The 61,057-nt window shown below is 32.9% G+C and overlaps 1 protein-coding gene across 4 annotated transcripts; it reads left to right on the top strand.

Moving 5' to 3' along the window:
- Positions 1-6,953: 6,953 nt before the first annotated feature.
- LOC140434155 (ABC transporter G family member 23-like) lies at positions 6,954-59,592 on the top strand. 4 transcript variants are annotated; one of them, XM_072522218.1, is made up of 14 exons: positions 6,954-7,093; positions 25,483-25,595; positions 29,833-29,992; positions 30,103-30,239; positions 40,439-40,564; positions 46,606-46,699; positions 48,559-48,723; positions 48,791-48,900; positions 49,282-49,510; positions 49,658-49,832; positions 52,252-52,441; positions 53,861-54,126; positions 58,262-58,348; positions 59,310-59,592. In XM_072522218.1, the coding sequence occupies exons 2-14, from the start codon at positions 25,486-25,488 to the stop codon at positions 59,519-59,521; spliced, it is 2,061 nt and encodes a 686-aa protein (XP_072378319.1). In that variant the 5' UTR covers positions 6,954-7,093; positions 25,483-25,485; the 3' UTR covers positions 59,522-59,592. The 4 variants fall into 4 exon arrangements, with proteins under 4 accessions (XP_072378319.1, XP_072378317.1, XP_072378318.1 ...); XM_072522216.1 differs by lacking the exon at positions 6,954-7,093 and adding an exon at positions 9,645-9,776; XM_072522217.1 differs by lacking the exon at positions 6,954-7,093 and adding an exon at positions 9,792-9,977.
- Positions 59,593-61,057: the final 1,465 nt, after the last annotated feature.

Raw genomic sequence — 61,057 nt, 5'->3', positions numbered from 1 at the left:
TATTTTTTAATTATTTTTTCTTTGTTTTTGTAGGTTCTCCTTATTTTCGGAATTTCAGGAGCATGTAGGTGTGACGAGCTCGTTAAAATAGTCACTATATATGTTGAAGATAAAGGTTCAATTTGAATAGTAAATATACCAAATACTAAAACAAATAGGGAGAGAACGTTTGGAATCAATGCTTCACCGGGAAATGGCCCTAATTATATTGACATTTATAGGAAATATATATCGTTACTTCCTAAAATGGGTCAGTCACGTTTATTTGTCTGCTATGGAGCAAAAAATGTATCAAACAACTGGTTGGAAAAAATTCTATCGCTAAAATTCCTACAAAAATTGCAGAATTCTGAATGCAAATTCTGAAACAGATATTTTTGCATGTTTACGGCATGTTTAAAGCAACACGGAGAAAGTCTACGAATATCGCTGAAGAGTATGTAGAGCAATCTTTTGCAAAAAAGCGAAAAATTTCGGACCAAATTATAGGAGTCACAGAAGTTAAAGTAGTAGATTGTAATCAGCCAAATACGAGTACTTTCGGGGAAAACAAGTGTATAATCAAAGTGTTCAAAAGAAAGTGTTCAAGTCAAGTGAAAATATCACGAAAACTACATTGGCTTCAGATCGCACTTCTAGTGCTATTCAAATAATCACTGCTCAAAATTGCACATTTAACATTAATATAAATAATTGCTCAACCACAAATTAAACATATATTTAGGATGCAGTTATGAAAATACAGTTACAGTTATCCCTCTTCAACCGCGAGGGTTGCGTTCCGAGGAGAAAGGCGCGGTTGGTGAAACCGTGGCTGGCGAGTGATCCACGATCCAAAGAAAAATATGAAATATAATCCCAATAAGGATACGTATATTAGTACATATGTACGATGAAATAATAAAATAAGCAGTTAGACAGTCATATTTAATAAATGTATATGTGCATATTACGATTACAGAATGCTTCAAACATTTTTTAAAATATGATAAGATGGTTGGCTGCTTCATTTTCTTCCTAATTTTCTTTTGCGCTTATATGTACGGTACCAATAAACCTTCTAAGACATTCTTAAAATCAAACTGCTTTCCATAAAAGAATCTACGTGAAAAACTATATCTTGAAGTTTTTGAGCAGACGATAATATCGTGTTGAGTGAGAGACGTGATTGCCATCCCGACTTTTACTTCTTGGGATTTTGATGTTATGTAAAGAAACTCTTTTTTTTTAAATCTTTTGAACCATCCTTTACTCGATTGGAAACTAGAAGATTCGTTGTTAGCCTTTAGATTGTCGTAAAGACGAAGAGCCTTTTCTTATTTTATTCGTGTTCTAATTGGCATCGTCTTTTGTTGTTCTTCGATCCAAGGGACCAGCGCTTTTTACATTTTTTCCAAGGTTTGAGATCGCGAAAAACAAGTTACTTTGTTGCTTGAGCTAGTGCCATAAAAACACTGGAACGAATGGTTTTCTCATTCTTTAATCCCAAACAGCACAGTACGTTTTTAGTACGTACAATTTTGGTACTGTACGTACATGATGTAAAATGTACGTTTTAAGTACGTACACTGGGGTACATACCAGTACGTACAGAAGAGTACGTACTATTACGTCTTAAGTGAGCTTCATGAGAAAGAAGAGATTAAGAGCTAAAGCATATTTATTATGTTAACCTAACCTAATTTATTTGGTTAGAAATTTTCCACCTCGAGTACAGTTTTGATGTGATAATTCATTGCAAGACTGCAAGATTCATTTAGATTATTTTACTTATTTTTGGTGTTGGTGCTTATAGTGTGGTTTCCTGTTATCTTATTCAGTCAACAAACTGGCAACTAATTATAGCTGGCTTGGAAGACGAAATAAACAGGCATTTTGCAAAGTCAGCATTGCTGCAGTTATAGTGGGTAAGATGTTTTGATTTTTAAGACTGTAATTAAATGCATTATGTAACGAAGATATGTACAACTATAATTTATTGGGCTTAAAATAAACCATTTAAGGGTACTCAGTATTCTGAATACCCTTAAATGGGTACCCTGAAATTTATAACATTTGTTTAAATTAATACCTTATAATTTGATACTTCATTATGGTTGTTCTATTTTTGGTAAGATTTGATCGTTAACTAAAAATTTAATAAAAGTGCGACAACATTGTCGCATATGTCGTTTTCATTGGCTATTTATGTAGTTTGAAAATCACTTATTGCATTTTAAAAAAAATATATACAGGGTGTAATATTTAATACGAATCCCTAAATTAATTTTTCCAAAGCCAGTCCTGAAATTTTTTAGTTTAGCTAATACCAGTCGAATGCTTGATAGTAGTGTACTGTATCATGCAAAAATTAAAAAAATCAAATGAGCCGTATAAACACTACAGTAAAATGAAATAAATGGTCAATTACACAAATCACCCTGTTAATTAATAAAGAAGAGGAGTTGACATTTTTTAGTGGCCACATGATATGCTCCCTGAGGGACTCTACATATGGTAGAAGTATGTAAAGTTCTTCATGACTCACCCTGTATAATTACTGCACTCCGCTACGCGTCAGTAAACTTCATTCTCGGGAGGAAAAGTAGCACTTTGCTCCCTTGTTATACAAATAATAGCTATTAATTCATTAGCATTCACTAGCATTAAAAACTTCAATAATATGGTCAAACGTAAAATATCAAGAGCTACCAAAATCTGCAAAAATATAAACGATTTCCCATTTAAATTAACCAAAGTTAACGGTTTTTAGATAATAAATTAAAAGTTTCATAAATCTCGACATTTCCGTTTTAAAAATTATCAATTGGTTTCATATTGTATCCCAACCCTGTATAGTTTTCATAAAACTCAATAAATTGCGTTTGTTGAATGTAGTGGGATTTGTTTATTTTTTAAATCAGTTAAATATATACATCTTATTTCCGAAGAAACATAAATTTTAAATCAAATAAAATATGCAAAATTTAACATGAAGTTATATGTTCTTCAGAATTTGTTTAACGTAATGATCTTTAAACACCTTGATGTTTATTAAATACAAATCGTTTTATCTGTTTATTTTTCAGTGTTAGACACAGCCTCCTTGCTGAAGAATGGAGTGTGGATGTGGATGAATGGAGAAAGAATGAATGAAGGTAGTGCTTCGGAAGTGATGCCGGCCTTACAGCGGCCATTCCACTTTCGGATCGCTGGATGAGAGAGGAGATTTGGTTTAGCAGGTATACGTTCGGCGTAGACCTGGCGACGAAAGGGGATTTTAAAGTACCTCGGGAACTATCACCGGGAGTACGAAGAACGAATCCTGTACTAAGGTCAGTCAGGCGGTGTCCTGGACTAAGATGTCTTTTGAAGATTCCAGAACCCCCTCTATAAAGACGAAAAAAAAAAGATCAATGAGATATCTAATAGTGGAAAATATGCAGAAAATTATGTTTAAAGCATTCTTTTTGTTCTCTCTGTGTCGCCAGAGGAACATTGAACAACAGACAGAGTTACATCATCATAAAAAGAAAAAGAGGAAAAAACTTTACATTGCTTTAGAACTTAACGATTTTGTTTATAAATACTTAATTTTTTTAATAAAGTTATATACCCGAGTATAAATGTTAAACTTTGATAGAAAATATGTTATTGATTATTTATTTATCACATTGCGCACAAATCTTTCTACTTTTCTATTAACACTGCGCTAATAATTAATGAGCAGTGCCATTAAATATTAAGGCACTGTATTCATTAAAAAGTAACTATTCTAAAACATTTGATATTATAAAAAATAAAGTAGGTATTAATGAGCATTGAATACCTTGTAATTTGCAATCTAAGGATGTAATTATCAAATATTATCTATTTTTTTTATTAGACAAATTGATGTAGTCAATAATAATTCAAAAACCAACGTTTTTAAAGCGCTTCGTAAAGGGGTTTGAGTAAATATTTATTTGATCGGACCAATTGCTTTGCTTGTATTGTCACCTCGGGGGAACAAATACGGGTCTAACCACCTTCTGATATCCCCGGGTGCTCTGTAGAGGGCTTCGAATATACTGTCGAGAGCTCCTCTACTTAAGTCCATTTACTGGATATGGACTAAATATTTAGATCTTCGGTGTCTTCCCTTGAAAAAGGCAAGATATTTCTTACACAACAAATTCCTCGTCGAAAATGGTACATTAGGTTGTGGTCTTCCGATGGCTTGTCTTGAGAAAGACAAGATATTTTCTTACATGAAAAAGGGTTGTGGAAATAAAAACACCAAGTTAAAGTTGAAAATAACTCTCAGCCACAGAGTATGGAAAATAGAACAGGAGCAGAGCCCCGAGAACACTAAGCTCTCGGAGAGCCCGTGAGGGACTGACCTGAAAATCGCCAATATTTATATGCGCTGTTCGAGCGATAAATAGGGATTTCCAGGTCAAGAGCCAATGGGAAAATTCGAGGCGAAGCGATGCGCATCGAAATGCGTACTAGTCAACAGACTATGGCATTCGATGACATCCCCCCTCCTCTGGAGACTCTGCGGCTGGGAAAATATTTATTGACTAAAAATACAAAAATACATGTGAAAATACACAAGAAAATAGATGCATAAAAATACAAGTAAATTAAAGAAATTGTCTATAAAACTCACACAACACTTATCTGGAACCTGGGGGCCGGATGTTACTGCATCTCCCTCTTTGGCAGGCTCCATCCACGGTCGGTGTACCATTTCTCTCAGCGGTTCGTCTTCTTCTCTGCAATCAGGTTCCCATCCACTTTATTCTGGGGTTTCGTAGGCGAGTTTGCCCGGGCCTCCGTGGTATCGCCACATTTCGGGGAGGGCAGGCAGGGACTGTGGCTACTTCAGGATCTCCGTAGCTTCCGGGGCTTCAAGCGTTGAAGAAGGCTGACTCGTTGAGACATCTGGCACACGAAAGGCATCAGGACTGCTACAGAGCTGGATGGCGGAGTGTTAGAGTATAGCATTCTAACCTCCGTGGCTCTCCCCATTGTTCTCTTGACTTCAACCCATGTTGAAGTCAATGGGGTGTTGCGTTCTGTAAAGCGAGCTGGGTCGCAGGTTCGGAATAATCCACGTTGTCGGGCGCCATGTCACCTCGGGGGAACAAATACGGGTTTTAACCACCTTCTGATATCCCCGGGTGCTCTGTGAAGGGTTTCGAATATACTGTCGAGAGCTCCTCTACTTAAGTCCATTTACTGGATATGGACTAAATATTTATATCTTCGGTGTCTTCCCTTGAAAAAGGCAAGATATTTCTTACACAACAAATTCCTCGTCGAAAATGGTACATTAGGTTGTGGTCTTCCGATGGCTTGTCTTGAGAAAGACAAGATATTTTCTTACATGACAAAGGGTTGTCGAAATAAAAACACCAAGTTAAAGTTGAAAATAACTCTCAGCCACAGAGTATGGAAAATAGAACAGGAGCAGAGCCCGTGAGGGACTGACCTGAAAATCGCCAATATTTATATGCGCTGTTCGAGCGATAAATAGGGATTTCCAGGTCAAGAGCCAATGGGAAAATTCGAGGCGGGGCGATGCGCATCGAAATGCGTACTAGTCAACAGACTATGGCATTCGATGACAGTATTGTAATCGCTTAATACCTTAGCTCTCAGTTTAGTTTGCGATAACAATATACTTCGACCATTTAATTACCGTGTTTAATAAAAAGCATGTAAATATTTCGTTTTGCCTAAAAACGAAAATAAGACTAATTAACAGCATCATACTTCCAATAATAGCATATGCATCTCTCGCATGGAGTAATCTCACATAAGTAAATCAAAGAAAAAGGGGATACAAGCAGCACATAATAACAGCCTCAGGGGAGCGGTCAATATACCCCGATACGTTTCTGAACATTTCTTGTTCAGAGAACTGAAACAAATAATGGTGACAGACACCATGGAAGAAAAAGGAATGGGTGGAAGCACAAAAGACCAAAACAGCAAATCCTGGCCAACATATAAGGTCTAGAAAATCTTAGCTCTATCAACAGAAGACATTCCAGCACATAGCACTGGCAATTTTAATAATATTAATTTTCAGACATAAAAAAAAAAAAATTACAAAAAGCTTAAAACCGGCATCCGCCACCAAAAAAATGAGGTAAACTGACAAAAAAGGCGAAAGCCACCAAAAAATTAACAACAAACCCTAAACTCGGATATGAGAGGCCCACATCCTCGAGCGCCAAGACGCGGAACACGAAGCAGAGACTTGGGGCTCGAGCAAGCAATTTAAGATTCTTCGATGAAAGTCATCAGAGATAGCAGAAAAATAGTGTCTTCCGCTTACCTGCTTTGATCGATATATGATATCGTTTTGGAATTTTTGCAGCCAGGACTTCCACACGACAAAGGGAAAAGGGATGGTCTGGAGCATTGGGGCGCGGTGTAGGGACTACTGAGTACAAGAGTTAATCCTCCTCGCCCCAATGAATTGTAACACCCGAGTGTTATTCTAAGGGGTGTACAAGTGTCATAGACTGGGTTGCTTGATTGCTTGATTTCAGTAATTTTGTAGCATTTTTATTTTATTTGGTTGAAATCTTTTTACGTTTCTAAGATTAATATTCTAAACAACTTTGAGTATATCTTGAAATTAATAAACAAATTTTAAAAGTGTTTATTTTACTCACCACAAACAGCGTATATCGTAGTTTCTCATTGAGACTGACGTAAGAAGCCAAGTAATTAGTGCGTCGATCAGATTATTGGAGCGCATATAAGTGGAACGCATTTAGAGTGAAGGAGAATTTTTGCGACTAAGATTACGTTGTTGTGTGGGAGTTAAGAGGGAGTTCCGACCAAGCTTTCAAATGGGACGGAAGGACTGGTATTCTTTAACCTTTTAGGGGTTTTGAACCCTTAGAACCAACAATTTGCAGTTTAGTGCATTAAAAGTTAAGTAAATATGTTTTCTTCGTTTGCTTGTAGAAGTTTGAGGCTGGGTATATTCGTTTTTTTTATTTTTAATTCCGGCCATGATTTAGTGATTATTGGGAGAAACAGTCCTTATTGTATTTAAAGAACCAGTAAGTCTACAGAGGAATCATGCAAGTAAAACCAAGAATTCGCAGTAAGTCTTTTTATCTATTTTTTTTTTGTATGCTGTAAATTCAGATTAAATAAGTATGCTGAATATTTCAAAGTTGGTGATCTATATAGGGGTAAAGTGCCTGTTATCATTTATATTTTCCTATATACATTTTGTGTACCCAGTGTCATGCAGTGTTAGTGCTTTTTAAAGGGATACACCCCGAAATCTTTTATATTTTTTGATCATTGCGTCTTTTTTGTATACAACACTAAATTTTATATGTAGATTAAGAACTAAAAAAAAACTACGTATTTGTATTTAATTTCTTTAACAATCTTTTTGCTTCTTTGATCACAAATAAATATTTGCTAACATGTTTGCTAAGAAAACATACCAGGTAAGTGTGATTAATACTATTTACTTGTCAATAAATGTATTTTGATTATTGTTTATTGTATTTGTTTATATGCGTATTTTATTTTCTATCCTTTTTAGCAAATTATTTGATTTGTCTTTGTTTTATTCATCACATATTTGTGATTTAGTTCTAGTAGCTATGACCTCCCTAATTTTTCTACTTTTCCGTTATTCTTTTGTTTCTGTGCTGGTAATAATAATCCAAAGAACAACGCAAATATCTCCTACGATTTTGAGCCACGCAGTCTCGGTCATTGTCGTTAATACCTATATTTCGTAAAATATCTATTAGTAATTCATGATTGACATTGTCAAATGCTTTTCTAAAATCCACAAAGCACAAATAAACATCCTTATTAAAAATAGTACAAAAATCTCAGATGTAATAAAATAACTGGTAAGAATAAAATGGAATTGATCCGGCATGTAGAAAGACATGCCGTAAAAACATGTAATAAGAAAATTATTAGGTACGTAGAGTAAGAGAGTGGACAGGCTCCGGAAAACTGACTACGAGATGTATAGGTTACAGCAAGGAAATAATGAATAGGAAAGGCTGATGATAGCAGCTATGTAAATAACTATTTATTTAAATCTTTAATATGTTGCCTCTGTAAATTCATTTCAAATAGGTAAAAGAAATAAGAATAAGACTGACTCCCAATCTATCTAATGAGTCATACGTTTAAACTATTTTTAAAAATCATACACCGGAGAATACGCAACAAACTTGAGCAGGACATACGCGATACACAATTTGGATTTAGAAATGCACTGAGAACGAGGGAAGCCCTGTTCGCTGTGAATGTACTTGTGCAAAGGTGCATGGATGTTAATCAGCCAGTATATATGTGTTTCTTGGATTACAACAAAGCCTTCGATAATGTCAGACATAACCGTCTTATCGAATTACTTGAAAAGAAAATCTTAGATATGAGAGACATCAGGATCATTAGCGCTATCTATTATAATCAGATCGCTGTGGTAAAAGAGAACAACGTCTTTTCAAATGAAATACAGATTGAGAGGGGCGCCAGGCAGGGCTGTGTCCTGTCTTCTACTTTGTTCAATTTGTATACAGAGGAAATAATCCAGGAAGCACTAGAAGAACTAACTATGGGAATAAAAGTAAATGGCCGACCAATCAATAATATACGGTTTGCCGACGACACTATTTTATTAGCGGAATGTCTTGAGGATTTACAACAAATGGTTAATAGAGTGGTAGAAGTCAGTGCAGAAAACGGACTGTCCCTAAACACAAAAAAGACACAATTTATGGTAATTACAAAAGCCCAACAGCGCCAAGAAAACATAACAATACATGGAGAATAAATTAAAAAAGTTGTTTCGGACAGATTAGAAGCCTTCGAGTTATGGGCCTACAGAAGGATATTAAGAATAAGTTGGGTGGATTGAGTCACGAATGTCGAGATGTTGAGAAGAATGGGAAAAGATAAAGAGGTTTTAAATACAATTAAAGTCAGCGCATGTCATGAGGGGCGAGCGTTATCTGCAATTAATAATATAAGAAAAAATACAGGGTAGAAGGAGTCGCGGAACAAGACGCATCTCCTGGTTAAACAATTTGAGAGCTTGGTTTAACTACACTTCTGCTGACCTCTTTAGAGCAGCGGTATCGAAAGTGCTAATTTCCATGATGGAACTTTCTATTTATTTTACCACCAACGACCGGTTTCGCATACTATAATTAATATAATTAATTATAGTATGCGAAACTGGTAGTTGGTGGTAGAATAAATATATTGTAAGTAAGTCTTGTGAGTCTTATTCTTATTTCTTTTACCTAATTTGAACTATTTATTTGTGATGCAAATATTATTTCATTTCAATTTTAATTTCATTTGATCAATTTAGTTTTGAGTGAAATTTTATAAAACTGCTTGCCAGGGTAATAAAATATATTCACAAGGTTTTTTATCATTAGAATATCAGAATAGCCAATTTTCCGCACTTTTAAGTTAGATTAACCAAATAAAAAGCTTTCCCTGTTTTAATGTTCAGTAGCATATCCGTATAAATCCTACGGACACAACATCAAAGCGCAATTCCCGGTACGCCAATGTTGCGCGTCCAACATAATTTTACCAGAATTTCTTGGAATAATTATTTAATGTTTAAGCAATTGCACACCTTTCCTCGGACTGTCCCACTTTAATTGCGCTTAGTATTCAGCAAGTATCTGGTATATTGTGCACATTAAAAGAACGTATATCAAAATTCATTTGCATGTACCACATACGGAGTTGTGTAAACTCTGAGGCCCTTGCCTTGAACAAACTTGGTAAGTTTTATAGTAGCGTAAGACGTGTGTCACGCATCAAGCTTTAGTAATCGGTATTTTGTCTCTGTAATCATTTATTATATTTCAAAAATAATCAGATTTTTTAAATTTTTTTAACAACGTGTTGGGATAACAATATTAGTGTAAAAGTGATTACTTTTTTCTTGATTTGGATACTTCTTTGGATATATATGAAAGGAGGTAATTTTTTTATATAGTACAATAATAATAATAATATCTAAGCTACTGGTTTAACTATTCTTCTTCATTCTCTCTTGCTATTGGATTCTATTTTCTAATATATTGAGCTGAGTCTTCTCTTGTGTTCCGTAACTTTGTTGCTCCATCTCAAATTTGATCCTACTCTGTGTCTCTTGACTACCAATGAACTACAGTACATTCAATCAACTTACACCTCTAAACGATTAATGGAATTCGCAGAGAATCTTTCGTTGTAGTAAAAGGCACGTAAACTGCACGGGAGTTCTGCATAATTTTTTAATTACTTACTTTGTTTAGAATATTTTTGCCTGTATTATTAGAGTTAATTTGCATAAAATGGGGAGCAAAAATTCAAATGGAATTTTAAATATAATGGTTAACCTGCTGTATAATTATTTTGTAAATAACATTATAATAGTGTACTTACTGATTATTTAAATTTATAAATCATCATCATCGTCGTCACTAAATTCACTACCGCTATCAGTATGTTAATCTATAATCACTGGATTAATTTCACTAATTTTATTCTCCCGGATCCACCACACTTCTATTAATTTTTCACATTTATTTACAGTTTTGGCCTATATTTCTGGAGTTGCAGTTTTAAGAGCTTCTTGCCACATTTCCCTAACTGCATCGTCACTGTATCCACTGCACCCAACGTGATTATCATAATACCTTTTATATATACCCCAAATGTGTTCAATGGAATTAAACTGGCAGTAATAGGGCAGTAATCGTAGTACTTGGTTTTTCATTACGTTTCGAAATTTCCAGTAACTCTGATGTGAAGGCATATTCCAGAAAATTGATATTATTTTTAACTAACCAATTTTTAATGCTCGGTACGTTCCACGTTTTGGTTGTTTCTCCAAAATCTCAGACTGGTATGGTGCATTATCTAAACCTATAACTGATGGTTTACTCAGAATAGGTAACAGTTTCCCTTCAAGCCATTTAACAAACATATATACATTCATGTTTTCATGGTAATCAGCAGATTTTGATTGTACAGAAATAATCAAATCTGTGTTTTCTATAAAGCCTTCTTTTCCTCCTGCATGAAGAATGATGTGTCTTTTGTCTTCGCTATCTGTGTGTTTTATTGATTTTATACTGTCGTTTTGCGTAATTCTTTTAATTCCACCCTTTGCGAATATCCATGTTTCATCTAAGTATACGAATGTCGCATTTTCAGATTTAAGTCTAGTATATTCTCTCACAAATTTAATTCTTTTGTGAACCACACTACTCCTTTCGCATCAAAGTAACCTATTATTATATTTTTTGAATTTAAATCCTAAATCTCCCAACACTTTCCAAAGGATAGTTCTTAATTTCCGAAACTTGTCTTTCTCTTATTTTGGCCAGTAAAGTATCTAAATTGATATGTTGAGTATTTTCACGTGTGCGGTATAAAATATTGCGAATTTCAAATTTTTCTCCATCAGATAAGTCAATGCTCCTAGAATGTTTACGACTTGTTTTCTTGTCTTGTGATACTCAGTCACAGTAAGATCTTCTTGAAAATCTCTGACAGTCCTCATTACAGTTTTTAGCTTACTTTACTTATCATAAGTGCATTACAAACGCGTTGATTTATACATAATAATGACTTTAAAGTTCCATCATTGTCTCTTTTCATGGTAAAGTATTTATGCACATTTGCAATTAATTCATCAATATCCAACTTACGTCGAGGCATGATGGTCACTTAGAATTACACGTTTGAATTACAATATACTGAGTTTAGATCAATATGACAGAAACTTTTTAACTGTTGTGCTGGAGAAATAAAATATGATATAACTGCTTACAAAGATCCTTCTTCTTCATGTGCCTTATCCGTTCCGAACGTTGGCAATCAACATGGCTATTTTGACTTTGTTTACGGCAGATCTGAATAGTTCAGCAGATGACAATCCGAACCATTGCCGCAAGTTTTGGAGCCACGAGTGTCTTCTCCTCCCTGGACCTCTTCTGCTGTCTATTTTCCCTTGAACGATCAGTTGTAGTACTCTATATTTATTATGTCTCATAACGTGACCCAAGTATTCCAACTTTCTTTTCTTTATACTTATTCCTACCTCTCTCTCTTTACCTATCCGGCGTAGTACCTCTTCGTTGGTCACGTGCTCAGTCAGGATATACGTAATATACGTCGGTAAGCCCACATTTCGGAGGCCTCTACTTTTTTCATCAATGTTGCGGTCATTGTCCACGCCTCCATTCTATATAACAAAACCGGGAATACATAACATTTCAGAAGTCGAATTTTGAGAGGTAGGGTGAGGCTTTTAGAGGTGAAAATTTGCTTCATGCTAGTGAACGATGCTCTTGCCTTTTCTACTCTTATACGTATTTCCTTCGCTTGATCCCAATTTGAGTTAACTGTTGTTCCCAAGTAGATGTACAAATTCACGTGTTCAATTCTTTCATTGTTTAATATCAGTTGCTGTGATGGTTGTTGGGTTTTGCTTACTAACATCCATTTGGTTTTTGTGATATTTAGTCTGAGTCCGTATTGTGCACTTGTTTTTTGTATCTTGCTCATTAGGCAACTCAGTTCCTCCATGCTACTTGCTAGAATCACCAAAGATCCTAAACACATTAAACAAATTAGCCCAATGATCATTAGGAATGCCGATTGTAATTTAATGATGTTTGATAAAAAGTCTGGAATGGGGTCTAGAAGTAAATAAAAAGAAAACCGAATACCCGTGCATTGGAGTAGAATAAAAAGATCTCATATTAGACGATAACACCACGATAAAGCACTGCAGGGACTACAAATATCTAGGTATCACTATTTCACAAGATGGAACATTAGACAAAGCCATAAAAGAGAGAAATACGTGAGCGAGAAAAGCCATCACAATGTTAAACAGCATTTTATAGGACCAATCCATCAGCAAAAAAAAAAGAGGATATATGAGACTATAGTAAAAGTATCACTTTGTACAGATGTGAGGTGTGGCCTCTGAAAGAAAGAACACTGGCAACGCTGAAAGCGACGGAATTGGATTTTTGGAGAAGAGCCGCAGGAAGATCTAGAAGAGAAAGGGTTACCAACGAAAGCATTAGAGAAATAATGGGAATCAAACGAATAATCACAGATGACCTAACAACAAAACAACTTATCTGGTTCGGACACATACAAAGAATGGATGAACAACGAATACCAAAAGAAATATTAAAATGGCAACCAGAAGGAAAGAGAAAACGAGGTAGACCGAGAAAAAGTTGGAGCAAAGGAATAAATAAAGAACTGAGAGAGAGGGCTATAGAAGGAGACCTATGGAACAACCGAACGTTATAAACCGACAAGTAGTAGTAGTGATAAAAAGTTTAGAAATCGTTGGAAGCCGTATATAAACAAATTAAAATGTTTCCCACAATTATTTTATTTTTAGTACAAGTATTTTCATTTGAAAATAAAAAGTTAAATATATTTACCAAAACCCTAATTTTAACCCGTTATCGGAGACGTCTCAAAAACGGTACACTCTAACAGACATATGGTCAATCTAACCACCACTATTTAAATTGACAAAATGTTCTAGTTTACTCTGCAGTATTTTTTACCAAAAATTAAAAGTCATATTTTAGTACTTTGAATATCTACTTTGAATATAAATTATCCTTAGCACGGTAGTAATTATTTCAGAAAAAAATTATTAAACAAGTAGGTGAAAGAAATTTACGTTAAATAACATTATGCAAGAATACTATTTATTAAAAAAAATGTAACAAAACATGCAAAACTATGAACAACGGGTTAATGATACATATATTTATTTTATACCTAAAATTTAGCAAAGTGTTAAACATTATGGGGAACACTAGTGCAGTTTTTCGTTCGTTATTCATATATCGAGCTCGACAAAAGCTATCAACATGCGGTTTGTGCCATTTTGTTACGAATTTAATCCAGTTCCATTATAATTTACAATAAATAGGTGTTTTCAATAAACATTTTGAAGAAAAACAAATTTTAATTTTTTCTATTCGAAAGTACCCTCTACCCATGACAATTAAAACTAAATGCAATTGTTTTATAGTAGATTTAAATTAAATCATCCACACTCTTTCTAATGGCATTAATTTCGTTAAAATCGGTTGATTCAAACCAAAGTTATAGGTATTTATCCACAAATACTTTCCCACTCTCCCCCACCCTTTATTTGAAAAAATAAAAAAAAGTACTTGAACAACTTTGTGCGGAATTTAGGCCTCTTTCTAGTTTACTTATTTAACACTTGGTATAATTGGGCATATTTCACAAAAAACTGGTTTTCAAATTTTTCTTCACAGGTTACGCCACTTAGCGGTTAACCCAGAAACTTGAAAGTTATTTCCAGCGATTTCTCTTGGCTACTTTTACTAGCGAATTTTTTCTCCTAAAGTTATAACATAAATAGTTTCTGATATATAGCCGAGAGATCGGCTTATTGGACCACCCGGTACATAAACGTGTTTAAGACTGATAATGACTCACGTGAAAGAAAAATGATCCGACATAGCGGAAACTAAGAGAATATTAAAAACATCAGATATAAGAACGTTGAGGTCAAGAACTGGGAAAACACTATGGAGTTATAATACAGAACAAATGATTCCAATTGAACTGAAACGAAAATTATATATAACTACCAAAAAACCGGAATGGAACTGAATGTGAAGCAGTTAAAAAGTGCAACAACGAGTGCATGTAACAAAAATAAGAATGCTTAAATGGATTAGTGGAGTGACTAGAAATGTCTAGGGGTGGCACCAATTGATGCCAAAATGAAAAATTTCTGAGAATTTAAGATATTTATAAGTACTCCAGTCACTGTGGAGGAAAAGAGGTCAATACCTCTAAATTTTTTATAACTGAATCGATTTTGCTAAAAATTTGGAATTAGGCTTATCTTACCTCCCTCTTCAAAAGTTATATATGCGCTAGGCGAGCTTTTTATTTTTAAGGGGTGAAATCACCACTTATTGAAAATAATGAAAAAAATTTATATTAAAGCATTTTATGGATTTAAATCGTGTTAAATTAAGTAATTGAAATATTGTCAATTATAATAATTATTATTGTGTACATTCTCAACCCTTAAATAATCTTAAAAACCACCCCTTTTAATAAAAATAATTGTAAAAAATCGTTTAACAGGTTCAAATGCTTTTGTAGTGCATTTATATAATCTACAATGTAATTCTCTGCTTATTTAAAATAATTTTGGTTAATTGCAACACTTCAACCCTTAAAAACTACCCCCTATGTCAAAATATATAGAAAAATCTTTTTAAACATCTTCAAAAGTTTTTAATGTACATTTATATTCAAAAATTCCTTTCTTATCAATAAAATATTTCTTGATCGGTTGCTTATTTTCAACCCTTAAAAACCACCTCTATGCTCACGAAACAAATTCCCCTTTGGTTAATGTCTAAATAAAAGAATTAAGTATACTCATGATGTTTTTATTGTAAAAAATTATGCAGGAAAATACTTTACATTAGAAAGCATACAAAATATATTTAAAAAAATAAAAATTATTTACAATATATCAAATTATTCATTGTCTGAAACGTCATTCTCGTCGTGTTCTAACTCCACCTCTTCGTCTATTGCAGGACAGTTTTGACAATTGTCGCCAGAGCATGTTTCACACGCAGCATTGCAAAATAGACCTAGTCTGCAAAAAATCATTTTCAATAGTTCTTCTGGTGCAGGTTAACTTTTCATTTTTATTGGTTGTAAAATATCATCACTCTTGAACCATCCCCAATCCGTTATATCAATCTCTTTGTTTTCAATGCATATCTGAGTGTGTAAATAAACTCTTTTGATATTATGCTCATCCAGGGCACTTACAGTTGGTACAAGACATGATAATTTAACTGCACCATTTTTAGTTGTGGCTTTAATAAAGGATTCGTATCGCATTTGTTCAAGTAATGATGAATAATCTTCGACCTTATTCATTTTGTTCATGTGGGTGTCTTTGGCAAGGACATACTGCAAAATTGTACAGTATCTCCCAGCTTCTAAAATGTCTTCGAGATCTGAAGTACTCCTGTCATTGGCACTCATTGACGGCTTGCCCACGCAACTTTAAAGGAATGTCGCTTCTCTGTGTTCGTTAGTTCTCTGAAGCAGATGTTCAGTTTAGAGTTGCTTATAATATATACATAACATATATATATATATATATATATATATATATATATATATATATATATATATATATATAATTATATATATATATAATTATGTATATATATATTATATATATATATATATATATATATATATATATATATATATATATATATATATATGTATTATATTATACATATTTGTGTGAGTGTTAGTGTGTCTGTTACCAGTTTTTCGAATATACTTGAATAAAGCATTTATATATACAGAAAAAAGTTGATGCTCCAAAATATAAATGCTCCAATTTTTTTTAAAATAACTCCGTTAATTTTTAAGCTACAGTGTCCATTAAAAAAATATTTTGAAGGTAATTTCAAAAGCTATAGTAAAGGGCCAAAGTGCTGATTACAGGTGTGTCAGCCGCTGTATCTTAAACTTCAATTGGCTATATCTCTATTATTTTTCGAGCTACAACAAAAATAAAAAAATCAAAATTTTTGTTAAGAAATAAAATACATTTTGGTATAGAACCATTTTTCACGTATCTCTTATAGTTTTAGATTTATTTTGAAAAAATGTAAATTTTTAGATAATTAAAAAAAAAGATGTTTTAATTTAAACATGATTTTTTCAAAAAATACGTATTTTAAACAGGCCAAACTTTTAAAACTTATAAATAACACTAAAAGAAAATGAATTAGAGAAGATATATGTTTAATTTCTTTTCTGATCAAAATAGTGTTACTTATACTGCTCGTTTTTTTTTTAAACGCTAGAGTAATTCAAATTCTTTACTTCGTATTTCGCTTTGTTTTAATCGAAATGGCTTTTAACATAGCTCATTTTAAAGGTTTGTTCTGGCTCTTTAAAAAGTGTTGTATAAGTTTTTATCAAAAAAGATGTCCATTTTTCGATATTTGATGTTAAATGCATCGAGTATAGTATCCCAAAAATAAAAAGTCATCTTCAAACAATTATAAATCGCTTAGTATTGTACTTATAAAACTTAATAAAAAAACAATCTCTTTGTTTTTTCATAAGATTTATTTTTGTTCATTATAGATTTTTCAATAAAACGCTTTGTTTTTGAGTTATTCGTACAAAATCATTGGAAAACATGTTTTATTTTTGCGAAAAGTTTACTTTTTCAATTGCGTATAACCCAAAAAGTATTGATTTAGCGAAAAAAATTTATATGACATTTTTTGTTTAAATTTTAATTCTCTATCAATTCCCGGAGTTATTTTAAGTGTTAAAAGTTCAACCCCCTAGATGGGATGCCAACCACCCCAGGGGTAGAAGCACACATCGGCACCATATAACTTATATTTTTTGAGTAATTTACTACCCACTGTAAAAATTTCAGATAAATCGGTGCAGTTATAAAAAATTTAAAGGGAAAATGCCACAGTAACTGGACTAAAGGTATTCATTGAGTATAATGAATAATTATATATAAATGCTTGCATATTTATTTAGTTTGTTTAATTTTTTGTTGTTTGTTATTGTCTACTAGATCCAAGTCTACTAGCGTCAACAGAATCGATAAATCAGAAATGCTACGAACCAAGTCAACAAAATTACTATTATACATTTTTTGTAGCGTAAAATGTGGTTGTTTAATGTGATTTACTCTTCCGTTTGCCATTATAAAACATTAAATTGTTGCAGTAGCCCAAAATTTAATTAGTAAAATTAGTAAAATTTTATAAACAAATTATCAGCCTTGATTTTGAATTACCTTATTAATAACTCTAATTTCTAAATTACATAAATAGTTTTTCTTTACTCTATTGTTCTTCAGTCAAATATACATGTATTTACTGTAGGTATGCCGTATGAGTTTAAATATTTGTACTTTAAATTTATTGCATTCATATTCTGAAGAAACATACTCTTCAGAACTTCTTAAGTGAGCAATATTAACAACGTGGTTATTACTTAGTGCTTGGTAAGTAAATAGATTTAACAATGACAAACTGTTTGCTATTTCCTTTTATGAACGGTTTTTCTTCTTCGATCTCATTTTATATATACTGTTGTCTCTTTTATTAATAGTTTAGTGTTCTTTTATTTCTTCTTCATATGTTCTGTGTCGTTTTTTCACTACTACTCACTCCATTTCAATTTCTAGTTGTCATCTCGTTGCCTTATTCTGCAAAAAATTTTATTTGTATGCGTTGGACTTTTTGGACGATCTTCACAGTCTTTTCTATTTGGAATATACGTTGTACATTATAAGTAACTATTTTCAAGTTTTCGTTCTTTAGGACTGCTTTTTTATTGCTGATTTACTTGTATCCTTTTCACAGATATTTTGTTTGGTTTCGACCTGAGAGATCATGTGCGTTAAATACTCTCTAATCTTCCTGCTGGGCCTTGTCCGACAATATGGTCTGTTGCTGATCTATTATACTCTATTCTCCGTTCACAAATTGTTGAGAGCACGAAATATGCCTCAAACTCATAAAACGGTCGTAAATCATAGGCGTTCCTAAGGTGTTTATTCATTAAATAATAATATAATGTTTTAATACTGTTATATATAATATTGATAATATTTTAATACTAATATATTTAGCAAAAAAACAATTAAAACTTTCACGACTAATGTTGGTTATTATATTATATTAATAAAAATAAGAATTTAACCATTAACAATTTTGTAAATAAGAATACCTTATCTCTTTGGATATTTCAATACTAATCTTCGCGTTTAATCACTTTACTAGAAAACCTGGAATTCATATCCGAAGGTACTATTCGTTGCAAGATAATTAAGATGGAATTCCCCAGATTTTTAATAATATAATTATATTCGAAACATAACTTGAAAGGGTGAAGTTATTACGAACGAAAACAATTTTTTTGTTTAGTACGTTTTTGATCGCATGTAATTTACGGCTCGTCGGTGTTTCCGCGTCTACGGCAGTAATTAGCGTCTTGAATATTTCTTTTGCGAATTATATGCAGTGCGTGAGTGATTTTTTATTCCATATACCTACGAACTTATACGTACCTTTCGCTCGTGCTCGTTTTGTTGGATTGTTTGTGATGGCTTCATCATCAACATCATCAAGTTTTACACCGGTACTGTTGCGTACAGTCAGTAAGTCTGTCTATTCACCAAGAGAGAAGACTATTGTCCTGAATGTTCACGATGCTCTGGTTTCTCAGAATCCCACAAACACTGTTCGCAACATAGTCGAAAGTTGTGCCAACATGACTGGCGTAGGAGAGTCAACTATATATAGGTTCCTATCAGAAAGAAAAAAACACGGTATAGCTAACCCAAACACAAACAAACACTTAAAGAGAGGGAAAAAGCCTATTGAAATTGATGAATTTGCCAAAAATGGTATTCGAAGGAAAATTTATGGATTTTTTTTCAAAAAAGAAATACCAAACCTAAACAAAATTTTACAAGAAGTTAGAGACGACCCGGATTTGCCTCATATCGGACGAACTAAATTGAGGCAAGTTTTAAAAGAATTAAATTTCCGGTGGGAGAAATCAGACCGAAAATCACTTTTGATTGACCGGGAGGAGATAATATGTTGGAGAAGAAATTATCTAAGATCCATACGAAAATTTCGGGCTGAAGGAAGGTCCATCTTCTACCAGAATGAAACGTGGGTAAACTCAGGTCATACTCTAAAAAAAAATTGGTCAGATAAAAATATAGGCTCCAGGCAAGCCTTTATGGAAGGTTGGTCTACTGGTATCTCCCCACCTTCTGGTAAAGGCAGTAGATTAATAATTTCTCACATTGGCAGTGAAAAAGGATTTGTTAAGCATGGTTTGTTGGAATTTTATTCCAAAAGCACAAAAGACTATCAAGAGGAGATGACAGCTGATGTTTTCGAAGAGTATTTTGAGCAAATGATTGAACACATACCACCAAATTCAATTATAGTATTAGATAATGCACCTTATCATTCACGACTAGTAGAAAGACTTCTAACGAAAGCGTGGAAGAAACAGGATATTCTTGACTGGCTGCGGAATAAGTATCTGCCTTACGAAGATGGAATGGTAAAAGCAGAACTTTTAAAAATTGCCCGGCAACACAAATCTAAGTTCAAGAAATACGTAGTTGACAAAATGGCGGAAAGGCGAAACATCACAGTCTTTAGACTGCCACTCTACCACTGCGAAATAAATCCAATTTAACTCATTTGAGCACAAATGAAAAGTTATGTGGCTAGAAAAAATACGTCATATAAAATACAAGTTGTACGTGAATTGTTATACGAGTCTTTATAACATATTACAAAACAAAACTGGAAAGATGCAGTAAGACATGTAATAAAAGAAGAACAAAAAATGTGGGATCTTGATAACATAATTGATGCGACTGTAGAGATTATTAACCTAATTATTAACCCTCAAGACTACTCGGATTCCGAAGTTGATCCTATTTATTCTGAATTTGAATAGTTTTCTAATCGTAATTATATAAGTCAAGTAATAGTAGTTGTAATCGTAAGGTATTAAAGGGGAAAGGCGCAAAATGTCGCCTGTCAAAATGTTCAATGTGTTTTAAATGTATCCATTTTTTTTTCAAATTCTGAGAAAACTAAAAAGCATTTTTGAAAAATTTAAAAGCAGAATGAAATATTTTTTAGAATAAATAAAAAGTTTCTTTTGCATGCAATATTTTCAATTAAAAATTATACTATATTTTCTCTTTTATTTTCACCCCTGTTACATAACATATTAAAATAAACACTGTAGAAGTTTTCAGGGACTTTCTGCCCTGAGTAATAATGTAATCTTTCATTCTGCGTTTAAATTTTTCAAAAATATTTATTAGTTTTCTCCGGATTCGAAAATAATGGATACATTTAAAACACATTGGAAATTTTGCCAGGCGACATTTGGCGCCTTTTTCCTTAATTAAATAAATGGATCTTTTACAAATGGCAAGAAACTTTTTATTTTTGAATAAAATAAATAAGTTTTATTAAAAAATACAATTTACATAAGTACAATTTAAAAAATATATTTATTTAGTTCAAATAAATGTTTCAATCATATACTCTACGACACTGGTCGTTCATATCTAACCATTCAAAATACCCTCGTAATAGGATTATAAGGTATTGTATTCCTTCAGACATAAGGTGGGTTAGTCGAAAACGTCTTAAACCGTCAGTTTCAGGTTGGTTTTTACTATTATATCGTATTACTTATCCTCTCTGTATTTCAGTTTTCTAATTAGGGTTAAACTTGTAGTGAGCTATCAACAAATTGTGAACCGGGTATAGTGATTTCTCTGTAATTTGTTTTTATTATTATTATAAAATCTCATTGCGAATATTTAATCCAATGGTTTCGTTTTTTTCTTTGTATCCTACGTCCATTACATGTTTCTTCCGCCTTCGGAATATATTCTTTAACTCTGGGATAAAAGAATGCTATTGCCCCATTTACCAATCCATCCCTACTGTGCTTTTCTTGTCCTGGACCATTGTATAATAAATTGAAGTACGTACCTACTATTTCTCTCCATGCATTTCCTGGATATTGCAGATTTCGTGTTTTGACTTGGCATGACTTCGTTGTTTATTATATGCTCTGTACACGTCATTTTTAAAATTACCCTATATATTCATCACTCGAATGGTTCCAGTTTCTATGTAGTCACCGAGTTAAAAATTCATGTTTTCATACTTTGCCAGACAAACTTTCAAGTCCTAATGTACCAAGTACTTTCTCACTTTATTGAAGTTTGTTTGAGCTATTTCTATTGGAACTTTAATTTTTTTGAATTAAACGTTTACGTGATTTATTATTGTGCCAATATAGTTGAGGTTATCTATTTGTTCTACAGTATTGCCGTTAATTATCAGGCTTTCATCATTATTCTAAGTTTTTGATAATCATCATAAATTTATTTTTCTTGATGTTGATTGATACTCCGTATTCTTCTACATACTTAACTACTTTGTTCGTCAGTCTCCGAAGAGGCTGCCCGCCGATATAACCATAAAGGTGGGTACACATATGCGAGCCAAACGGTATACGTACCGTACGCGTACAGATCCTTGAAAAATATTCTGCATCGTACTGATCGCATACTTATCTCGATCCATGGAAAGCGACAAACTAACAACGAACACACTTGTGCGAAATGATTCATTTTATTTATAATTTGGGTACTGATTTATGTTTCTGTTTTTGCTTGTTTAACAAAAATAAAATGTACAATAATCAGTTTACTGTTTTCTCACGTCTCTCTAGGAAGAAACACGTCATTCACACAATGTCGATTTGATGAGACAATAAAAATGTTCGCTGCGTCTAGTAAGCGCCGCCCAAACTGAAAGACGAGCTTCCTTTGAAGTCGTGGAATAAACCGCAACAATTTGGTTCGCGACGAGTCACGATGAAACAGTACGCAAGCGGTTTTTTCTGCCGTACACATTAACGAATATAGCGTTCGCATACCGTATGCATACCGTTTGCCTCGTATATGTGTACCGACCTTAACATACCTAACGCTGTTAACCGCTGTTCCATCGATATTTATTTTAAATGTTTCTCCCTCGGAAGTTGTTTTAAGTTCAGAGTATGCATTGTAACAGTATTGAAGACAATATATAAACCTGTCGCACCAGTCTTTTAATCTTAATTTCTTCTGATGCAAACGTAGTAATGCTTATTTAGTTCGCTGCTTTAATGGTATTGCATTATCTCTTAAATTATGATCCATAGAAAAAATCCATTTGATTCCATACTAAATTTTCTCCTATTTTAAAAAAACGACTTTTTTTATTACTAGCTCTTGTTCTTATAGAAACTTATCTCTTCTTTTATTATATTCTCCTAGTCCCTGATCTTCCACTATTGTTTCAGCTCTCTCCTTTCTGACTTTTACATCGAATTTGGTTATTACTATAATGATCTCTCTGTTCTTAATTAATTTCAAGGCATCTTCAATAAAAGTAGAATCACTCTTTTACATCACTGTTTCTTAAATTCTTTTTGTATCAACAATAATTACTCCTTTACATCCATATTGGTTGTCAATATTTTTAGAATAATATAAGATATCGGTTTATCGATATAAGATATCGATGTCGAAAGGTATCCTGAATTAAGGCGCTGTATCTCGCTTATTTCTAACATTTAATTCCTGATTAATGTACATAATATTTTATCGCGTTGATGCATGCTTTTGACATTTTATACTTATGGGCAAGGTTGCGCTAATTACCAATCTGGGAATCCTTGCTTCCTCATTCTTTTTCGGATCTTGGAAGAAATTATAGGAACTCGTACTTGCAATAATTTCAGTCTTTACAGTTTTTGTCGAAAAGTTGAAAATCTTCCTTAAAATTAAGATTAAAATTTTATATTTAGACCACTATTGACTCCCCCCAGAAGGTTAGAATAATAAAATTAGAGTCAGCTTGCCCCAAATTTAAGTCAAATGCTATCCCGACTGGAATAATTATGCTTTTTATATTATAATGTGTCAATACATAAAAGATATATTTATGTTGAATGACATTTTAGAACTTTGTACCTTGGCTTTACTATAGCAGTCAGTTATAAATATTTTACGTTTTAACAATTATTAATAGATTCAATTAAAAATAATGGACGAGCTTTTCGGTGAATATATATCGCAAATTGAGGTATTTGCATTTTTATGGCAATCCTTATTAGTAAAGGTTATGAAAAACGTATGCAAATCAGGCTAAATAAAGCAGGCGTGAAGAGTTTAAAACCAACAATGTGTTTACTATTAAATAAAGTAATAAAACCGCTAATTGAAAAATTTAGCCCTATATGTAGTAATCTCAAGTTTAACAATTAAATTAGAATACATTGTAAAGTGTAAAAGTGGTAAACTAAACAAGAGATTTTCATTAAGGGGCGATATAAAATTATCATTATTATCATCCCAAGTATAAAGAAGCACTGAGGAGACTCAGTTCAACAGCAGGTGCTACTGGACTATGCGACTCTGTATATAAAATGGACTAAACATGACCCATTGTTCGGTTTGTCGTATGTTGGGTGTTTTGGTTTTGGATGCTTTTGTTGTCCTGCTCTTGGCTTTTGCCTCTTCAGGACGTGGTTTGTTTTTTTTTGTTTTTGGTATTGGCACTGGCGTGTTCGTGGAATCCCTTGTGTTTGTGTTGTGGTAACCTGGTCGTCGAAGGAGCGCCTGGACAATCAGAGGTGAAAGATAATGGTGAAACGGTTCTTCTCAGAATTTTTTAATCTAAAAAATAATTAGTATATATGTGAATTTGAATTTGAGTTTATTAATTGGTAAATTAGTAACTGTATGAACGCGGCGCGACAGGGCAGCTGTGGCTGGTACCTCTGCAAATAGATAGGTATCGTTATGCAATGGGATCGGGAAACCACAGAAAACCGATCCCCCCCTGTCTAGAGCAAGCTAGAAGTGAGCATTTAATGTTAGTGACGACGGCGGTAGTAGAGAGGAGTTGCCTTCTGTATATCAATGTATTCATCAGGGAGTTCGTTGCTGGTGAGTGCCAGTAAAATAGCGGGTAGGAAAGGGAGTTTGGGTTTAGTTCTTCTTCTGAATTCATTGCCGATGGATGAGCAGGTAGCTTTAATGATATTTTGGGCTCTGAGGTTTTGGCTCCGGATGGTGCTGATCGTGTAACTCCTGCTCAGATAATTTACATTTTGGAATTATTGATACTAATTCATAAGAATCAAAGAACTTTTTATGTAACAGTGATATTCACTCACACAACACAAGAAATAAGAGACAGTTTGTGGTACCCTATCGACATTTAGAAATAAGAAGGAAGTCATCTACTGTCAGTGGTTTACTATATACTGTATAATCAACTTCCTCAAAAATTTAAAAACTTTCATTCAACTACAACTTTTAAAAACCAAGTCAAAAGTACCTAGTGACCACGTGTCCTTATACATTAGGTGAATATTACCAGAGTGTATCTGTGAATGCCCAAACTGCAACATAACCAAATTTAATATTATTTTAATTATATTACGATGTCTGTATTGTACGTTTTATATGTATTTTAATGTTTTAAATATTTTTAATGTATTGTTTCCATTTTTTGTAATGATTAATATTTATAATTTTAGTTTTGACTTGCTGTAAACCTTGTTGTAACTTACAGTCAAATAAACTATCTATCTATCTATGTTTGCACTGTTTTGTCGTCCTCTCCTTATAGAAAAATACCCATATTATATTCACAGATGTGTCTCTGAAGTATCTGTTGCTTAAAACTATAAAATTCACAAATAAAATACCTAGTATTTACTTAATGACATCAGTAATACATCTCTTTTTGGTTTTAACAGAGAATGGAAGAGAGCGACGATAACTACGCAGTGCAAATAACCGACGTAGACAAATTTTTTGGATCAAATATCGTTTTAAGTAAGCTGTGTATGAAAGTGCAACGGGGAAGAACGTGAGTATCCTTTCTGAGATTTAATTTTTATAAAATAAAACGATTAGGTTTTAGATCCAGTTCACTATCGTTAAATTAGGTTACGGAAACGAGGATATTAGTTGTTATAATCAAAATTTTGTCAAATCCAAGCGTTAATTTTGTTTATTATAAAACTTTTATCACCGGTGTGGAGTTTATAATAATATACACTCAGATGCAAAAAAACCCAACGTGGAAAATTTTAGTCAAATTCAAAGTATTTCAGTTTTTTTATATTTTTAGCCATATTTAAATGATTTTTTTAGCACACGGTGTAAAAATTTATTAATTTTAATTTAGTATAGTGAATTTTTTAATAAAATTTTGTATTTGACTTATTATACGGGGTTAATCGAAAGGTGGTTTTCTATCCTAATTTTGAAACATCCTGTGGAATAATTCCTTTAGCGGATTTTCGTAAAACCTTGTTTTTCGGTTGCAACTATGTCAGTATTATGTTTTTTGTTTCATGTGAAAATATAGGAGCGAAATGACTTTGCCACCCACAATTTACAACTTTACTTATTATTACCATTATCTTTTTTAAATATTACGATGGGAACTTTGGTGACTGATATCGAAGGGATATCATATCGACATCGCAGAAGCACTGTATTTAAAATGATTAAAAGCAACGACATGATCTTGGTTTTAATGAACAATGATAACAATAAAACATGAAAAAAGACAACTTAAATGTAACTTAACCTAAGTACGCAAATAACAAAGGTATTGCCTCTACTAGCCTCTATAACTCCCTGTAAAAGCCGGCTCATGCTTTCTATGTGGTTGCAAATATCATCTTGTTGATGTTTTCATTCTTCTTCTAGAGCCAAGCGAAGTTCGTTAGTTGAGGCTGGTGCGACTTCGCGACCTCTAATATTTCTACCAAGCATGTCCCAAACGTACTCTATCGTGTTCAGACCTGGCTACCACGCTGACCAGTTCATTTTATTCATAAAAACTTCCTCTAAATATTTTGTGTCACATATTGCAGAGTGGGGTGGCGCATTATCTTGCATTAATAGAAAATCATTAAATTTCCTCAATATACCGGTGTGCAGCCAACTCAATAAATACCATTTCAGTGTGCACCTCTCGGGAGATTCCTTCCCATACCACAGTATATTGCTTATAAGCAATATACTGTGCCCATACCATCACCGAACCCCCTCCATGGCTAACGAGCACTCCCATGAAAGCGCACTCCGTAAATATCTCTCCAATTCGACGCCATACTCATTCTCTCCCGTCTGATGAGTGAAGACAGTATCTCGACTTATCCGTAAAAAGAACATTATTCCATTGTCCTAAATTCCAATGTAAATGTTTTCTGGAAAATTGTAGTCTAGCCACTCTGTGCTGCTGTGGAAGAAATTTGGGCCCGGTTGCTGGTTTGCAAACTAAATTCATGTTATCTTCGACGAACTGTAAATACACTTACCTTATTGCCTCGAACCTCTTGAAGGCGATTTCTTGTTTGCCCCGCTGTTAAATGACGATCCCGCAAAGCATTGACTCGAATAAAACGATCATCTAAAGTGGGTGATCGACGTGCGAGCCATAATACCGCAGTTTTAAGAACGACGGTTTTACTCGCGGCTCGTTGGTGCTGATCGACTAGCGAGCAAAACGGTCATTGTCAACCGTCCACAGCTAACATATTGTGTTCAGACGAGCCAAGTAAAAAATAAAACAAACTGACGAGCCGCGAGCCAGGCTCGTAGGTATATAAAACCGCGGTATTGCAATGATACACTGACGAGCTTTACCGACGAGCCACAAAACCGCAGTTTTACTCGCCTGTCGATCATGGCCTTAAAGCGGTAGTTTTGCGCTTCCTGCCACTTCCCGCTTTACGCTTGTTTGTTCCAGTTCGTACAAAACATTCCACTACCCTTTGGATGGTAGAGCAATGAGTGTGTAGTACTCTAGCCACATATTCATAATTTCGCCTATCTTCAAACGGAAACGGCTTTCGCACAATATTCGACACTTAAAGGATCATAATCAATCATAGGTATACAAAATGCATCGAGCAAAAAGACAAAAGAGGGAATCTAATCGTTATGAAAAGGCGACCAAAAAAGTGGCCTCTGATGGCGCACATATCCGGAAATGCGAATGCGCCAAATTTAAATTTTCCGACACTTATTAACAGTAGCTATAAAATAGTTTTCAGAATGTGTCTTAGACGAGAAAATTTTAATTAAATATTAACGATAACAGTCTAAAATGTGAAACAATTGTTAAAAAACTTCAATATAAATAAGATTTCATGTGACAGTTGGGACAAATAATAACATAACCCAACTAAATTTGATTTCTTAAACAAGGAAAGACTCTCTTTCCTTGTTTAATTTGGCCTCTCAAGATGGCACTTCCTGTCTAACAATATTTTTGCCCCCACTACCTTTACATTCCCTCTTTTGTCTTTTTGCTCGATGACAAAATGTAACAGTCACCAAAGCCACCTCGTCGTATTACAAAGTAACTCCAAACTAATCATAATTAAAAAGTCCTAAATGGTGGGTGGCAAATTAATTTGGCTCTAAAAAATGAACCAAGGCAAATTTTGACATGAAACAAAAACCAAATTGCTAAGGAGACATGGTTGCAACCGCAAAATAAGGTTTTATGAAAATTCGCAAACGGAATTATTCAACAGGATGTTTCAAAGTTATTATAATAAAACCACGGTTTAATTAATCCCGTACAATAAGTCAAATATAAAATCAAAAAACTGACTATACAAAATTAAAATTTATAAATTTATACACAGTGTGCTAAAAAATCATCAAAATAGGGCTAAAAATAAAAAAAATGAAATACTTTGAATATGACCAAAATTTTCTCCGTTGCGTTTTTTTTGCATCTGAGTGTATAATAAACAAAAAATGGAAACAGTTAAATATTAACTTATAAAGCGATATTTTACTAATGCGTGTTATTTAAGAATAGAAGAATAGAAGATTATATATTAAATATAAGCTTAAAAAATGATGAGGGAAAAGTATGACTTTTATACAATATTGAAAAATAACGAATCATCAAAAAATTCGTTATTGAAATTATGGATGGTATATATATATATATATATATATATATATATATATATATATATATATATATATATATATATATATGGTATATATATATATATATATATATATATATATATATATATATATATATATATATATATATATATAATATATATATCTGCTAATAATAGAGATAATGAAGAGCCCATGGCTTATCCAAAATCTTTATATAGTTTATAAAAATCGTTTTCTAATTAAAAAACGATGGTACAGCAGGCGGTACAGTAGACTATAAATTTCGAAGATTCATATATTATGTTTTCTATATTTTTAAAATTTAAATAATAATTTTAACAAATTATATTATATTAAAATAATTCAATACATTATTATGATCGAATTCTCTCTAGCACATTAAGCTAGAAGTGACAGAAAAAAACGTGAGTCTGTGATTATTATACATAGAACTTAGAAAATTATTTATCGTAAAGCTAATTCTACTTACGGGTGTATAATTGGTTGGAGTTTAGAATACGCTAAATAGATATCCAATCGATGATGCGCATAAATATAATTTGACGCAGAAGGTCTCGATCTTGACAGTACTTTCACAACGTCAACTGATAAAAAATTGTCATTCCAGGTTAGTATTATCAGACATTTTACAGTGAAAATTTAATTTTGTATTTATTGTCATAAAAATATTTTAAATATGCCGAGATATATCGAGAAAAAACAAAGACTAATACTAAAATTATTAAATTATTTTTAATAGAAAAAGAGGGATTACGATCATGCAACTGTCAAATTTAACTAAATTGACATGCAATAATTCTCGACATTCTTAAAATCCTATATTATGTCAAAATTAGTGACGCACTGAACGAAGGGTTTGGGACAGACTGTACGTTGTTTACTTCTGACAGACCTGTCAAATTCAGACAAAATTTTAATTTAATAATAAAATATTAACAAGTATTATTTGATATTATTATATGAATTAATAAAATGTTTAAAAACAATAATTGTATTTTTCAAAATAATAATTGTATTTAACGCCATAGAAGCTTGGCTTGAAGTGTTGTTGGTGCATAGTGTTATAGTTCCATTATATGTATATCTAAATAGGGGGGATGAATATTAATTTAAAAATATTATTTGTTTGTTTCCAGATATGGATTATTGGGCGCAAGTGGCTGTGGGAAAACGACATTGCTCAAAGCAGTAGTTGGTACTTCTAAGATAGATAGCGGAGAAATCAATGTATTAGGAAAATTGATCAGCGAAGGAAATAGTGAATTTCCAGTTTCAAAACTTGGTTACATGCCACAGGTAAGAGAATTATTTAATATTTTTATATAAGTACTTTATATTTAGTAATTAACTCGTAACTAGATATATACGTATAGTAGTCCAAGAAGTTTAAGTTTTTTTATTTTTAGGATATTGCTTTGTGCGGAGAGTTCACAGTACAAGATGCTATATTTTATTTTGGACGTCTTTTCGGCATGGAACATAAAGTTATATTGGAAAGATATGATAAACTGTATAATTTATTAGACCTACCACCACATAACAGGTAAATATTAGTATTAGATACGAATGAATAGATTTACTGCCAAAAAAGAACATTTTAACAAAAAATGATCAAAATAATATTAAATTAATAATTATTTGTTATATTTAACTATTGTGTTCGTTGGAAAGTAGTTGATTAATTGATTTTATTTATATATTATAACTATAAAGTCACATTGAAAGGGGGATTGTAGATCTAATGAACTGATTAGAACCATTAAGAAGAGCTGGAACCGTACGTGAACTGTTACAAACCAATAAAACAACGAACAGCTTCCTATTTGAGACGTAAAGAGAAACGATAATATAAAATATTGAGATTGATTTTACTGGCCAGTTTTGCAAGAAAATAAATAAAAAGAAGAAGAGTGAAGTATTAAAATTTTATTATATACTTCATAATTTCTATTTAAATTAGAAATAATTAATCATGCGATTCAATTTGTCTTGGAGAAGGATATCAAGAGGGCCTTAATCTTGTCTGATTTCTAAGAGTGCTATCCAAAAGATAGGTAAAACATCTTACTCAATGGAAACTGAACATACCTCTATTATCACCAAAAGGGGCATTATAGAAGCCAATCAACAGAACATTAGTATTACTCTGGCTTGGATTCCAGGGCATTCGGATATTAAGGGCAATTGTGTTGCAGACAAATTGGCAAATATAGGAAGATCACTAAAAATGCCAGCCAAAGTTAAACTGCATTATTCAAACTACTTATTTTATATTAAAACGTTAATTTGGACTCGATGGGCGCAAGAATGGAATTCAAACAGATCAAAAGGGTCGTTTTATAGTAAAAGAGTCAATAAATGGAACAAATCACCATGGTTCAATCAAATATTATTATCAGTTCATATTATCCTAGAGTGTCCAATAAACGTTTCTCCAAATTTTGACCTCTACAAAGAATTGATTAAAACAAAACTATAAACTCCTATAGAGATTTGCTCTCTCCTATCCAATCTTAATTCTCAAAGACTAAATTTGTTGATTACCTTTCTTAATCTAGCCAAAATCAATCTATAATATATTCCTATCTTATCTACTATAACATTACCTTACAAATTCCTCTCTTTTTTTACACCTGGGTTCTCTATCATCCGTTGGTAGAAAAAAAATGAAGAACTTGGACAGTCCACAGTAAAGTAGTTATTGAATTAAGTAGATAGCTGCAGAAGAGGTTGCTGTGGAACTCTGAGGACCTCATCACTTATTTTATATATAAATAACTAAAAAGCACCTATTAGAAAAGAAAATACTAGACTTAGTAGAAAAAGAGTGGTTGCTACCCCCAAGCGAGAAAAGTTTTATCCTGTCTTGAATTGTCTTTCCTATACTAACTGTCTGGCCCAAGAAGAAGAAGTTTCAAAATAGTGTTCATTCAATATAAAATAATTTCAATTTAATTTTATATGGGGATATTCGATTGTCTAGAGCAAGTTGGGAATATCCCCCCTGAATTAGCTGGGCAAATTATCCCCAGGGATATTACATAATAAAGGAAGAAGAAGAAGAAGAGATAGTATTTTCTTGATTTAAATTCATCTATAAGAAAACAACTGTCAAAGCGTATAGACGCATTTCAAAGTTTCTCCTTTGATATATATAGATAATAAGGCTATTACTAATAATCCTTTGTTTGTAACCCGATCCTACCGCATACATACTTAATAGTAATAAAATACACGACACGGTTCCTCCAGCCGAAAATGGAGACCACTAACACTAACCTCGATCCTGATAAACCTCCTGACCCCCCGCCTGATTTAAGTGGAAAAAAAATTAATAACCAATATAATATATATGATTCCGGTCCTTTCGAAGTATATGTACAGGGAAAAGACAAAAATATAGGGAATTTTCACATCTTAAGTATTGCTAAAACAATATTTAACCTAAACCTACAGCAAATTATTAAATTTAACCGTAAAGGGAAAAACCGGTTAGGTGTTGTTTTTAAAGATTTTAAATCGGCAAATCTATTTGTGAATGATAAGAGATGGGAAAGTTTACAATATGATGTCTTTATCCCAAATCACAATGTCACATGTAAGGGTATAATAAGGAACATATGTAAAGAAATATCTGAAGTAGAAATTAAAAATGCAATCGAAACAAAATTAGTATCCTGTAAAGTAATTGACATAAAAAGACTAAATAGGAGAATTATCGAAGAGGGAAAAGAACAAAACTATGTACCAACAACCACCATATGCGTAACATTTACAGGAAAAGCACTGCCCAGGGAGGTGCTTGTGTATGGATTACCCATGAGGGTTATTCCATATGTCAGCCCAGTCCTAATGTGTGGAAACTGCCTGTTATATGGTCACAGTAATAATCAATGTAGAGGGAACCCAAAGTGCCAGAACTGTGGGAAAAACCAACACGGGGAAGCCTCGAATTGTGAAACATACTGCATACACTGTAAAAATTATGATCATATCTCTAAAGATAAAAAATGTAAAGAATTCCAAAGGCAAAAAGAAATAAAAGCCCTAATGTCTTTCTCTAACATCTCATATTATGAAGCAAACATGCAAATACCGAAAAATGAAAACAGGGAATACTCTTTGAACAAAGAGAATTTTCCTGTCTTGCATACAGAATCCAAGCCTAATAATATAATAGATATCACAGAAAGAAGAATAGAAGCCATAAAGAATGACACAAGTATACCAAAATATAACCAAATCGTCAAATCTCAACCCACCAAAAGAAGGAAACCAAACATGACAGGATATGACAAAAAACAACATAGTGCTCAATTAATTAATCCGGAGGGAAGATTGAACTGGGCAACAAATTCTCAATCAATGCCATCAACATCAAAAGGATACAGTGCAAATAAGGAAACTGAACATGGAATCTCCCATGCAATGTCATTACTACCACCACAACATAAAGAGATGGTACTATCTTTTGTAAACAACTTGCTAAGAAACTTATACCCTAACTCATCTAATGTATCACAATATAAAACAATTAAAAGCAGCTCAACAAATAACATAACCTATGAGTTAATGGAAGATGGGACAGTATCTGATGCTTCAGAATACTAAGCCCAAAATAAAAATAAAAAATAAAGCTTTCACTCCTTTGACTATAATACAATGGAATATGAGATCATATAATGCTAATGTGGATAACTTAAAAATAATTATCAAAGAATACAATCCTGACATATTATTGCTAAATGAAACATGGTTAAATAATAACCATATAATCAGATGCAAGGGCTATCAAGTAATTAGAGATGATAGAGATGATTCATATGGTGGTATAGCCATCCTTATTAGGAATGAAGTAGAATTTTATGAAATATCTGTATGTAATAAATTTAATAACAACTCTCAACTGCAAGCAATCTTCCTACCTAAATTCCAAATTAACCTACTTAATGCCTATTTCCCTAATGCAAATACCATATCTAAACAAAAATGGATAAAACTGATCCAGGAAATCAACAAACCAGTAATAATAATGGGAGACCTGAACGCCAAGCATGAGGCTTGGGGTAGCCCTTGTAATAATTCCAATGGGAGAAACATCTTCCAAACATTAGATGAGCTGGAACTAGTTTTTTTAAATAATGGTTCATATACCAGAATAGCACCACCTCCAAAAAGATCATCAGCTGTGGATCTAACAATAACATCTAAGAATATTGCTACCAGATCATCATGGCAAATAATTCCTGACCTAGGATTTAGTGATCACCTACCCACAATGTGCAAAATTGGTGTCCAAAACATTACCATCCACATGCCACCAAGGAATAACAGAAACTTCAAAAAAGCTAATTGGAACCAATATACCTCAGTATTAGAGTCATCATTTACATCATTTCCAGGGGAGAACTACCGATCATTTGCAGATCTAATAAATGAAGCTGCACAGTTGTCCATCCCATTGTACAAATCAAATGTTAATAAACAGTATCATATCCCATGGTGGGACGAATCTTGCGCTGAAGTCATTAAAGACAGAATTAAGGCAACAAAGCAATTCCAATCAACACCCAACTTACAAAATTATTTAATAGTAAAAAACAAATGTGCTATAGCTAGAAGATTCCTTAAAGAAAAAAGAAAGAATAATTTTAGGAAATTTGCAGAAGGTCTTAATAGAAACTCGCCAATCAAGACAATATGGGATAAAGTTAGGAAAATAGCTGGATATGGTAATAGCCCAATTAACTCCCTTCCTGATCCTAATATGGCACAAGACATACTGAATTCCTTGGCTCCTCCCAGTATACATTTACATCAACAAAGTATACAAACTAGCAATACAAGTTCCCCTTTTACCTTTAATGAATACAAATTCATAATCAATTCTAAAAAGGAATCTGCTACGGGACTTGACTTAATTTCATACTCTATGATTAGAAATCTACCTCATTCAGGATCATTACTATTATTACAAATTTTTAACAAATGCTTAAGTACAGGGACCATTCCGATTGAATGGAAACAGTCATTAATAATTCCAATCCTAAAACCTATGAAAGATAAACTCATTGCAACTAACTATAGGCCTATTGCCCTCACCTCTTGTGTAGGTAAAGTTTTAGAATCAATGATCAAAAATAGGTTGGAATGGCGTATAGAAAAAAAAGGGAATCCTCAGACCATTGCAGCTAGGTTTTAGAAGGGGTAAAGGATGTTTAGAATGTCTATCCTTTTTGACATCTGAAATCCAAAAATCATTTAGTAATAATGAATGTACAATAGGAATATTCTTGGATATCCATTCAGCATATGATAATGTTAATATTGACAAACTGTACTCTACATTAATACATTTGGATATACCACATGATTTAGCTAACCTCATATATGACTTTTTAAAATGCAGAGAACTGTTTGTCAAAGATAACTCTGGGTTAGTACATGGCCCAAATACCACTAGCACTGGACTCACACAAGGATCACCATTAAGTCCAATGCTATTTAACATATATACCTACTCAATACACGAAGTGTTCCCCAAAAATGCTAAAGTCATACAGTATGCTGACGATTTTGTAATTCTAATCAAGGGAGTGAATGTTAAAAATATGATATCAAAATTAAACAAATATTTAGTCAATCTTGAAGCCTGGCTGGACAATCATAATTTGAACATCTCTGTGGGCAAATCTAAAGCTATCTTGTTTACAAGGGGTAATACCAAAATAATGCCTGGAAATATCAGTTATAAGAGTCAGCATATAGAGTGGGTAGATAAAATTAAATACCTAGGAATGGTTTTACAGAAGAACCTTAAATGGAAAGCACACATTAACCAGCTGGAAGTCAAAATAGGTAAAGCACTGAATGTAATGCGTGCCTTGTGTGGAACATGGTGGGGCAGTGACCCAAAAATATTAAAACTGATCCATGAAGCACTTATCCTAAGTCATTTAAACTATGGGGGTCAATTCCTATCTACGTGCCCTAAATATATATTGAAGAAACTAGATCAGATGCACTACCAAAGTATTCGGATTATCACAGGATGCATGAAGTCAACTCCAATCCAAGCCTTGTTATCAGAGTCTGGAGAACTGCCATTAAAATACAGAAGAGAATGGCTTACCACAAAATTTTTGCTAAAAAACCTAAGCATTAAAAACAACCCTGTCATTCAATCAATCATTGAATTAGAAGCACTTTGTAATATGGACAATAAATACTGGAGAAATAAGGAAAAACCCATATTGATAGCAACTATCAGAAAAATCCAACCTTATTTGCAGAACCTATATTCCAGTAAACTTCTTCCTTGCCATGAATATGACTTGGAACTACAACTTCAACCATTAGGAATTCTGAATGAAAATATTACAAAAAATGAATTCAATCTTATGAATTTTGTGAACTTAGTTAAAAAATTCCATTCATACAAAAAATTCTTTACAGATGGCTCAACGGACACAATGGGAAATGCGGGATTTGGTGTTTTTTCCCCAGATATAAACTATTCATTTTCATCTAAACTACCCAATCATACCCAAATATGTACAGCAGAGGTTACTGCGATCAATCATGCAGTCCAAATTATACGGGAACAAAATATCACAGAAGCCATTATCTTTTCTGACTCCAAAAGTGCACTACAAAAAATTAAAAAAACAGGGTTTTCTAAAGATACAGAACATATATCGTATTTAACGAAAAGAGGAATTATCCTAGCAAGGAACAATAATATCAAAATCTTACTAGCATGGATCCCAGGACACACTGGTATCACTGGAAACTACAAGGCCGACCAACTTGCCAATATAGGTCGTTCCCTGAATATTCCCATGAATATCAAGCTAGAGTTTTCAAATTTCACACCCTACTTGAAAAGAGAGATTTGGTCTAATTGGGCAGCTGAATGGTACGAAGGATATGGCACAAGCAATTCATTCTATGCCAAAATTAATAAACGAATCCACACACTACCATGGTTCAATAAATTCGCATATATCAGTAGGAGACATTTAACTACAATCATCCGTATGAGAACGGGCCATTGCTCATCCCCTCTTCATCTATTTAGAATTGGAGTCAAAGATGATCCTTATTGCGAATGTGGCCAAGTGGGAGGCTTAAACCATATTTTATTAGAATGTCACTTAAATCAAAACCCACACTTTGACTTGTATGCCGAATTAGCTAAAACTAAACTTCCCACCCCCATAAATATTTGTACAATTCTCACAAATATTAATGAAAATACAATCAACACCTTATGCAACTTTATTTCTACCTTTAATATTAAATTATAAAGTAGCATTTCTGGTGTGTGCAAAGCTTGGACGCTACCCCCGAGCGAGAAAAGTTTATACCTTTGTTGTGTTATATTACTAATATTTTAGCCTGTGAAGAAAAAAAAAACCAGCACAAGTATACATGTAGAATAACCTTAAACAAACAAAGGAAGAATATAAGTGTAGGTAGACACTGATTGCTGAAGCAAGACAAAAAGTGTCTACCCTCGAAGTAAACTGGGTAAATTGTCTAGAACATAGCCCAAAAAAAGAAGAAGAAGAAGAAGAATTCATCTATAACCTAATTTTAGAATTGTCATTTGTCAACATATATATTTATTAATTGTCATAATATAAGTCCAAATATGCCGTAGTCGAAACAATTTAATTAAATCAGTGATTTTAAATTTTCCATAATGATTATTGACATCGAAAACAAAGCTGACTTACAAACACGTCTTAGAGAAGCTGGCGACAGTCTAGTAATACTCGAATTCGCAGCCAGTTGGTGTGGACCTTGCAAGATGATCGGTCCAAAAGTAGAACAACTAGCAAAACGATTCCAGGACATTCTCTTTTTTAGGATAGACGTTGATGAGTTTGAAGACATAGCTGTTGAGTACGATGTAACGTCGATGCCCACCTTTGTATTTATACAAAATAATAAAACGTTAGAGACTTTGATTGGAGCTAATAGCGAAAAACTGGTACAAGCGGTTAAGACGTATTATTCGCTTTCTGATTAACTTTTTTTCCAGCAAAAATGATTATTAATCAACATTTTAACAAAAAATAAAACTTTATTATAAATAAGTATTTTAGTGTTCATAATCTTTTTCTGGGGCATACAATCGGGAAGCTGAGGACGAAATCAAATTCGAAACTTTACAGAATAGCAAAAACTACATATTGTGTTTAAGTGGTTTTAACTTTTATCAGATTTAAATGCTTATTCAATTCGTTGAAAACATTTTTGAAAAAAAAAAAAAATGGATACAATATAACTCCCAAATACATAATGTATATATTTTTTTTATTGTTACATTGTTACATTAGGCTATATGCTACATTAGGGTCGATATCCACTGGCAAGATTCCCGTGTTATCGGCAAAAGTAGCTAAGAAGGTATCATTACTGGTTGGAACGTCTGCTGTAAATATCAGACTCAGAAATTTGCCAAAACGCTACCCTGAGGTACGCCAGATTTTATGATGTAGTAATTTGAGTAGCTGTCTTCAATTTTGACTTGAAAGTAACGGACAGTAAAATACGATTTTAGTATAAAGGATAGTTGGTGTGGTGTAATTTCAGTTTGTAGAGGAGACCTTTATGCGATACTCTATCAAATGCCTGTTGTATATCTAGAAACACTCCAGCGCAAAACTTTTTCTCTTCGAGAGTTGTTTTAATTATATTTACTATTGTGTGGCATTGTTGGATGGTTAAGTGTTGACGTCTAAATCCGTATTGTGTTGTGGTATAATTTCGTTTATGGGAACAACCTGCTCGATTTTATGTAATAGTAGCTTTTCTAATACTTTTGACATTATTGGGAGTAGGCTTATAGGGTAATACGAATTTGCTTGCGTAACTTAAGCAAATTTCCATTGTATTGGAAATTATCGAAGAGATAGTCTGCTGTTGTATATTATTGTTAATATCACCACTGCTTTTCTTGGTAGCTTCTGAAGTAATTCTCTTGTTATCAAATCATAGCCAGAAGCTTTCTTTGGATTTAGCATTTTTATTTGTTGTCGAACCTCTGTCAAAGTAAATGTTGTCAGAGGAAGAGAAAGTTGACATGGACTTTAATATATTCTTATAAACGAAGATTAGCGAGTTCTTCTAACCTAAAAGAATGGAATTTTATTAAATATTAACATATTAGTCACGCTGTTGTTGATAGTCAGCCTTTTGCTAGGTTGTTGAGCAGATCTTTGAAACTCTTCACCCGTTTTGATTTGGTCGGTGGGTTCTTTACGACTGTATCTGTATAAATGTTAATTCTCTTTACTTTGGTGTCTCAATTTAGGATTTAATAAATGAGAGCCACCAGAGCAAAAATTCCAGCCTGGAACAGAGTTATACATTGACTAGGCTGATCCAGTCTTTTGTTCTCCAGATGGTATAAATGTGTTAATCTTCTCACTGAAGATTAGTTCTGGTGTCATATCTGAAAGATAGATATTGTCACGAAAGTTTCGTAAGATTTATACCACATAGAAAAAGTCTCCTGGTGAAAAAGAAGAAGTAGTTCGAGATTCTTCAAGATGGCATCGAAAATTCCATCGAGTTAGAATCTATGGAGAGGGCATCACGTGAATAAAAACGACCTCACTTCGGCCATTTTGTTAAGATTGCTTTGACACTTTTGACAGATCGTATATGTTTGTTAACGTTTGTTGTTTTTCGAATATTTTTAGTTTTATAATACTTTTATAGAAACTGTAATAATATATTGTGATTGTGCATAATAATGGTTTCTTGTTCTCAACGTAGTTGCAGTAGCAGAAGCAATGTTAATAAAAAATCTTCAGGAATAACGTTCTACAGGTTAGTATACAAATATGTAAACAAAGTAATGGTCCGTACTTCAGAGAATAAATTAATAGTATTTGACTGTATTAATTTATCTTTATGTATAATATATCGTGTTTTTTGTGTTTACCGCGGGATAAATAAATCATAGTTTATTAAAAATGTATTGCACTTTGTAGATTATGATTAAATCTTCTGAATAACTACTCATATTTTTATAGTAGTTTTAATATTATTGAGTCCGGCCATGATCCCACCGCCATATTGGTATCACCGTTAGCCACGCCTACCTACGCCGTTTTTAATACACACGTTAATATGCTCATAGCTTCTCCATAGATTCTAACTCGATGGAAAATTCATAAAATTTATGATGAAGTTTGGAACGTCAGAACAAATATATAAACAGATGTTTTAAATAGGGCATGAAACTAGATATTCCAGGAGGATATTCACCACCTAATCAGATGCGAGTTCAGGTGCATCCAAGTATTGCCTACTTTGATTCATCAACACATTGTTAATTTATCCTTGTAAGTTTTTTTAATCATATTGAAATGATCATTTTTTTTATTTTGCTGCCCTGTATAATTGTAGAAACTTTTTAAAATATAATTTAATATTTTATAATGAGGTTTTGGATTTCTATATGACTTTGTAAATGAGGCGTCTAAAATGGTCTTAAATAACAAAATTAAATCAAAGAATTCGTTAAAAAAAAAGTAAAGAATTTTGGAAGACGCCTCTTGATAACAAAAGGGAAAGAGTGAATAAAAGAGGAGACAAATTCCCAAAGTAATGTTTAAGAAGGTATATAACCTATTTAGTAAAAGGGTTTTTATTATTTCACAAAACATACTAACACGTTTTTAGGCTCTGGTTTAGCTAAATCTTCTATTTTTATATATGCAGATATCTTCGAAATTGTAGTGGGGGAGAACAAAGGCGGGTATCTCTAGCAGCCACATTGGTGCATAAACCAGATCTCCTCATCTTGGATGAACCGACTGTTGGATTGGATCCCTTAATAAGAGAAAGGTAAATATATGTTAGAAGCATTTTGGCTCATATTTTGTGTACAATGTAAGCTGACATTTACTAGGAAACTGGATGTTAATTTGTTCGTGGTAAATGGTAATACATTTTTGTTTTCACAAGCTTCTTCTAGTTTTGAGGTACTATTGGGTTTTGGTAATGTCGCCAATTATTCCATGTATTTCTAGACAAATTTATCAATTGCTAGGATTTTATTCAACGAAATCGGAAAATGTTATGCAAGTTAACGGTTATTTTATTTTAGAACAAAACTGACTTTTTTATAAAATGTTTTAAATTGGTATATTTGAAAATAATAACGTCATTTAAATTGTAATGGGACAGGAAAATCAACAATAACTTTCCAGATTAGTATAATATGTATATAAAAGTGCACGAAGGAATCTTTGCTTTTCAAAGTGTTATTCAGCATTGAGGCTTCTATAAGTTTTTAAGTTGCCAGTGAAGTACTATTTTTACGGAAATGTGTATCAAAAATAGATTGACAAAATTTTGATTTTTCTAAAAAAAAAGGATTATGAGTTTTCTTGCTAAATGAACTAAAGGTAAACGAAAAAATAGTACAATTATAAAATGGCTAGAAAAAACGAAATAAATTATTTAAGGAAAAATTGTTGTTTTTTGTTTTTTTTTTCTTTTTCACTTAATTATAACGTATACTTTTTAATACAAAATTAGTCAAAATTAATTCTTCAATCAAAGCAAATCTTATACAAAAGAAAGTTAGTTAACATAAAATCGTACATTTTTCCGCAAAAAAAAATTAAGAGATAAACGTAACTTACAATCAACGAAAAGGAAGGTGGAAGCACAATCAACGTTATGAGTAAATGTGTAACAAAAGTTTGTGTTAATGGTACTCATTTCAGAGAATCTCAGAGGCTGATGAACCACCTTCAGGTTAGTGGTTCATTGACAAAATGATAATAAAAACCAATCTAATTAACAAATAAAGTAAAATAAAATCCTTATACATGTAGCCAAGAGGCTCTACTTTGCAGTGGTTTAATAATCTTATTAGAATCAGTCACCATAGAAATTTGTAATTTATCAGTGTAAGTGTGTATTTTTTCTCGTCACGATAGCTTTGCTTGAAAATTTGGATTTAGGTTCGTCTTACTGTCTACTTCACTTTTGGAATTGAGTCCAGGGTGCCTTTACTTGGGGGGTGAAAGCCATTCCTTCTCGGAGGTGAAAAAACGTATGTTCAAAATAGGTCCGGAAATAAATAAATTGACTAATTCTAAGCAAATTTTGTTCTATAGAGGTTTTTCACTAAATAAATACATTTTGAGTTATTTGCTAGTGAAAATGTTTATGTTTTAAAAAATAAACCACGTTTTCAGACGGTTTTTCACAAATAACTTAAAAGTAAGTATTTTATAAAAAAAATCTTGGCAAAAATGTAGCTTATAAAAAAAATAAAAAAAAAATAGTGTAGATATATAAAGTTTATAAACCCAGTAGAAGCAGAGTTGTAGCTCATGAAAAGTAGATTCTTGTTTGTCAAATTCCAAATCGAATATTTCAACGTAAAATAATCAAAAAATGAAGCACTTTTCGGGGAAAACTCATCAAACGTTTTTTTAAAACTGTTTAAAAACAGAAGCTTTATTTTTCTTTTTAAAAAAGTTTGCAACATCAAAGATAAACGAGTTACGCTCAACATACAGTTGGTCCCTTTCTGACCAAAGCTGGATCAAAATGCTTATTTTTGAAAAAAATTGGTTTTAAAATAATTTTTTTTTTAATTTTGAAAAAATACCTATTTTCCAAAATAACTTAAAAAGTATTCAGCAGATCTTGCGTATTGACATACAAGTGCCAGTTCTGATATTTTACTGAACCAGTGGATTCAAATTCACCGCTCTGGCCGAAGCGCGCGAAACTATCCACAAAGCAGAACACCCATTTTGATAAAACAATTTTATCATTTGCACGTGTTGTTATACGCTGTATCCATTCATGATGATATTACAAAATAGACCGAAAAAATGACAGCCGATTTGACATATATGTAGCTTTAACAATATGGCCGCTAAGAACTGTTAAACTTCGGAAGACACTGTATCAGCAAAGAAAAAAATTAAAAATCAATTAAATAAAAGGTAAAATCGGAAATAAAAAAATAAATTAAATTTTTAATCTAGAGATTTTCTCGTCTTTTGAACTTTTTAACTTTTGCAAGCTTCAATTTTTCATTGTTCAATCCAAAATTCCACTTTTGGTCGTTTAGTTTGGAGACGACGCAATTCATTCATTTCAACAGTTCATTTTTGCTTTTTATCGATTTATACAATACGCTTTAAAACTATAACTAACACAATACAATATAGTAGTAGTATACCTACAAAGTACCCTGTAATATGAAATTAATATTAATTGGCGGTAAAAATTATGTCCAAATCAACTAAGCGAAATACATTGAAACTGTTGGATTAAACCTCTTTTAGAATATGTTTTCCGATTGATTTCGTGTTCAAAATCGCTTCTCACTATTAGGTTACTGCAATTTCGAACTCAAACGAAAGAGATTTTTTATATAGGTATTTAATAATAATAATATTTAGGAATAAAGCCCAAAGTTGCTTGATAGAAAGAAAATGCTTTCGGAAATTAAGCTTTATAAAATCGTGTTGCATTTGCGTTTGACAAACTTCCATAAACTTCTGTTCTCCTAATCATTGGATGTTCGAAATTGCTTCTCCATGATTGAAGGAAGGCTACGTGTACGTCCCCATCCGATGTCACGGATTGACTAAATCCGCAAAAGTATGCGATTATACATATTGTACACTGTTATAAAGATTTAAGAATGCAGCAGTTTAGTCAATCGAAACGTTTACTGACTCGGTCATCGCCAAACTACTTACAGTTTCTGCATTCCTAATACTTATGTGTTTAAATTTGCTTCTCACTGAATAAAAAGGAGCAGCAAGCAAGCAGCCAGTGTGCTTTTAATAAATAAATAAATAAATCCTAGATAATTTTATTTTATTGCATGCAAATTGTCGTTTGTGTCCTGAACTTTTTTGTTATAAACAGAAAACGTGAATTTGGTACTTATTATAACTTCTAATTACGTAGGTATCTAAATAAACTGAAAATAAACTGAAAAAAATATCCGAATCTCTCTAATCACGAAATTTCCTGTAGGGTAATATTTTTTTTTATTTCCTCTCGCTAAAATATCCGAATATAATAGATATAAGTTGCAAATATAGGCGTACCTTCGGGTTATCAAATTGATTAGCAGATTAAGGGCCGGTTGTTCGAATGCTAATCAAAACTTAATTGTAATAAAATATTTAATTAAAATCAAATGGGTCACATTTTGAGGTTATGATATTATGAGGTTATGAGTTATGATTTATTTTATAGAATTTCATTATTTTTCGTTTTAATTTAAAACAAACCATAATTAAACTCTTTCTGATGATAATTTCATGTTTTTATTTACAAATCAATAATAATAATAAGCAATTTTTAATAATTTTGACAGCTGCTGTGACGTATTTGCTTATAATTAAATATTTGATTACAACCAAGTTTTGATTAGCGTTCGAACAACCGGCCCTAAAGATTATTAGTAAAATATTTTTATTTTAAGCGTATTTATAACATATTTCTATACATTAATACCCCGAACTTACGAGATAGGTGGGACCGAACGATAACCAAATACCAAGTCGAATTCGCGTAATTCGATGTAGATAATAATGTATATAAATTATTTATAAATACAAAAAATGCATATCATATAGCTAATCTCTTTTAATGTCTCAAAAATCAGCTTAGGTTGGGAGCACGCTGTGTTCTAATCAATAGAACAATTTTTCACATTTACATGATTATCACACCATAATTTTAACATTCTTTCCATCTCAACAATAATACCGTGACCTTTAGCAACGTTGGTTGAATTTAAAGATTTATAATTGTTCTGGGCGTCGATTTGACAGATCAAAATTTCTTGCTAATTGACAAAATGCCATTTTTGTATAAACGTCGCCGCGTTTAAAGCTTTCTGAAATCTACATCCATGTTTGACGTCTCAACAGCTATTGTAGGAATATTTTTTTAATTTATTTATTTTATTTTACAATAAATTTGAGCAAGGGTCGCAAAATGCCCATGTGAATATAATGTTATATAGTGTGCACTTAAATGGTTACATTACAATAGTTACATATTTAAGCACTAACTAACTACAAAACATACAAATTAAATGTTCAACTATGGAGCAAATGGTCATACAGTTTATTTTTGAAAATATTGACAGATGGAGCATCTGTGATCCCAGCCGGAAGGCTATTCCATATCGAGAACACTCGATTACAGAGAAAAAATTGTCTAGTTATTCTTAAAAAAGTTTCCTTTTTAAACTTAAGTTTGTGGCCACGAAGACGATTGTCATTATCTAGTATAAACATATCCCCCACATTTCCAAAGTTGTATTTTACCATCCGAAACGTAATAATTAAATCGCCTCGAAGTCGACATTGTTCAAATGTAGTGAGATTGGCCATATTCAGTCTTTCTGTATACGTAGGTCTTGAGCGACCAAAAGACATCCTAGTGCACTGCAGCTGTACGTTTTCGAGAATATTACGATCGCGCACTAATACCGGATACCAAACAGTTTGGCAATATTCCAGAACTGGACGAATGTACAGTTTATACAGATGAACTGAGCTCATAAATGAAACTTTCGCTAACGTTTTATGTAGAAGATATAATTTACGGTTAGCTTTTTTATGCAAAATATGTTTCGACCAACTTAGATTGTTATTAATTATAACACCTAGATCGTTATGTGATTTCACTGTTTTTAACACGCGTCCATTAATAGAGTAAGGAAGACTCGGATTATTTTTACCCATGTGAAGAACTACACATTTGTCCACGTAAAGAGGCAGCATCCAAGTAGAGCACCATTCCGATATGCAATCAAGGTCATCTTGTAGTAACTGGAAATTTACGAAGGGATCGGAAAATAGCTTCATGTAATCTGCATAGAAAGCTTTGCTGCATTTAATGTGAAATTGTAGATCACTTGAGTATGCTATGAATACAAGTAGGCCCAAAACTGATCCTTGCGGTATACCACTTAAAACCGTTCTCTCAACCGAGAAAGAGTCCCCAACTCTAACAGAAAACTTTCTGTCTATTAAATACGTTTCGATCCATCTCAGTAATTGACCATGGATACCAAGGTGTTCCAATTTATGCAATAGTCTTCGCTTTGCAACTCGATCAAAAGCTTTAGCAAAATCGAGGTAAATAATGTCTACCGCGGCTTTTCTGTCTAATGCTCTTTACCATTCATTGACACACCAGACAAGATTTGTCATTGTAGAACGTCCTTTGACAAAACCATGCTGTTGTTCTGGTATAACCAGTTCATTTTGCAGAAAATCAGAAATTGTCTCGGCAATAATAGATTCTATTATCTTAGATATTATACATAGGTGTTAAGCTGATAGGACGATAGTTATTAGGATTCAATTTGTTCCCTTTTTTAAAAATTGGTGTTACAGATGCGGTTTTCCATATAGGAGGCAAAATATGTGTGGTAAATGATAGGGACATAATCACATATAGTGGGTAAGCTAAAGAATTAGCATTTCTAGGGTTTTTTGCTTGCTGCTGCATAAACAGAATAAAGGAGGAAGAAAAACTAATAGAATGTATTCCTTAATATGAGTTGGTATTATAATTTACAATATCCTCTTTCTCGTTCACAATAATGACAATTAATCTCAATTATAGTGAAGAGAATTTCGTATACTCGATTTGGACATGCACGATAAAACATATTTTATGGCAGAATATTACAATAGCCTGTATACAAGTCTGTTTAGGCAGAAAAAAATATAGCTTCTAAAATAACCATCCTCTTCTAACATAACTCTCAAATAAGTAAACTCTTGAGCGTTTCAAATTCTTAAACTTTATATATGCTTATCTTTAAATTTTCTTCTTCTTAAAGGCTTATTTTAAATGACACTTTTTTCTTTCAGAATCTGGCTACATTTATTGGAACTCACCAGAACTGAAAATGTAACTGTTATTATAACAACTCATTATGTTGACGAATGTCGCGATGTGGATACGGTAAGTGTATTTTTTTCAAAATTATTCCAGAGCGCTTTGGAAACGAATAGATCAAATCTACACTTTTACATTTACCAAATTGTATTTCTGTAATTTTCTAGAATTGTAGAACTATAAAATGGTAGAATTAAAAAAAAACATTTTATTTGCTGTGTAATTTACTTTCACAAGTTTTTATGATATCTGTATGACACAAATTTCACAAATTCATAATCAAAAATTTCGTTCCTACTCAGCTCTTCTAACTTTTCACATGAGACGTCTTCGTAGATACACAAGTGAAGTTATTGGGATGAGAATGGTAAAAACAGTTGGAAAATGGGAATGAAAGGATTTACATGGATTTGTGCTGAAATGTATATAGCTAGATTGAGATGCCCAAACAGTTTGATGGAAAAGAGACTCATTACTTATGTAGTTCTCTACTATAAAATCGGCCATTTTCATAAATGAAGGCAGGTTAGGTAAATTCACATGAAATCGTTCACAAAACAATCGGTAACTCGTTCTGGTTTCAAAAATGACAAGCCAAATAAGTGGTGCAGCCTCTTGCCGTTGAAGTCTTCCCTCTTGTGAGGGGTTACGAAACCAAGTTTTTGGATTTTGCAAAACCAACTTTGAGTCAAATGAAATAAATACCCAATTCACTTTGCAGATACCGAACGGTAATTACGGCCTCCTAAATTAAAAATTTAAAATTAGCCACAAGTCTTAATGGACATAAAACGACACTAACTTCTTCGGAGCAACGAGTTAATTGAGTAAAGACCGTGATGTAGGTTTCTATGCGTTTGTCGAGAAGAACACAAAACACAGAAGAGGAACGCAATGCTTATTTAATAAGCTATGGATGGTAAATAATTACAAGAAAAATTTTGGAGCATATTGAAATTTACTAAGTAACGTAAATTCTAAATGCCAAATCGTTATATAACACAAAACATTTATCGCCTCTGTGTTTAGATTCAGCTGTCGGATTCTTGATGCGCTTCCCCATTGTCTTTGGTACAGGTGGCATAAAGGACAAACGATCGTTTCTCATATTCCTCCGAATACAAGTTGTTGTCAGGTGTGTTTGAATGAAGAAGTTGCAATCTTTTGGTAAATGATTTTTGATGGCCTCTCCGATCCAAGTCCTCTTGAGCTTTCATCTTGCAGGAGTTGCTGATGACTTGGCGGCTTAGTTTTCGAAGGTCGTTTACGTGATTGTGTTCCAAGTCGCAGTGAAGAATATTTTTCGCAACTTAAATAATTATAGAAATTTAAACACATACTGGTCATTTTCAGACAACTGGACTTTCCATAAAATAAAGTCTTCCACAAAGAATAAGTTCTTTGCATATTTTTACGTTTCATGTGAAAAATTACTTTACTGAATTATAAAAAATGATCCATTTACGGTTAAGGCAAAAGAATATTTGGATCTTCAGCTGGCATTGCAAAACTTATTCTAAGAGTACAATTGCAATTCTACAGAGAAAGTAGCTATTTATACGTAATGATTTTCCAATCCTGTCACTTTGAATTTTTAACATAAATATCTAGCAAGAGAAATATAGACTATTTCTTAACAAATTTTAAAGAACAATATTGACATACATTTGTGTTTAGATTTAAACTTCTAAATGTGCAGGGTGTTTCACTCCACCGCCGTTCACGAAACATGGAAATTGTGTCAAGTAAGAAAAATAGTAAAGTTCTCTAGATTTAAGTGGTTTATCACGAAAAATTATATTTTATAGATACACCGTCCAAAACGTTTCCTTAATTTTCCGCCATTTTAAAAGACGATTTATCTTAAGATAGTAATCATTGCTGCTCTTGGTTGTAATACTATATTTGGCTTACATATATTTTAGATAGGATTATTAAGGAATGGCAAATTATTAACAGAAGAATCTCCAAAATACTTGATGACGAAATACGAAGCCGAAACGCTAGAAGAAGTATTTTTATTTCTAGCGCGAGAAGATAAACAACGAAGACGATCCAGTTTACCAGGTCTAGAAAAATTTAATAAAATTGTAGGTATTTTACCTATATTCCTTTTGTTTTATATTTTTAAATAGTAATTAACTTTTTTATTTTTAGAAACCGAAGACGAAAACCTCCCACAACTGTATAAAAAGTTTTTCTGTTGATAGAAAAAGATTTGGTGCTTTATTAGATAAAAATTGGAAACAGTTTTATCGAAATATTACGTAGGTACATAAACTAAATTTTAAGGAGATCGATCTTTAATATGTAATAATTATTTAGAATATTTTAGAAATCTGATAGTTTCAGTTGGTTGATTTTTTCAACATCCAATAACAGGTTATTTGTGTTTCATAAAAAAAACTTATTGTGGAGACTTTTTAACAAAACTTTGCTAATAAATCGATAAACAGTTTATATTCACGTATACTGAGCATTTTTTTTTCAATACAACATTTCATATTGCAACTATTTTTATCGCCATCTTCGTCGTCCTCGGACGCTATGGTGGTAATAGATGAGATGTTACGTATTATTTTATAAAAATATAATTAATATAGGGCTTAGAAAATATATATCACTCTATATTTGTTTGTTTATTTTAGGGGCATATTCTTCCTTTTGTCTTTTCCACTTCTGGAAATCGGAGCATTTTTAACGTCTGTTGGAAGAGATGTGTCGAATATTCCTATTGGTATTGTAAACAACGAACTTATGGATTGTTCAAATTTTACATCAAATGGTACGACAGACCCATACGCATTTTTTCAGTGTCATTTTTATAACATGAGTTGTCGATTTTTAACACATCTTGAAGATCCAATGATTAATAAGGTAAAACTATGTTTTCTTCAATAAATATACGAGAAGTATGGTAGTTTACTTACCTAACGTACTGTTTTTAGTTCTCACAAGTAACATAGATCGTAAAAATAATCTCAATTTTTTATATCATTTGATAGTATGTAGTTTGTTTTATAGATATTCTATCCAAATGTCGACGACGCAATGTTAGGAGTAAAACAAGGCGATATATCAGGAATTATTTATATGCCCAAGAATTTTTCTGAAAATTTTGAACTAAGATTTGACACGAGAGATCCTGACGATATCGTTGTCGATTTTAGTCAGATTAAAGTTTGGTTAGATATGTCAAGTAAGTATTAATACTAACACGTATTATCAAGTTAAATTTAGCAGCTTTAATAATCATTAGGCCCTTCCCAGTACTGCTTAACATAAGCCATTGGTGTCCAGTTTTCTCAGTGTGTACTGTTCTGTGAACATATTTAATAAGTTAATACAGTATGGAGGCTTACATATGCTCACGGAATTGGCAATGAACTTATAAGTAAAATCATACCTTAAAAACCATTATATACCAACCCACTTTTCCATTATGATAATGCGCAACTGCGTATAGCCAGAGTAACGTTGGCCAATTTTGAAGATAATTAAGTCGATTGGCCTTGGCCACCTAAATCTTCAAATCTTTCAACCATTGAATACGTCTCGGGCATTATAGGAACAAGGTATATATATATACCAGGATTTCCACAGTTTTCACTGTATTCCTTCACTCAACCGTGCTCTTCTGACATGTCCGTACCAGGTTAACCTCTTCTGTTCGATGTAGTCTATTATGTCGGAGTTCATTCCCATTCTCCTCTTAATCTCCATGTTATTTATTCTATCTCTTCTTGTTACTCTGCAGCTTCTCCTTAGGAATTCCATCTCTGTTGCTCTTATTTTGTTTTTGGTTTTCTTATTTATTGTCCAATTTTCACACCCATAAGTGAGGATACTTCTTGTCATGGTATTATATATTTTTTTCTTTGTTTTCATGCTGATGTTCTTATCCCATAGTACCGGGTTCAATTTTCGTATGCAGTCTCTTGTTTGTCCTAGTCTATTTTTTATATCTTCCTCCGTTGTTCCTTTGTTTAATATTATGAAGCCTAAATACTTATACTTGTCTGTTCCTTTGATTTGTTTACCTTCGTCTATTTCCAGCTGTTTTATTTCTGTATTCTCCGTTGTTAGGTATTCAGTTTTCTTTAGGTTTATTTCCATCCCATTCTTTGTATATTCCTGCTCCAGTTTTCTCATCATAAAACTGAGGTCATCCTCGTCTTGTGCGATCACTATTTGGTCGTCGGCAAAACTTAGCGTATATAGATATTCGTTCCTTACTGGTATACCCATTCCTTCGCACTTTCTTTTCCATGGTTTCAGGGTTTTTTCGAGGAATATTTTGAACAGGGTGGGGGATGTGGAGCAACCCTGTAGTAGTCTCTTTGTCGTCTTAAATGGACTGCATATTCTATTCCCCGTTTTGATAGCTACTTCGTTATTCTTGTAGAGTGCTTTTACCGCGTTTATTAATCTTCGTGGAACTTCGATGTCTTCCATTGCTTCCCATAGTTTGGTTCTAGGTATTGACTCATATGCCTTCTTAAGATCAACAAAAACCAGATGGACGGATCTATTTTTGGCCATTCATTTTTCTATTAGTTGTTCGACCGTGTAAATGTGATCTAAGCATGCTTTCCGCTGTGAAACCTACCTCGTCTTCTCCGATTTTATCTTGTATATATATTTCTAATTTTTCCTTTATGGTCTTTCCATACAGTCTGCCTATAGACGATATAATGCTGATTCTCCGATAGTTTTCGCAGTTTTTTCTATTTCCTTTCTTGTATATTGATGTCATATATGCTTGGGTACCATTCTGCCGGTAAGTCTTCTCCATTCAGTGCTCTCTCAAACATTTTATGTATCATACGGAATAACTTTTCCGATCCGTTTTTTATCAATTCATTTGGTATTCCGCCGGGACCTTCTGCTTTTTTGTTCTTTAGAGTTTTGATCGTTCTTTTTACCTCAGCTAGGCTTAATTCGATTTCGTCATGTGTGTAGATTTCTATTCCGTCTATTTCTGATTCTTTGAATTCGGGGCGGTCTTCGGTTAGCAATTTTTTATAGTATTCTTGCCATTCGTTTTCTTTGATTTGACCGATCTTGATTTTCTCTGTCTTATTTCTTTGGAGTGACTTTAAGATGCGCCATGACTCTGAATTTCTCGTTCCTCGTATGTGCTGTTCTATCTCTGTGCATGTTTTTTCCCATCTTTCATTTTTTTCATTTGCCACTTTTCTTTTCACTTCTTTATTTTTTTTCCTGTATAGTTACAGGAACAAGGTAACTCTGTTTATTTCATCCTCTGGTAGGAATAGCCTGGTATGAGATAGCGCAAGAGGAAAGCAATCATCTCATTAGGAGTATGTCCAAACGTATTTTTGAGTGCAGAAAACATGGTGGAGGTCCAACATTTTTTACAATTTTTCTAACAGTTAAATTTTTGCAATTTTGATCAATTACTTAACTAACTCTAACGTAGTATTAAATTCAGTATTACTGGGTCTCCTTTTTCTACGTTACTTTGATTTATTTTCATCTGTACTTCTGTGATTATTGATTCATGCATTTATCTAGGTTTTCCAAGTTAATAGACAATTTAACTGGTAAGCTAATCTTAAGAGTCTTCATAATAAATTATTTATATCACTTTTTAGATTACCAGATTGCTTTATCGATGAAACAGAAACTAATCGAAAAGTATAAGGACTTTCAAGAGTCTGTCTTTACGGAATGCAAATTTGTGCTCAAACTTTATGAACAACCGCTTCGAATGGACAACTTTTATGTCGGATCTAACAAAAACGAACCGTTTTTAATATTTATGATTCCCGGAATTCTAATAACGTAAGTTTTTTATATGTATAATTAATTGATCATTATATATCTAATTAGATGTCATTTCGCCCGTATAACAGAGATTTCGATAGACTTGAATATATAAAACCGATAAAAATTCTCAGCAACAAAAACATGGACGAACAAAATGTAAGATTAATATGAAACCTTCACTATAATCAGTGAGAAACAGTAAAAATTGGACGGGAAATATCAGAAAAAGTCGAAATTATGAGGGGAGTAAGACAAGGATGTACATTGTCGCCCCTATTATTTAACGCTTACGCTTATGCAGTCCTGGTAGCAGCTGATTTAAAAACAGCAATAATAAAAGTAAATATGGCGTAGGCGCTACAACTTTGAATTATACAAAAGTTTTGGGGAACCTGACGTTGTAAAATGTATTAAATTAGCACGGCTTCGATGGATAGGACATGTAATTAGGCGAGATGAAGATGCAACGATCAGAAAAATTTTCGACCGAAGAGGACCAGTGGGAAGACGAGCCAGAGGAAGACCAAAACTTAGGTATCCAGATAACATAGAGGATGATCTAAAATCCATCGAAGTTAAAGCATCGAGAAGAGTTTCCAGAGACAGGGGCGAATGGAAGATTGTTCTGAAGAAGGCTTTGGCTCATAACGAGCTGTAATGTCACGAATGATGATGATGAATAAAAGTAAATGGATTTTTAATTACCAATATTAGGTGTGTGTGTAAAAGGTAAAAAGATTAAACCTATAATAAAATAAAAACTACAACCACTTTGAAAGCTTTGTTAAAGTGGGAGATTGTTCTAACAGAGGACGAGTAAATTGATAACTGAGAATGCGAAATAATTCCTAATCATAGAGCGTCGCCATGAGTTTGTCTCACTAAGTACAAGATAATGTGTAACACAGCGTAAAATTGGCATTTTATAAAAAAATTAAACGAGGTGGTAGTTTTTACTATAGTTTTTATGGCTTTGTAGTTTTGTACATAGCAATAATAATTTACCACCAGCTATTAAAACCATTTAGTGAGCATATAATGTTAAAAAATGCAGGTGTGTGGTTCGAAGTTTTTTTAATGACCATAAAAGGAATTTTGAATTACATTACTGATGCCTAAGATTATCACTTCGGGGATTATGTAAATAATATATACAAAAAGGGATCTTATTTATATATTAAGGTATGTAAGAGCATCGATGCAAATTATTTATTTTGTTCCGATAGTATTACGTCGCATTGACCCCTTAGATATTATGTAAATCATATTTTTAGAATATATACGAAAGGGTCTGCGGTTTATGAGATAAAACTTAAATAGACATTTAACGAAAGCTTGAACTTTTTTGTGGTAAAGTAAATATATTTACAAAGAAATATAGTAACTATAACAAGAGCAATATCGAATAAAGAAAAAAAGAAATTTTTTTTACAGAATCCAGTTCTTCTTGGGAGCAGTAATGACCTCTCAGACCATAATAACAGATAGACACGATGGCGTCTGGGATAGATCTGTCGTTGCAGGAGTGACTTCCATGGAGATATCCCTAAGCCATCTTTTTTTACAAAGCATCGTTGTTTTCGTCCAAACAGGCGAACTAATGTTTTGTGCGTTTGTGCTATACCAATTGGAATATGTTGGAAGTATCTCTTTAATGTTCCTATTAGTGTTATCACAAGGTATTTGTGGAATGGCTTATGGTAAGTAAAAATATGAGTTTACAAATATTTGAACCGATCACAAAATAACTGTAAAAGTCTGTTAGTAATAGTAGCAATAAGTTTAAGGATGTCTGTTACACCCATAGATAAAGCAGTCTATGCATCTCTTTCTAATGGGCCAAGTTTATCGACCACATAGGTTAAATGAACAATGGGAAGGTCACGTGTTCGATAAACTCGGCCCATTAAAAAGAGATCCATGGATTGCTTTGATTCAGTTTTCTCTGTCGCACCGAAGGAACGCGACTGTATTGCAGACCTCATTGCAGCCCAGATTCTATTTGTATTATATGTCTACGAAGATTAAATTTTCTTCACGACTCGAAATAACTACGATCGTCAGAATATCAAACTTGTTTGATTTTTAGATCGTGTAGACAGTCGTGAGCAGTACAAGGTTGAGGTCAATATCCACTTCCAATAAATTATGTCGTATGTGTGTTTATAGTAAATATTAAGTTTCCTTTCCTGTCTCCATTTCGTTTATTATTAGGTATTTGGTCATGGTGTAAATATTATATTGTAGTTAATAAAATTAGAAAGAAAAAAAAATCGGTTGCCTGTAAAGTCGGTTTTACGGGCGAAGATTTTACGTGACAACGTCTTTTTCTCAGTAGAATATTTATTGATATGAATATTATTAAATTGCACAATAGGAACAAGGAATTGAATGAAAATAAGAATTGCACAAATTTTAACTATAGAAATATATTTTGTTTACTAAAACATTGTACATGTAAACTTAAACTTAACTAATTTCTATTTAAGTGACAGAGAAACGCTTGAGAAAGACAGAGACACAAGCACGCACCGATTCAACGCGCCTAATTTTCTAGTGCTGCGCGCGCAGCGGACCGATCATGTTTGAGTGGGAGAGAGACGCAAGGCATTCGCCGGTCCGGCAGGCCTCTCTCTCGTTCGGTGACTCATCGTAACAGACGTGAGCGGGCGTTACACTTTTTCATGAGTGACTCCGAGCCACAACCTAATTTAAGACGTTGTCACGTCAATAAGCACTGTATCTTCACCGTTCAAACTCACTTCATGAACGAGCCATGACCACGGTCTTGAAGTTATTAGGATTCATGTACCACGAGTGTGGCTATTGCTAGTGATTCACTACCCATGTCAGCGCGGTTTAAGCTTCATTAAGGTAGCACGCCTTAGATGGGTAGGGCATATAATTAGGTAAGAGGAAGGTGCATCCTTCAGCCATTTTTCACTTACACTATTAATAAATAAAAATATACGAAAAATATTTGAATTTTTTTGCATAACTTTTGTTATTCTAGCCATATCTAACCTAAATCAATTTTTAAATAGTAGTGATAGTTCGAGAGTGAAAGTTTATTTCATTCATGGTCGGAAGTTGAACCGTTAATTTCCTTCTACGCGTCAATAAAATAAGTGACGTTTTTTTTTCAGATTTACTGAATGTGATTCTTAATTACCGAATACCGAATACTATCGAATATTAATTAATTAATTAACGATAGAAACGACGATAGAAAAATAAGACGCAGTCGAATGTAGTACCGTGAAAATAATAATTCATTGGTAACTTAAAATAAGAACTCTTAAACATTTTACACACCGATGACTACCGTGGTAACTAAGGTACTATTCAAAGGAAAGGCCCCAAATTGGGACCGAATTTAACTTATAACCCATACTAGCTAAATTCGAAACAACATTATGCGTTTCTTTTTCTTTATGCAATATAGGGATAGTGGTCCACAGTGAGATGGTTTTTAGTCATTCGAAATTTTTCAACAACTTTTTCTATATATATATATATATATATATATATATATATATATAATTCTTTTTTTCTAAAAACACAATTTGTTTAATTTATTAATGCTTGTATTTGAGAACGATTTCCGAAGTGGAAATAGATACGTCAATAAACGTACTTCAACCTTTAATTGTGGCTTATTCCTATTTAAATAGTAATTACATCGGAGTTCATTGTTTATCTCGTTTTCTTGAAACAGGTTTAAGGTAGCCTCAAAACTATCGAAACTCTTGAGAGCCCGAAAACGATTTTGTTGTCATGACGGTTGCTTCAGAATCATGGTCAATAGTAAGTGTTGTAGCTGGGAGACTCTTAGTATTGAGACAACCTTATGGTGGGGATATCATGCAAAGCGCTGTCCTCAAAAAATGCATTGTCTCACAGTGGAACATGTTTCACTGTGGACCACTCTCTCCTACTGACTCGTGTATGAAATTTATTGTCATGAAACAAAACCCTTCTTCAACGTATTTGAATATGTTATGATTATAAATTGATATATATATATATATATATATATATATATATATATATATATATATATATATATATATGATAAATTAATTCCAAAATATTAAAAAATTTTGAAGATAGTATTTAAAGGCTCACAATAATAATTGTCATCGACAATTCAAATAAAATGTCACTAATCTAAAGAAAAACACCCACAATTCCTTAAGCAACTTAATTCCTATTGAAAAGTGGAAAAATCACCATAAAAATTTACTCCAAGAGTCCAGATTGGAATATATGGGAGAGGAATACACTATGTAGAGATAAACAAATAATAACATTAATACTACTAACAACGTTAATTAAAATGAAAAACGGGCGATCTCCAGGACCTGGCAATATAGCTGTAGAGTTACTTAAAGCAGGAGGTCCACTCCTAATAGAACGAATAACTTTTCTAATGAATCAATGCTGCCAACAAATTAAAGTACCATCTGAATGAAAACCGCTCACCAAGTGTCCATCTTTAAAAAGGGTAATCGAAAAGATCCTAACTGTCACAGAGGATTAAGTGTCCTAGCTACTTTCGGGAGATTGTTTGGAATGATAATAAATGGAAAAATACAAGATGATGTAGGGCATCTAATTAGCGAAGACCAAAGTGGATTTACGCCAGGCAGATCTTGCACTGATAACTTGTTTATACTCCAACAATTAATAGAAAAAAGAATAGCGGTTGGTACCGAAGTACATCTAGCCTTCATCGACCTAGAAAAGGCGTATGATACAGTTCCAAGACTTAAATTGTGGCAAAGTCCATACCTTTGTAGTCCATACCATTTAGGAACAATCACAGAAGTATACAAGGATAACACTACTTACCTAAAAATCGGAAATAGACTATCAGACTATATATATTGACTATAATATATTGCAACGATTATGGACTAAAAATAAATTTGAAGAAAACCAAGTTCATGATATTTACAAAAGCACAAAACATCAAACTTAAGCTAGCACTAGATAAATACGGAAATTGAACAAATATCTTCGTACAAATACCTTGGAGCATGGATCACAGAAGATACTGATCAGACAAAAGAAATAAGATGCCGCATTGGAATTGCACGGACAACTTTTAATAGAATAAGAAAACTTTTTTGTAATCGCGATATCAATATATCGCTCCGAATAAGAATACTTCGATGTAATATTTTCTCTACCCTTTTGTATGGGGTTGAAGCTTGGACACTTAAAAAATCTAACGGATCGATGGATCGCAAAACAAACGAACAGGTTCTCGAACAACTAGGAAAACAATGCGAAGTTTTCCATAAAGAATTTCATAAAAATCAGGAAATTGGAATACTTGGGGCACATCATGAGAGGTGAAAAATACGAACTACTAAGGAATATAATGCAGGGTAAAATCAAAGGTAGAAGAAGTGTAGGAAGACGTAAAATCTCGTGGCTACGCAATCTCCGTGAATGGTTTGGATGCAGTTCAATTGAACTATTCAGGCGCGTAACCAACAAAATTATAATTGCTAGAATGATTTCCAATCTCCGATAGGAGCGGAACTTGAAGAAGAAGAAGTACAAGATATAGTAAAATATCTTAAAAAAAATTATTTGAACGCAAACAGTGTCTCGCATAGTTATTTCTGCACAATTAACAATCACTAACGTGAAAAAGCTATGTAAAATCTAGCGAATCGAAGATAGAAACGCCAGAATAAACAAAAGAAGTAGCAAATCTATTACGCAACCTTCTTTGACTTCTTTTTAATAGCTTTTTATCTAATACGTTTGTACCAATACAATCTACGTTTGTACCAATAACAATATTTTATTATTTTTTAGGTTTTTTTATTTCTGTCATAAGTACTGACCATACAATGGCTAATGTGGTGCTTACAGGATTATATCTACCAGTTAACTTATTAAGTGGTAAGAGATTCTAAAATATAGTAAGATATCAATCATTCATCATCATCAATCTGTATGAGTCACCTGCTGGACATAGGTCTCCCTCAGCTTTTTCCATCTGTCTCTGTTTTATTCGGCATGCATCCAGTTATTGCTAACACTTTTCAGGTCGTCAGTCCATCTAGTTGGTGGGCGTCCTTTGCTCCGTATTGCTTTTTGTCTTGGTCTCCACTCGACAATACGTTTTGTCCATCTGTTGTCTCATAATCTGGTGACGTGTCCTGCCCAATTCCATTTTAACGACGCGATTTTTTCGATAGCGTCTTTTCACATGTTTGGTTATCTCTGCCCAACCGAATTTCATGTCCTAGGTACTTATACGATCTAGTCTGACCAATATCCCTTCCATCAACAACAATATTTTGATTTAGCACCAGATATGACCAATCTGTGTCTATTTGTGTCTTGTTCATATTAATCGTTAGTCCGACCTCCAAAGAAGCGTGATAATTTTATTGCATTATCCATACAATCGGCTATAAGGACGATGTCATCTGCAAATCACAAATGACTGATCTTTTCTCTATTTATGTTGATATTATCAATCATCAATCACTATCTCAACATATTTCTTAGTTTTCATCTGTAATATATATATAGTAAGTTAATAAATTTGTAGAAACACTAACTTTCAAGATATTTTTCTTGTCCTCTAGATACCACAACTTTTTGTGGGTTTAACCTGTTTAACAATATGCTTCATTTTTGTCCTGCCACCTAATTTCCTTATTCAATGGCTTATTTTTATGGCTATAAGTTTTTTTTATATCTAAGTCTACAACATCCATCCATCTTTTATAGTGTTCTTATGAGTCTCGAATAGGAAGATGGCACTTTTAGATATTTTATCTAACAGTGTATATTAAAAAAATTGTAACTTTACAATTGACGACATTCTCTTAACAAAGCTTTTTATTTTTAGGTTGGATGTGGCCTGTGGAAGGTATGGTATACGGTTTAAGGATCTTGGCAAGAATATTTCCACTAACCATAGCCATAGAATCTTTGCGTAACGTTTTGAAAAAGGGATGGACTATTGAATATTTAGGAGTTATCGACGGGTTTCTGATAGGAGGAGTATGGACTATCTTTTTTGGAGCTGTTAGTGTCTATATACTTTCAATTAAACGATAAAATAATAAGAACAAGGTGTCATCTTTGATTTTGATGTTACAAATAACAAAATAAAAGAGTTTAGAAATAAATATTGATATTTTTATTTTTCAAAAGTACGAGTGTATTGCCTTTGGATAGATATATTTGGACATGGGTAAAAACTAAAAATTAGGAAATAAAAACTACTAATATAACGATTTAGCTCGCTTGGGCTGCATTTAAAAAAAATTAAGGATATTTTTAGGTCTAAGATTCCAATGTGTCTGAAAAGAAAAGTATTTAATCAGTGTATTTTGCCAGTGATGACCTACGGTGCAGAAACACTCACAAGAACAACAGTGAGTAAACTACAAGTTGCGGAAAGGGCAATGGAAAGAATAATGTTAGGGATTTCTCTACATGATAGAATACCCAATGCTACTATACGCAAAAGATCAGAAGTAGCAGACGTTATTGAAAGGATAACAACACTAAAGTGGAACTGGGCAGGTCATGTAGCAAGATCAGTTGATGAGCGGTGGACAAAAAGAATTTTGTCCCCGGTCGACCCGGTCGAATAGAGGTCGACCCCCAACGAGATGGACAGATGACATTAAAAGAGTGACTACAAATTGGATTCAGATGGCGCAAAATCGGACTAAGTGGAAAAGCATGCGAGAGGCCTATGTTCAGCAGTGGACGTTAGAGGCTAGTTGATGATGATGATGAATATAACGATGAATGGACCTATAAGTCGCTATATAGTATGAACGCCAACAAAGAAAGAGCTTCAGAGGAAATATAAATGAAACCAGGACACAAACAAGGAGACAACCTGTCAAAAGCTCTACTTAAGATCCCCATAGAGGATATGATAAAAGCTCACCTGGTTATAAAGTGTTTCTTCCTCGTATCTAACTCACTGGCAAATTCAGTAAACAAACAGGTATTATTGTTTACTCAGAAGTGGGTTTGTAAGGTTTATTATTTTTCGGAACTCTTATTTAAAGGGTAATAAATCTTTCGGTTTTATGATTTTATATTATGCATTTTCTTCGTAAATTCATGGCAAAAAATGGTTTATTTCAAATAACCCATTGTATGAAAATATGTTAAAGTTCGTTGCAGCCGTTAAAAACGTAAAATTTGGTGGTTCTGTTTTCTTCTATAAATTATTGAATGGAGCGGTATTTCATCATACTGCTCTTGTGTCCCGTATGGGACGGTCATCCCGGCATACCAGCATTCTATAATTATAACTCGCTACAACTCTCTCGCCAATTCCACAGTGTAATTTTAATCATTTTTAAGTAAAATCCTCTTTGTATATAATTTCATTCATTTTATGTCTTATATTTATGACATGTGCTCGTCTCTTTTCTGTGAAGGCAGCTCGATTCTGTTTTCCGAATTTCAGCCCATTCCACGAGAAAGGTCATCAAGATGCTCAAAACTTTACGGTTTACCAAGATACATAAGGAAGGGTTACCTCTACGACCGACAGTCTGCTCTATCGGATCACCGTTACAACCACTAGCAAAGTTTCTACTTGTCCAGTTAAAACCATACGCAGGG

This window comes from Diabrotica undecimpunctata, chromosome 2 (genome assembly GCF_040954645.1).
Source record: "Diabrotica undecimpunctata isolate CICGRU chromosome 2, icDiaUnde3, whole genome shotgun sequence".
NCBI classification, from domain to species: Eukaryota; Metazoa; Arthropoda; class Insecta; order Coleoptera; family Chrysomelidae; genus Diabrotica; species Diabrotica undecimpunctata.
The sequence above is the reverse complement of the archived record's forward strand: the minus strand, read 5'-3'. Positions and strand labels throughout refer to the sequence as shown.

Excerpts from the sequence above, each read along its gene's own strand:
- LOC140434155 (XM_072522218.1), top strand. The coding sequence starts at position 25,486 with ATGGAAGAGAGCGACGATAACTACGCAGTGCAAATAACCGACGTAGAC. Across the intron at positions 48,724-48,790 it reads TAGAAAAATTTAATAAAATT|AAACCGAAGACGAAAACCTC; the intron begins GTAGGTATTTTA and ends TTTTATTTTTAG. Across the intron at positions 48,901-49,281 it reads CAGTTTTATCGAAATATTAC|GGGCATATTCTTCCTTTTGT; the intron begins GTAGGTACATAA and ends TGTTTATTTTAG.